The sequence below is a fragment of the Globicephala melas genome, chromosome 2 (assembly GCF_963455315.2).
Source record: "Globicephala melas chromosome 2, mGloMel1.2, whole genome shotgun sequence".
Classification (NCBI taxonomy): Eukaryota; Metazoa; Chordata; class Mammalia; order Artiodactyla; family Delphinidae; genus Globicephala; species Globicephala melas.
Genome location: NC_083315.2, coordinates 25,348,504 through 25,419,937, shown reverse-complemented (window position 1 = coordinate 25,419,937; position 71,434 = coordinate 25,348,504). Strand labels below are relative to the sequence as shown.

The window sequence follows — 71,434 nt, the reverse complement described above, 5'->3', positions numbered from 1 at the left end:
GGCCTCCCGGTCCCTGCACTAGAGTCTGGGGTCCATCCAAGTCCTGCATCATTACTGCGTTCCCCCTTTCACTCTGAAAAGGGCCTGATTTGGACCATCCATTACCTGGTCCGCTACCTATGGGGTGGAAGAGTCTGGATGCAGAGTCACCGAGTCCTTTTCTTGGTCGCCGTGAGAGCCTGGCGGGAGACTAGGATTGAGCGGAGGTGACTCTGGGTTTGAGAACCTGAGTTTTCTGCCTGCTGCCTGGTGGGCTCTGCATGGGGGCTGGAAAAGGGGTCCCTCCTCTTCGGGGTGTGCAGTACGAACTTCTCTCTTTGAATCTGTAGTCGGTGAGTCGCCTGAATGCCTGCCCATCCAGCTCTCTCCTCCGGCCAACCTCCTGGTTCACTTCTGAACGAGCTGGCCACCGAGGCGCCGTCGCTGCGGGGACCACGGGCCGCCGAGGGTGTCTGCGTCCCTCTGCACGGTCCACACGCCGCTCGTTTACGTTCTGAGCTCTCACAGCACAAGTTCAGCGGCCGCAATCTCCCGAGTCCTCAAGAGTTTCGGGGAACTGGCCTGGGCCAGGGGTGTCTGCTCGTGGTCACTGCTGTCTGCGCCTGGGGACGCATGGCCGAGGAGACGGGAAGAGGCGCTAGAAGGTTGTGTGGTTGACAGTCACAGGGATGCGGCCACAGACAGGGGAGAGTCCCGTCGAGGCCTCGCTGTTCTTCCGGGCAGCTGGGCGGTCTGCTCACCTGTCCTCACATCCCCGTGGACTGGTGAGAGAAGGGCATGTAGCAAGGCAGGTGCATCCTTTCCAAAGAGCAGAAAACCAGCGATTCCTCCCCAAATGGTCCATCAGGCCCAGAGCTGAAGGTCAAGCTCGACATTCTGTGCCAGGACCTCCTCCACTGCCTGTCTCTGAAGAGGCAGCAAGACCTTGCCACAGTCTGTCCCTCTGCTCACCATCTGACTGACACTAATCTCGGCGTCCATGCCATGTGCCATCCCAGGCAGCCTCCCGACAGCAGGATGGGGCCCGGGTCTGCATTCAGAACCTGAGTTCTCCACACGTACCCCTGTGCCTGTGACCCCAGCCAGTGCAGACTGAGGGGTCTAACAGAAAATGGACAATCAACAATCTGACGGTGCTTCCCACTAACATGCGTGGGAGTTATCAGAAGCCACCGTGAAAGCTGGGTGTCAGGCCCCGTTCCAGCCACTGATCAATTCTGATTTTACTCCCAATGTACAGCTGAGGAAATGGAGGCCCAGAGATGTTAGCTCTTTTGGCCCAGGTCACACAGTTAGGCAGAGGCAGAGGTAAGATTTGAACCAGGTACTTGGAACAGCAGTGATTCTCCACCGTTCACTGTACAGACACTACACCCTCTTAGACCTAAAGAGGCGTCTCCCTGTGACCTCCAAGAAGCCATCCGCCTCCAATGGCTCTAATGTAGGTAGCAGGGCTGGGGGAATTTTAATGTCACCCCTTTGTCTTAGTGAGCTCGGCTGCTGTAACACAACACCACAAACTGGGCGGCTTATAAATAGCAAACGTTTATTTCTCACAGTTTTGGAGGCTGGAAGTCCAAGATCAAGGTGTGGCCAGGGTTTGTGTCTGCTGAGGACCCGTTTCCTGTTTCACAGACAGCTGTGTCCTCAGCTGGAGGAAGGGGCGAAGGAGCTCTCTGGGCTCCTTAATCCCATCATGACACTAATCCCATCATGGGGGCCTCCACCCTCATGACCTCCCAAATCCCCACCTCCTGACACCATCCCCTTGGGTTAGTGCTTCAGTGTATGAATTTGGTGGAGGACAAACATTTACTCTGCAGCACCCTTGCTCTCCTTCCTGGGGCCTTTTGGTTTGGGTACATAGAAACATTATTTGCGGGAAAACTCAAAATGGACAAGCTTTGGGGAAATGCTGGGGTACTGATGTGGGCATGGAAGGAAGCTCACATCCTGAGGGCAGGCACCGCGCCTGCCTGCTCCCTGCCGTACCAGCGTACTCTGGTATTCTGTACTCTGGCCCAGGGCCTGGTGCAGAGTGGTGAGAGCTCACTGATCGTTTCCTCCGTGAGTGACTGGTGATTTTTAACAGGTATAACCTATGTGACTGCCAAGCAGATCCACTGGAGTCTCTACGTCCTCAGGCTTTGTTTGCAGTCTCGCCAGCATCCCACTAATTGAAATGTTTGTGGACTTACATATTCTTCGGGTCTGCTCATGACACAGGAGCCCCCAGGTGACCAGGGTCTTTATCCTGGTCACCTTAACATCAACAAAGAGAAGAAGCATCATGGAAAATCTCCTCTCCACCTGGTCCTACCCTTCCAGAGTCCCCAGGCTCTGCTGGACCAACGAGTTGGAGGAACTGTGGGTGGGCAAGGCTTGTCGTATCCGCTTGGTGCAGCCAGTCCATGCCCGTGGGTGCACACACTGCATGTGCGTATCTATGCGTGCGTGTCCAATACCATTTCCTGGAAGGCCACAGCTATGCCATGAAGAACGAGTGACTCACTGCCCCACGGAAGTCCTCCCCATCTCACAGGCCTGTCTGGAGCTGCCCAGGTCTCATGGTGAAGGATGCTCAGCTCACTGCGAGCCGGCGCCCCAGACCCCGCCCTCAACCATCTGTTTGGCTTTTGGCCACTGAGAAGAGAAACCTGCTAACTCTCCAGGTAATACCCTCTCTCTTTAGATTCTTAAATATTCCAGAAGGGGAATCAGTCAGGTCTCAGACAACAGCAGAAGTCTGAGAGAAAACGGGTCCTGTATCTTCCCATCCAGATCACCAATCCACCATCTCCTCTGCATTTCCCCCACCTCTGGCTCTGCAGATAACCTCTCTGTCCTTCTCCTCCTGGCATTTCCTGACTGTTACTCATCGTTCACTCAACACTTTAGGAACCTACTACTGTGTTAGATTTTATGCTTGGCCCTGAGGATACAAGGAAGGATCAGGCAGCATCCCTGCCCTGAAAGTAAAAACTGAGATCAGCCAGGACAAAAAGCTTGCTCTGAGTCGAGTGTTGGCAGGTGTTGTGAAGAGGAAAAGGAGAAGCTGAGTCCTGGACCACTTCTCCTTGCAGGTGAGCAGTTCAGAGAGGAAAGTCTTCACTGCTTTGGGTCATCCTTGGAAACCGGAAGGCAGGACTGGTATGGGTATCCACATTCCCAAACAGTTCTGCTAGGTTAACAGTATGTGGTGGCTCTTTTTCCTAACCACGCACCCCTGGTCCCCCGGAAGTACTCTCTTCAGCATAGAATCGAAGACATGGCCTGTGTGTGTTTGGTCCCGCACAACCAGACCCCCTAGAGATGGTGAAACCGGACCAGGATGGGACTGGAAAGATCTGACGCCTTTGCGCAGAAGCAGAAAGAACAAGGGAAGGTCTGGAGGCATCCTGAATCCAGTCTACCTTCGTCCTGACTCCTTTTTAAATTTCATGAGCCAAACCATTTCACGGGATGACCTGTACAGTTAGGAAGCAGGGAGAAGGCCTGTGTTCCCAATCCCCTTGAACCCACTGGCCAGGATAGAATTTCCTCCCAAGCAGGTCAGGTCTGGGCCGTCAGAAGGATCTGTCTGCTTGTGTGTTTTGTTTGTTCGATGGGAGGGGGAGGTGGGGCAGCCTGGAAACAATCAAGGTGACCGTTGACCTTTCACCAGTTAAGGTCCTACGGTCCCAACACCCAACGTGTGAACAGGCGCTGGAGGGCCCAGTAAGCCAGACACATGCAGACCACCTCCCCACGGCCCCACTGATCAGGGAACAAATGCAGACAAACAGGCAATCCGTGACATCCTTGAAAAACATGTCTCCAGTCCCAGCAGAGAGATGGGGGGAGGCTGGGAGAGGCTTTAATCATTCACAGGCCCCCAACCAGGAAGGTGCCCCTTCAGTGTCCGTCCCCACTACCCCCGAGACTGAACCTGAGATCCGTCCGGTTCTGTACTCCACCTCCCTCACCCCTGCAAGCAGGATGAACAAAAGAGGCAGGAACACAAGGTTGAAAGCTCTGGTCCAGGTGGTTAGGACCACAGGGTTTGCTCCATGCTAGAGCTCCAGGTGGACCCCCGGCTCTGAAAGGCTTTGTAGCTGGAGGGGATGAACCCACAGCTCCAGCCAGTCGGGACCTGGGGTGGCATCCCTGGGGATGCTGGAGACGGATGCTGGTCCAGTCTGTGCTGGGGTCACGAGGTGCCGGGCTCACCCAGCCCAAGGAGCTGCATGGGGCGGGGAAGGTGTACGGAAACCTCGGTGGTCTCTAGGGGGAATCACAGGCGAATTCATCAACCTCAAAGCTGCTGCTTGTGATTATGGGGCAGAGGGCAGTGCATCATGGTTTTGGGATCACTTTGTGGAAGTTTTTCAGGAAATCAAGGTCTGCCGAGAGCCAGGAATCTGGGTGTGTTTAGCCCCGCGCCCTGCCCTTGACAGTCATGGAATAGTCCTGAAATCCACATGCCCGACCCGCCCTAAGCTCCCTGTTTTGGTTGGGTTTGTTTTGCCCTGTCTCATCACTAACCCTGTGGTTTTCGAATGCCTCCTCCCTGCCCCTGTTCCATGAGGTCCCTCTGTCCCCACAGGGGTCTGCTGCCAGGAGCCAGAATAAATAGTGGGAGCTGGAAAAGAGGAGGGTTGAAAGTCAGCGGCTCCCACGAGTCTCTCTGTAGGTCTACACCCCACCCAACCTGCGTTTCATCTGCACACCACGGCTGGCTCCGGCACTGCCCTGGCCCCAGCTGCTGGGACTCCTCGAGTTTCTTTAGGTTGGCAGCAAAGGGAACCGGATGCTGCTGCCCTGGAGGACGTCGTGTTCTTACATCTGCCTCAGACCACAGCCCTGTGACCACAGAGATGGAGAAATTGATTTCTTCCCTTTCCCCCAGCCGTCCCCAATGTGACTACCTCTGCCCCGCAGACACCCTGGTTGCCTTGGATGTGAGTTCTGCTTTCCCTTCATCCGCAGAGGATAAATGGCTGAGGTGTCACAGCTCGCAGATTTCATAGCCACGGCTCAGATGCAATCAATACCTTCCTATAACAACCCCACGCAAGATATGGGATCTTCGTTAAGTCAACAAATATTTTTCACAACTGACACTCAGATAGGAGCCTGATTAGCAATTGGTTTTCATTCTTCTTGGTTGTGGTATTTTAGCTATTTCCTTCTATCTTTCTTTTTTCCTTTTCCCCTTCCTTCCTTCCTCCTTTCCTTGCTTCCTTCCTTCCTTCCTTCCTTTCTTTTATTTGTTAGCTCTAATATCCTTATTCTTCAAAGTATTTAGGTAAAGAGACTTCCAAAAAGCCTTTGGTCATTTATTCTAGTGTCTTTCAATGACCACGGTCAGCAAGTTCTAACTTCAATCATGTTGGCAGCTAAAATAAACAGGGCTGTTTTCTCTCAAAAATGAGAATGTCTACACTAAAAAGCCTTAGTTAGGTTCCTGTATGAGTCATTCTGTGTTAATGTGGGAAGATTCGGACGATTAGCCCGAAGTTTCAGGAAGACGTCGCATCAAAGGAGGGCTGATAAAACACAATCTCAGGAGGTGAAGCCTGACTCTAAGAGGCTGTCATACACCCAGGGCTCGAGTGAAGCTCATGAAATAACAGTAATTTATTGAACAATTACTCTAGGCCAGTCCTGTGCTGAGCAAGTTTATTTGTTATATTATTTAATCCTCCCAACCGCCCTCTGAAAGAAATATTGTTATTTCCATATTCCAGTCAATGCCTTCAGAGTCCATGTTCTCCCCAGGGTCAGACACTCACAAGCAGAGCCTGGTCCAGGAGGGACTGTCCGGCTCTGAGGCTTGGGCTCTAACTGCCGGGACCCTGGGGGTCTGGGTCTTCTTCCCTTGTTCTTTTTTTTTTTTTTTTAATTTCTTTATTTTTATTTATTTTTGGCTGCGTTGGGTCTTCCTGGCTGCTTGCGGGCTTTCTCTAGTTGCGGCGAGCGGGGGCTACTCTTCGTTGCGTTGCGCGAGCTTCTCATTGTGGTGGCTTCCCTTGTTGCAGAGCATGGGCTCTAGGCACACAGGCTTCAGTAGTTGTGGCATGCAGGCTCAGTAGTTGTGGCTTGCAGGCTCTAGAGTGCAGGCTCAGTAGCTGTGGCTCACGGGCTTAGTTGCTCCACAGCATGTGGGATCTTCCCGGACCAGGGCTCGAACCCATGTCACCTGCGTTGGCAGGCGGATTCTTAAACACTGCGCCACCAGGGAAGCCCATTCCCTTGTTCTCATTCTTGGCAACTAGTGACAAATTACTTTTCTTCGGTGGCTTCAGTCTCCTTACTTTGCAATGGCATTATTGGCATTATTGTCAACCATTCACTAAAGAACATCAGTGGACAGTTCCTGGCACTGCTCTAAGGGCTGTGAATGGGAATTGCAGCTATACAGCCCCCAGGGTTGTTATGGAGATTATATTATGGGATGGTGTCTAGAGATCACTTAGCGCAGAGCTGGCACACAGCTGGTACCTGACAGACAAGGGCTGGCTCATAACGATGGCACACCACAAAGCCTTCCCAGAGTGCCCAGGGCCACCAAACTTCTCTTCTTCTGAGCTGACTCTGCTCCCACTGCCACACGGCCACCTGCTGATAAGGTCTCACTCTGGCTCATGTAACCTCCAGTGTCTAGCAAAGTGCTAATGGCATAGAAGAGGCTCAGAAACATCATTTAGCTGATGCCCCAAATGCTCTCTACGCACTGCACCAGGCACGCAAGTATTTCCATCCACACCACTGGCGTGATCGCTCATTTCATGTGTCACATTGGCTGAGCTAAGCGATGCCCAGTAAACATGATTTCCAGGTGTGGCTATGAGGGTATTTCTGGAAGAGATTAGCATTTGAATTGGTGGATTGAGGAAAGACCACCTTTGCCCACGCAGGTGGGCACCATCCAGTCCATCAAGCGCCCGAATAGAACAAAAAGATGGAGGAAGGGGGGAGTTTGCTCGCTCTGAGCTGAGACCTCCATCCCTTGGACATCGACAATTATTCCTGGTTCTTGGGCCTTCGAACTTGGACTCAATCACCCCCCACCCCCAGCTCACTTGGGCCTCCAGCTGGTAGATGGCAGACGGTGGGGCTTCTCAGCCTCCATGATCACACGAGCCAATTTCTATCACAAATCTCCTCTGTATGTCTATATATCCGATTGATTCTGTTCCTCTAGAGAACCCTGAGCAGAGTGGCTGGGTCCAAGGCCCACTCTTACCAAAGCAAATAGACAGTCAACTCCCTTGGTACAGAATGAAACAGTTCTCCTTGAATAACTGTTTTTGTTACAGTCATTTTTGTCCTGAGAGATTTCAAGTGCTTTTAAGGGCCCTTGAAGCTTGAGGAGACTTCTGTCGAATCAGCTGTGAGGGGAGTTTTCTGGTCCCTCCGCTGTCAGTGAGGGAACGCCAGGTTCAGGCCTCTTTGGGAGAGTCGGCAGGTGGAGTCTTCTTTGAACTCAGGCCGGGGCAGAGACCCCTGACCCCGGGTTCCCCCAGAGGCCCTGGGGGGAGGGGCAATGAGATCATGTCTGCAGAGGTCCCCAGCCACTTGGAAGGCGATACCGCTGTAATTTCTTGGAAAAGCCTTCTCCTTCCCATGGTTTCTGCTCACACCAGCTCAGTTTTCCTCACCTAACCGCCGCTCACAGCAGCCTCCTGCTCTTGCCAGATTTCCATCTGCTTGCCCTCCCGGCCCCTCCTCTGGGCTCTCCCCTCAAGGCCAGGTGCCCATCTGTCCACAGGAGCCTGAGTTTAAAATCCTGTGGTCTCCACCAGCCATTTAATCCTCCGGATCACTCTAACAAAGGGTGTTTGGGGGTTGGGGCAACATGTTTCATTTTTATGCATTCTCTCACTCTGGGTACAGGAGTCTGGGGAAGGAGGAATCCGGGGAGTAGGTTTTCGTGGTAGGAGATGCTCACCTGTTGGAAGCACAGTCATATACGTTTGGGGGGGCGCTCTGCCAGTCCGCAGCTTGTGTGTGATGACCCCACCCCCAATGGGCTCCTTCTCAGTGCCTGGGGTAGAGTTGGGCGGGGAGACAATGTCCCTCCGTAAACAACTCCACCCAGGACACCTCGGATCTGGGTTCTGGTTCTGCTTCTTATGTTGATTTTCTTGGGGGTGGACGGAAAACCCCTCTCCATCCTGAGTTCTGACCCTCTTATCTGAGGGATGGCTGTCAGCATCCACAATTTTCCGTGAGAGCATGGGATGCTTAAGTGGAGACAGACACGTGAAGGAGTTTACGGGTCAGACGGATGTGTGAGCCATGAGTGTGAGGAAGGGTACAGGTGCCACTGGGGAGGGGCGTCCAGGGAGACCCTAGAGCTGACTTCTCCACATGGGATGGAGCAGGTGGCAGGTGAGCAGGGCCTTGAATAGCACTCCAAGGAGAGTGGGCCTTGCCCTGAGGACCAAGTGTTCTTAGCAGGTGTGGGCGGAGCTTGGCAAGACCAGAGCCAGAAGATTCTGCCAACTCATCCCACGGGCTGGGGCAGCAGGGCACCTCTCGGACGCACATAGTGAGTAGAAGGCCCCGTGGAACGCAGTGACTCCAAGTCCTAAAGGAGCCTTGAGATCTCTGGACAGACTCAAGCCAGAGGAAATTTTCTGAAAGCGGCAAGCATTGTGTGCTTCAGAGCAAGCTCCCTGCCCCACCGCTGGTTAGTCACTTTGCACACATCACCTCTTCATCCAAAAGCTGGAGGATAGGGCTCCTCCAGCTCTGAAAGGAGATGCTAGGAGCTCTAAAAGCAGGGGAGGCTCTGGCTGACGCTTCCACACTGGAAGGTGGGACAGGGTGGTGATTACAAGTGTGGGTTCCCAGGTTGTACATTTCAAACTTCCACTATGTCATGTCCACTATACCATAATAAAGTCGGAAAACAAAGAGCAGGGGTTCTGGGCTACAACGCCCAGGCTGGAGTCTCACCTCCACCACCAATAGGTGTGTGACCTTGTGCACGTTCCCTAAGTCCTCTGGGCATCCGCTCTTCTTTAGCCAACTAGGGATCATGGTGATATCTACCCCACAGATGTAGTCTGAGGATGTCATGGGATAATTCGTTGGAACACTTGGACTGCACCTGACACATTAGAAGACTTCCATAAAATGAGCCTTTATGAGGACTGTTTCTCCAGCATTTTACTTTGAAACCATCCCGGGAAGATTGAATAATAAGGAGTCTTTTGGGATTCTTGGATGTAGGAACTACGAGGCTCCCCATGTTCCTAGTGAGGAAACTGAACCTCAGAAGGTTAAATACCATGCAGCATCGCACTGCTGAAAAAGGGGCAAAGCACAGTTGGGAGGCTGTCCTCACCTCTCATCACCCAGCCTGGCCGGGAGGAGGGACACGCCAGCCTGAGCTTCACAGAGCATCTAGTTCAGAGGCACAAAAAATTGGGGGCTGTCTGGCTTCCCTGGTGGCGCAGTGGTTAAGAATCCGCCTGCCAATGCAGGGGACACGGGTTCAATCCGTGGTCCGGGAAGATCCCACATGCCGCGGAGCAACTAAGCCCGTGTGCCACAACTACTGAGTCTGCGCTCTAGAGCCCGCGAGCCACAACTACTGAAGCCCGCGCGCCTAGAGCCCGTGCCCTGCAACAAGGGAAGCCACCACAATGAGAAGCCCGTGCACCGCAACGAAGAGTAGCCTCTGCTCGCCGCAACTAGAGAAATCTCGAGCGCAGCAATGAAGACCCAACGCAGACAAAAAAAAAATGTGGGCTGTCGTGTCCTGGAGGGCGTCTCCCAGACAGAGCTTGGGGTTGCGGGGGAAGTGCAGGATCAGAGGAGGCGGTGGTGGAGGCAGGACCCCAGCCGGCCACATCAACCACACAGGCCTGCACTGCTCCACGGGTTGAGGGAGGCACCCTCATCTCCTCTTCCAAGCAGGAAAGACACCTGACCCGAGGCGGCCGAGCTCTCCCTGCCAGGTAATGGGTCCCAGCTGCGGCCGCTGGCCCGCCAGCCCAGGCTCAGGCCCCGGCTCCCTGTGGTTCTGCAGCCTGGCCGAGCTGTAACTCAGAGCCTGGGTCTCTCCAGCCCAACGTCTGGAACCGCCCGCCTGCGGGTCTACAGAGAGCAGAGTAGGTGCTCAGGGCTCACTGAACGTTGAGACGACGCATGCGCGGTGCGTGGGCGCGTGCATGAGCGCCTGGCGTTGTCGGTGACGCCCGCCCAGTGGCCCGGCTCCCGCCCTTAGCAGCGCGGTGCTGAGAAGAGGGGCCTGCGGGGCGGGAGGACCTGGCCCCTGGAGCCTCACGGAGCACAACAGCAACAGCAGCAGCAGGCTGACCCCCCGGAGCTGTCTTCCGAGTGACCGCTGGCGCTTCCCCTGCGCGCCCCACGCCCGGACTCAGAGGCCCCGAGGCCCCACGCAGGGCTGGCTGCTGCCTCCGGGAAGAGGTGAGCAGAGAAGGGAGGCGAGGGCCCGGGGGCTTGGGGCTGTGCCCCCTCCTAGGGAGGGACGAAGGGGCTGAACTGCACAGGCCTGGGGCAGGAACGCTTGGAAGAGTTAACGGGAAACCCACCAGCCAGACTCTCCTTTCTGCTCTCCAAGAGGATGGGGGTCGCTGGGGCGCCGAGGAGGGGGCGCGATGAGAGAGCAGGTCTGACCACAACCCGCTTCTTCCAGACGCCCATTTCCGAGGCGGGGCGGGGGGGGATCCCCCCGAGGCAAAGCCCTCAGCCCAGACGCGGGAGCCTTGTCACTTGGCTGTTTTATGTGGTTTGGAAGTGAATCGGGTTCTGGGTTTTGAGGCCAAGATACCCTTTTTTATTTAACTCCCCCCCCGCCTTTCCTCTTTGGTGAGCTTGTTATGACTGGTTTTGGAGCCTGGCTTACGGAGCGGGGAGAGTGTGCAGGCTGTGTGGGTGTCGGGGCCCTGACAGGGGGAGGCAGCCCGGAGGGGGCCTGCGGAGGCCCGGCACCCCTGCAGGGGGTGGGGGCTGCCTCCCCAAGGGCAGGAGGAGGGGCGGTGGCGTCGTCCCACCTGGCCGGGATTGGGGTTTAGGAGGTGGGGCGGTAGTACCCTCAGGTGCAGGTACTTTGCGTCTGTGAGTTAGATTGTTCTCTGGTGCAGACATCATTTATCCGCTCAACTGTTTCTCCTGTGCGGGGTCAATCGAGGCCCACCAGGACGAGAGACGCTTCAGGCGTGCCCTCGGCCAGCCCCAGGAGGCGGCTGGTGGTGGCCCAGCTGCCCTGGGCAGGCGCGGGGGGCTGAGCGCCAGGGGTTTCAGGGGTGCCCGGCGTGCACTGCCACCAGCATTCCACAGTGACCACAGCCCCGGAGAGGCTGAGGACGCGGTCCCAGACTAAACATGAGATGGGAAAGCCTGACTCTGAAAAATGGCTATTTTTACATCCCTCTTCCCCAAATTCCAAGGTGCTGAGATACGATTTAAAACAAAAAGAAACCAAAAAAAAAAAAAAAAAAAGGATAGGGGGAAAAAACCCCACCCACTAATGAAAGTTATTCGTTCTTTCAACATTTCTGTGGGGTGTTTTTACCCAGCAGCCCGTTGAAAGAATGCTGATTTTCGAGGGCCCACTCAGAGCTACAAAATCCATCACAGGAACAGGCCTGGATCTCTGTATTTTTAACTGGCCCCCAGCTGACTCTTGTGCAGCACGTCTGCTCATTGTGGGGCCTGCTGCCAGCCACTGGGCCAGGCACTGGAGACACCGGGTATTCAAATCCCAGGGAATTTACAGCCACGTGGAGACACTTACCACAAAAAGCAACCATTTAATATCCCTCATCCCAGTGGGATCCAGGCAGAGCCAGTGAAAGCTCTTGTTGGAGGATCTGGGGTTGGTTTTGCAGCCCCAGAACCAGGAGTTCCTCTGGGCCTTGGAGGCAGAAGACAGAAGGTTCTGGTTTCCAGGTGTGGGGGTGCCCCCAGCAGCCTGCGTCCAGCCCCCTTTCTCTGCAATGGCCCAGCCCCCAGCCCTTTCTCAGCAGGAGAAGTCAGGGTCACCGGGGATACTCCAGACAAGCTGGTGGCCCACTGAAAGGCCTCTTTCTTACAGCAAGTGAGTGCAAACCAGAGAGGGAAAGTGACTTAGCCCAGGTCGCCCAGCCAGGGTAACTGCAGAGCAGAAGCGAAACCGGCCTTGGGGCCCACAGCTGTGCTTTGGCCCAGCTGTATTTCCTGCAGAATTAAATTTTGAGAGCAGAAGTGACCTCAGAGATCTTCACAGTCCACCTTGAGTGTCTCAGTAAGGAGCCTGAGGCCAGGGAGGTGACACTCCTGCCCCAGGGCCACACAGCTCAGCAAACCTGGGCCAGAAAGGGGGCAGCCAGGCTGACAGGGCTGAGATCCAGGCGGGTAGGGCCAGGCCTGGGTGCCAGGCAGCAGGCCGGACCATCGGTGCCCCCTTGTGGCCAAACACCAGAATGCCAGGCTTTCCCCCATGGCACCTTTCACCCCACAGGTCATCAGCCAGTGAGGCTAAGGGGGTCTGTGTGTATGGCGACTCCTCAAGTGGCTGGCCAGAATATTGGGGTGAACCCTTAGTTCATCCATGAGAGCTGCAGACACACGGAGGACCCCAAGCTTAAGGGAGGTTCCTGCTGAGGTTAAAAAGCTTAAGTCGGGGATCTCTCCTGGCTCAGGCTTCAGTAGTTACAGAGCCCAGGTGCCACTTCCCCCAGAGCAGCCCCTCGGCAGCCCAGTGGCTAAATCCCTGGCCTGCTCGTTATCAGGCTGACTTTTCCAGGCAGGGGTGCTGCAGTGCTTGGTCCGTGGTGCTTCTAAGAGTCCGTGAAAACATTTCAACTTGAAGTTCTTCCAAAATAAAGAAGGAAGAAAATGAATATAATAATGATGAATATATAATAATCCAGCCTGTAATATGTAATAATCCTACAAACACAATCATGAAATATAATTTGTGTGTGTGTTTTAATGGGGCAGGAGACCATGAACACATGACATGCGTGACTCGGGCCCACGACAGTCACAATGCGGCCTGGAGCTCTTATGAAGGCAAAAAAATACATTTCCAGAGAAGGAACAAGATTAGGCCATCCTCGTTTGTTTACACAGAGTGGACTGTCTCATCTGTTCTCTGAGACATGCAGACAATCTTGAATAAATGGTGTAACCTCTCAGAACCTTCTCTCATCTGAAAAACAGAGAAGAAAGGAATATGTCCCCAATACAGCTCCTGTGATATACAGTAGAGTCTCAAGAAATGGGAGCTTAATAATAATATCACAGACTGGTAGCTTATGTCCCCCCAGATTCCTGTGTTGACACCCTAACCCACACTGTGATGGTACGTGGAGGCGGGGCCTTGGGAGGTGATTAGGGGTAGATGAAGTCATGAGGGTCATGGGATTCGTTTTCTTACAAGAAGGGAGAGACCAGAGTTCCCTCCCTCCACCCTGTGAGGACACGTGGAGAAGACCGTTGTCTGCAAGCTGGGAAGTAGGCTCTCACCTGGGCCTGGCAGTGCCCAGGACAGTGAGAAACGAATGTGTGTTGTTTCAGCCCCTGGCCTGTGCTGTTGTGTTGCGTTGTGACAGCCCGAGATGAGAAGAATAACCTCCATCGTTATTCTTTGCAGGACTGACTGCCAGGCGGGAGGAAAAGCAGACTCATTTGCTTCGATTCCAAGGAGAGAATGAAGGCCAGTAAGTAAGAGCTTCACCGTCATCTCAGAGCAAAGCCTGAGGTGTGCAAAGAGGGGACAGACGCCGTCTAGAAGTGGCCAGTCCCGCGTGGCCGGGCGGGTGGGTGGTTAGAGCCTCCACTAAGGGTCGGGCCCAGGCCCATGTGCCGCCGTGGGAGGTACGGTGTGTGTGTGGGGAAGGAGGACATCTCCCTCTGCAGGGGAGAGAGGACCAGGCTTCGGGGGAGTCACAGAGGGCCCGGAGGGTCTACTCTGTGTCCCTCTGGGTGGCAGTCTGTCGCCGACCACCAGCATGGCGGGGCTGATTGCTGAAGTGGAAGTTGCCCTGATTTATCTCTGGTTTTCGCTGACTCTCTGGCTTGAGGATAGGGTGCTGTGGCCTCTTTCACCCTCCAGGCACTGTGGACGGGTCGTGAGACTGGGTCGCTTTGCCAGGACACCCTGATCACTGTTGGTTCAAAGGTCAGAAACCCCAAAGGGCAGCTGAACTTGTGGCAACTGTGGAGACAAGCTGTTGTGGTCTGCGAGCTTAGGAACCTTCTGCAGCACAGGACCACCTTAACCATTTCCCGACCGTTCCTCCCTGGCATTCTCTCTTTTCAATCTTCCGTGGAACCAGGCATTGGCAGACTGTGGCCCATGAGCCAATTCTGGCCCACCACCTATTTTTGTAAATACAGTTTTATTGGAACACAGCCATGAAATTCATCTGTGGTTGACTTTGCCCTGTAATGACAAAGTAGAGTAGTTGCAACATATGTTCCAAAAAACTGAAAATGTTCACTAGCTGGTTCTTTACAGAAAAAGTTTGTCAACCTCTGCTCTAAACCACAGGCAGTACCTAGCTACCCCCAGACTTATTATGTAAAAATAATGAATCCTCCTTTGTGTAAGACAAGAGGTCAGCTTTCTGTTATTCACAGCCTGATTGATATAATAATACTTACACTTGAGGTACATAGAGTTTACACAGCTATGGGAGCATAGCAGAGCAACTTAGGGGAAATTAAGAAAAAAGCACACCCCAAATTCTCTTCATTGGAAGAAGGAGCATGGTCATCCAACTGGACATAGTCCTACATAACACCAGGAGGCTCTATTCACACGGTAGTCTGGGTGGAGTTGTGAACTACACAGCCTGGGCAGCTGTACATGGCAGCCCCGTAGCCCTGCCTTCATCCATTCATTCAACCAGTATGTGTGGATTATCTCTGTGCCAGATACTGGGGAAGGTGAATATAACATGGTCCCCAAAACAGCTATACTCCAATAAAAATTAATTTTAAAAAAATGGTCTCAGGGCTTCCCTGGTGGCGCAGTGGTTGAGAGTCCGCCTGCCGATGCAGGGGACACGGGTTCGTGCCCCGGTCCGGGAAGATCCCACATGCCGTGGAGCGGCTGGGCCCGTGAGCCATGGCCGCTGAGCCTGCGCGTCCGGAGCCTGTGCTCCGCAACGGGAGAGGCCACAACAGTGAGAGGCCCGCGTACCGCAAAAAAAAAAAAAAAAGGTCTCAGATCTTTAGAATCTTACAGTACAGAGGAAGTAAACCAAATATTGCTATGTTAGGGACAGAACTACATCCCCCTTACCCCCAGTTCACGTTGAATCTATAACTCCCAACGTGACTGCATTTGGAGATGGGGTCTTTAACCAAGCTTTGGGGTAAGTGTCCTTGAAGGCAAACATAATTCAGCACGTAGCTTAGCTCTGAGCCTGTGGGACAAGGACATGCTGGTCTGCCAGTCTACATTCGGACGGTGAGCCATGGCTGGCACCTTCCCTAAGTTCAGGCGGGTGCACCCAACCCTGAGATTTTCCTTGACTGATGTGCTGTTTGAGAAGCAGGAACAGACCTGGGAGATGTGAATTCAGTTGCCTGGATTTCTTTCTTTCTTTTTTTTTTTTTTAATATTTATTGATTTTTATTTTTGGCTGTGTCAGGTCTTACTTCATTGCAGTGCACAGGCTTCTCTCTAGTTGTGATGTGCAGGCTCTAGAGCACGTGGGCTCTGTAGCTTGCAGCACATGGGCTCTTAGTTGTGGCTCGAGCGCTCAGTAGTTGTGGCACGTGGGCTTAGTTGCCCCCGCAGCATGTGGGATCTTAGTTCTCTGACCAGGGATCGAACCCGCATCCCCTGCATTGCAAGGCAGATTCTTAGCCACTGGCCCACCAGGGAAGTCCCAGTTGCCCGGATTTCTTCTCTCTGGTCTAAATCAAAAGGCCTTCTTCTATCTGGGGGAGTAAAATGCTGACAGGCCCTGATGGGTCTCCGGGCTCACTTAGGCCGTGTACCTGACCTGTTCCAGGTGAAGTGTGTTGGACTTTAAGCTTCCGTCTCCCTTTGAATGCTTGATTTCCTGAGAATATGCTATTTTGGAAAATAGTGTTTTCTTTCCCTCAGCTCAGATGGGAACTCTTTCTGCTGCCCCTCCTGTCTCCCCGCTCCTTAAATGTTGGCGTGAGGCCGTGTCAGAGAAAATGTGGCCTCTGCTCTGCCCAGCGGCCGGTCCTCCTACAAGTCCAGTGTCCTGCAGGGCCAGAACTGAGTCAGGTTAGGTTGTCCCAAAGGAGGACAAGAGAGCAAGGACATGACATCTGGCTCCAAGGGGGACACAGACATGCCTCGGCCCTCATGGCAGAAAGGTCCTTCTCCTCCCTCCTGTATTACGTGCACAGCAGGTGCCCAGGGAGGCTGGTCCAAGCCTTAGGTGAGGACGCATCTTCTTGGCCAGCAGAGCTGGGGCAAAGTCTAGAAGGAGGTTGCATTTTGCACACCTTATCCCCAAACCTGCACAGGGTCTTGCTGACGTTTCAGCCTGGTCTTGAGGGAATGCTACAGGTGGAACCGGGGTCCTAAGCTGAGTGAAGGGGGTGGTCAACCAGCTCCATGTCTTGATCCCTTTACTGTGTGTGTGTGTGTGTGTGTGTGTGTGTGTGTGTGTGTGTGTGTGTGTGTGTGTGTGTGTGTGTGAGTGTGTGTGTGTGTGTGTGTGTGTGAGAGAGAGAGAGAGAGAGAGAGAGACTGACTGCCATTTTCCCAGGAGCTCAGGCTTAAATTCACGAGACCACCATCCAGACTTAATGCAGTCATTCTGTCAGTCCAGTTGCTTTACATCTGAGCTGGAGGGCACAACCTTCCTCACTGTTGTCCCTCACTGCCACCTCTCCTTCCCCCTCCCCCACTCCTCAAAGAAACTTTAACGGGCCTCGCATCTCGTGCCTCCAGCCTCTGCATCTGTTTGTCTGTCTCCCAGCTCCTGTTATTCCCTAAAATCCCTCAGAAGGTCCCCTCCGCCTCCAGAATAAATCTCCCTGCCCTCCTTCCTTTCCACTGTATTTCCTGATGCCACGTCACACATGTCCTAGGCCACAGTAGGTGGCCTTTACTCTGTTCCCTGGCGGTCCCTTTGTGGGCCCCCAACACCCATTTCACCCCAGTGATTAGTCTAAGCAAATCTCCATCACTTCATTGCCAGCAATTGGTTCAGGAATGAACATTAGTCCACATCTGCCCAATGTCTGCTGAGTGGGCGGTGGGGCAGGGCTGGGGGGAGCTGCAGAAAGATGAGCGATGTCTGTTAGGGAGATTTAGGGAAAGTTTCCCCCATCCTAAAAGAGAACCCCAGAAAAGAGATGATATCACTTAGGTCCTGGAGGGGACCTAAGAGCTTTGCTTTCCCCTCCCAACACCCAGCTCAGAACCGTGTATTGGACATGTAATACATTTCTACTAGATAAGGCATAGACAGATAAATGATAGACATAGATAGATGGATGACAGATAGATACATAGACACACAGACGTGATGGATGGATGCATGGATGGCTAGGTGGAAGGAAGGGAGGGAGGGAAGAAGGAGGGGAGATGGGGGGAAGGAGGGAACATCAATAACATGGACAGCTGTTATCTCTGGCCTTGTGGAATGCTATTGGAGCCAGGTTAAAGGTCCTGGCTAGATAAGGGACGAAGATGGTGGAGCAGAAGGACGTGCGCTCACTCCCTCTTGTGAGAACGCCAGAGTCACGGCTAGCTGCTGGACAGTCATCGACAGGAGGACACTAGAGCTCACCAGAAAGGGTACCCCACATCCAAAGACAAAGGAGAAGCCACAATGAGACAGTAGGAGGGGTGCAGTCACAGTAAAATCAAATCCCATAACTGCTGGGTGGGTGACTCACAGACTGGAGAACACTTACACCACAGAAGTCCAACTACTGGAGTGAAGGTTCTGAGCACCACATCAGGCTTCCCAACCTGGGGTTCCGGCAACAGGAGGAGGAATTCCTAGAGAATCAAACTTTGAAGCCTAGTGGGATTTGATTGCAGGACTTTGACAGGACTGGGGGAAACAGAGACTCCACTCTTGGAGGGCACACACAAAGTCATGTGCGCATCGGGACCCAGGGGAAGGAGTAGTGACCCCAGGGGAGACTGAGCCAGACCTATCTGCTAGTGTTGGAGGGTCTCTTGCAGAGGTGGGGGGTGGCTGTGGCTCACCGTGGGGTCGAGGACACTGGTGGTGGAGGTTCTGGGAAGTACTCCTTGGCATGAGCCCTCCCTGAGTCTGTAATTGGCCCCACCAAAGAGTCCAGGTAGGCTCCAGTGTTGGGTCGCCTCAGGCCAAACAACCAACAGGGAGGGAACCCAGCCACACCCATCAGCAGTCAAGCAGATTAAAGTTTTACTGAGCTCTGCCCACCAGAGAAACAGTCAGCTATACCCACCACCAGTCCCTCCCATCAGGAGACTTACACAAGCCTCTTAGATAGTCTCATCCACCAGAGGGCAGACAACAGAAGCAAGAAGAACTACAGTCCTGCAGCCTGTGGAACAAAAACTACGTTCACAGAAAGATAGACAAGATGAAAAGGCAGAGGGCTATGTACCACATGAAGGAACATGATAAAACCCCGGAAAAACAACTAAATGAAGTGGAGATAGGCAACCTTCCAGAAAAAGAATTCAGAATAATGATAGTGAAGATGATCCAGGACCTCAGAAGAAGAACGGAGGCAAAGATCGAGAAGATTCAAGAAGTGTTTAACAAAGACCTAGATTTAAAGAACAAACAAACAGAAATGAACAATACAATAACTGAAATGAAAACTACACTAGAAGGAATCAATAGCAGAATAACTGAGGCAGAATAACGGATAAGTGACCTGGAAGACAGAATGGTGGAATTCACTGTTGCGGAACAGAATAAAGAAAAAAGAATGAAAAGAAATGAAGACAGCCTAAGAGACCTCTGGGACAACATTAAACGCAACAACATTCACATTATCGAGGTCTCAGAAGGAGAAGAGAGAGAGAAAGGACCTGAGAAAATAGTTGAAGAGATTATAGTCAAAAACTTCCCTAACATGGGAAAGGAAATAGCCACCCAAGTCCAGGAAGCGCAGCGAGTCCCAGACAGGATAAACCCAAGGAGAAACATGCCGAGACACATAGTAATCATATTGGCAAAAATTAAAGACAAAGAAAAATTCTTGAAAGCAGCAAGGGAAAAATGACAAATAACATACAAGGGAACGCCCAAAAGGTTAACAGCTGATTTCTCAGCAGGAACTCTACAAGCCAGAAGGGAGTGGCATGATATACTTAAAGTGATGAAAGGGAAGAACCTACAACCAAGATTACTCTACCCAGCAAGGATCTCATTCAGATTCGATGGAGAAATCAAAAGCTTTACAGACAAGCAAAAGCTAAGAGAATTCAGCACCAGCAAACCAGCTCTACAACAAATGCTAAAGGAACTTCTCTAAATGGGAAACACAAGAGAAGAAAAGGACCTACGAAAACAAACCCAAAACAATTAAGAAAATGGTCGTAGGAACATACATAGCAATAATTACCTTAAGCGTGAATGGATTAAATGCTCCAACCAAAAGACACAGGCTTGCTGAATGGATACAAAAACAAGACCCATACATATGCTGTCCACAAGAGACCCACTTCAGACCTAGGGACATATACAGACTGAAAGTGAGGGGATGGAAAAAGATATTCCATGAAATGGAAATCAAAAGAAAGCTGGAGTAACAATACTCATATCAGATAAAATAGACTTTAAAATAAAGAAAGTTACAAGAGACAAGGAAGGACGCTACATAATATAAAATGATCAATCCAAGAAGAAAATATGACAATTATAAATATATATGCACCCAACATAGGAGCACCTCAATACATAAGGCAACTGTTAATAGCTATAAAAGAGGAAATCGACAGTAAGACAATAATAGTGAGGGACTTTAACACCTCACACCAATGGACAGATCATCCCAAATGAAAATAAATAAGGAAACAGAAGCTTTAAATCACACAATAGACCAGATAGACTTAATTGATATTTATAGGACATTCCATCCAAAAACAGATTACACTTTCTTCTCAAGTGTGCATGGAACATTCTCCAGGAGAGATCACATCTTGGGTCACAAATCAAGCCTCAGTAAATTTAGGAAAATTGAAATCATATCAAGCATCTTTTCTGACCACAGTGCTATGAGATTAGAAATGAATTACAGGGAAAAAATGTAAAAAACACAAACATATGGAGGCTAAACAATACGTTACTAAATAACCAAGAGATCACTGAAGAAATCAAAGAGGAAATCAGAAAATACCTAGAGACAAATGACAATGAAAACACAACGATCCAAAACGTATGGGATGCAGCAAAAGCAGTTCTAAGAGGGAAGTTTATAGCTCTACAAGCCTACCTCAAGAAACAAGAAAAATCTCAAATAAACAATCTAACCTTACACCTAAAGGAACTAGAGAAAGAAGAGCAAACAAAACCCAAAGTTAGCAGAAGGAAAGAAATCATAAAGATCAGATCAGAAATAAATGAAATAGAAACAAAGAAAACAATAACAAAGATCAATAAAACTAAAAGCTGGTTCTTTGAGAGGATAAACAAAATTAATAAACCATTAGCCAGACTCATCAAGAAAAAGAGGGAGAGGACTCAAATCAATAAAATTAGAAATGAAAAAGGAGAAGTTACAACAGACAGTGCAGAAATACAAAGCATCCTAAGAGACTACTACAAGCAACTCTATGCCAATAAAATGGACAACCTGGAAGAAATGGACAAATTCTTCGAAAGGTATAAACTTCCAAGACTGAACCAGGAAGAAATAGAAAATATGAACGGACCAATCACAAGTAATGAAATTGAAACTGTGATTAAAAATCTTCCAACAAACGGAAGTCCGGGCCCGGTTGGCTTCATAGGTGAATTCTGTCAAACATTTAGAGAATAGCTAACACCCATCCTTCTCAAACTCTTCCAAAAAATTTTAGAGGAAGGAACACTCCCAAACTCATTCTGTGAGGCCACCATCACCCTGATACCAAAACCAGACTAAGATACTACAAAAAAAGAAAATTACAGACCAATATCACTGATGAATATAGATGCAAAAATTCTCAACAGAATACTAGCAAACAGAATCCAACAACACATTAAAAGGATCATACACCACAGTCAAGTGGGATTTATTCCAGGGATGCAAGGATTCTTCAATATACACAAATCAATCAATATGATACACCATATTAACAAATTGAAGAATAAAAGCCATATCATCATCTCAATAGATGCAGAAAAAGCTTTTGACAAAATTCAACACCCATTTATGATAAAAACTCTCCAGAAAGTGGGCATAGAGGGAACCTACCTCAACATAATAAAGGCCATATACCACAAACCCACAGCAAACATCATTCTCAATGGTGAAAGACTGAAAGCATTTCCTCTAAGATCAGGAACAAGACAAGGATGTCCACTCTCACCACTATTATTCAACATAGCTTTGGAAGTCCTAGCCATGGTAATCAGAGAAGAAAAAGAAATAAAAGGAATACAAATTGGAAAAGAAGAAGTAAATCTGTCACTGTTTGCAGATGACATGATACGATACTTGGAGAATCCTAAAAATGCCACCAGAAAACTACTAGAGCTAATCAATGAATTTGGTAAAGCTGCAGGATACAAAATTAATGCACAGAAATCTCTTGCATTCCTATACACTAATGATGAAAAATCTGAAAGAGAAATTAAGGAAACACTCCCATTTACCATTGCAACAAAAAGAATAAAATACCTAGGAATAAACCTACCTAGGGAAACAAAAGACCTGTATGCAGAAAACTATAAGACACTGATGAAAGAAATTAAAGATAATACCAACAGATGGAGAGATATGCCATGTTCTTGGATTGGAAGAATCAATATGTGAAAATGACTATGCTACCCAAAACAATCTACAGATTCCATGCAATCCCTATCAGATTACCAATGGAATTTTTTACAGAGCTAGAACAAAAAATCTTAAAATTTGTATGGAGCCACAGAAGACCCCGAATAGCCAAAGCAGTCTTCAGGGAAAAAAATGGAGCTGGAGGAATCAGACTCCCTGACTTCAGACTATACTACAAAGCTACAGTAATCAAGACAATATGGTACTGGCACAAAAACAGAAACATAGATCAATGGAACAGGATAGGAAGCCCAGAGATTAAACCCACACACCTATGGTCAACTAATCTATGACAAAGGAGGCAAGGGTGTATAATGGAGAAAAGACAGTCTCTTCAATAAGTGGTGCTGGGAAAACTGGACAGCTACATGTTAAAGAAGGAAATTAGAACACTCCCTCACACCAAGCACAGAAATAAACTCAAAATGGATTAGAGACCTAAATGTAAGACCGGACACTATAAAACTCTTAGAGGAAAACATAGGAAGAACACTCTGTGACATAAATCACAGCAAGATCTTTTTTGATCCATCTCCTAGAATAATGGAAATAAAAACAAAAATAAACAAATGGGACCTAATGAAACTTCAGAGCTTTTGCACAGCAAAGGAAACCATAAACAAGATGAAAATACAACCCTCAGAATGGGAGAAAATATTTGCAAACGAATCATCAGACAAAGGATTAATCTCCAAAATACATAAACAGCTCATGCAGCTCAATATTAAAGAAACAACCCAATCCAAAAATGGGCAGAAGACCTAAATAGACATTTCTCCAAAGAAGACATACAGATGGCCAAGAAGCACATGAAAAGCTGCTCAACATCACTAATTATTAGAGAAGTGCAAATCAAAACTACAGTGAGGTATCACCTCACACCAGTTAGAACGTGCATCATCAGAAAATCTACAAACAACAAATGCTGGAGAGGGTGTGGAGAAAAGGGAACCCTCTCGCACTGTTGATGGGAATGTAAATTGATACAGCCACTATGGAGAGCGGTATGGAGGTTCCTTAAAAAACTAAAACTAGAATTACCATATGTTCCAGCAATCCCACTACTGGGCATATGCCCAGAGAAAACCATAATTCAAAAAGACACGTGCACCCCAATGTTCACTGCAGCACTATTTACAATAGCCAGGTCACGGAAGCAACCTAAATGCCCATTGACAGACGAATGGATAAAGAAGGTGTGGTACATATATACAATGGAACATTACTCAGCCATTAAAAGGAACAAAATTGGGTCATTTGTTGAGACGTGGATGGACCTAGAGACTGTCATACAGAGTGAAGTAAGTCAGAGAGAAAAACAAATATCGTATATTAACGCATGTATGTGGAACCTAGAAAAATGGTACAGATGAACCGGTTTGCAGGGCAGAAGTTGAGACACAGATATAGAGAACAAACGTATGGACACCAAGGGAGGAAAGCCGCGGGGGAGTGGGGGTGGGGGTGTGATGAATTGGGCAATTGGGATTGACATGTATACACTGATGTGTATAAAATTGATGACTAGGTCTTCCCTGGTGGCGCAGTGGTTGAGAGTCCGCCTGCCGATGCAGGGGACACGGGTTCGTGCCCCGGTCCAGGAAGATCCCACATGCCGTGGAGCGGCTGGGCCCGTGAGCCATGGCCGCTGAGCCTGCGCGTCTGAAGCCTGTGTTCCGCAATGGGAGAGGCTGCCGCAGTGAGAGGCCCGCGTACCGCAAAAAAAAAAAAAAAAAAAAAAAAATTGATGACTAATAAATGTAATAAGTACTGTATAAAAATGTAAATAAAACAAAATTAGAAAGAAAACAAAACTAGTACTAAACTTTCTTTGGGTTATTTGTATGGAAATATGTGAATATAAATGTTTCAGACGTTACATGAAATTCCTAAAAATCTTATATGTTCTGGTATAATGTTATAAGTCATAGTTCTAGTTATTATTTTAAAATGTATATCTCAGAAATAACTAAATTTCCTTGTCAATTGCATTATTATGAACTTTCATTAAATCTTTAACCATGGTCATTTGTAAGTCTTTTGTCAATTACAGACAGTTCTGGGTGTACTCTGATGCTTTTGCAAAAATGTTCCTATAAAAGGGTTTCATCTTCAAGGAATTCATGGAAAAGACTCTGACAAGTACAGGTTTCTGGTAACTGACTATACTGCTGAACTGAATGAATAAGCATTTTCAGAACTCTAATGGAAAACTGATGAATTCATAAAAGTGCTAACAAAAGATCAAGATGAAAAAAAATTAATTACATGGCACTGAGTGAACTGATGAGGATGATTATAATTTTTGTGACTTTCTGTTTGAATTAAAAAAAAAAAAACTATAACAGAAAAAAAAAAGTCCTGCCTGCACTGGGCAGGGGCTGGGTCCCCACTCTGGCTGTAGCTTCCTGAGCACCATGAGAAATACTCCTGACCCCGGGTACCTGCCTTCCTCAGTGTCCCCCCCAGGAACCAGCCCAGGTGGGCATTCTGATCTCCTAAGAGGACCAGATGTCCCAGTTTGGGCAAAAGGACCTCCTGAGGAAATAAGGTGCAGCTGAGGGTTCAGTCTGGCAAATCCCCAGAAGGGAGAGAAGCATCCCCATCCTGCCATGCACTCGGATGCAGCCGCTCCCCAAGTTACAGTTTTATTCTGCTGTTTTCAGTGCAGAAAATGGCAGCACGCCCTCTCCTTTACTTTATGAAGCTGCTCAAGGGCCAGGCTTTACCAGGGGCCTGGATTCACTTGGAAATATAAAAAACACCAGAGGAAACTCAATCCACGGTGGCCTGCCCTCGTTCACTGGTAAGACAGAGATTTATGCAACGTCTCTGGATCTCTTCCAGTCATCTGTCACTTCCTTCAGCCATTGGAAGGAACATCCTGAGGGAAATAATGATTCACACCGGGGCTGTGATCAGAGCCATCTGTCCGCACCAAGTCCATACACTTACAGCGTATTCCTGAGGTTCAGACGCTTGGCTGCATCTGGAAGTCGACACAGACGGCAGCAGAGAGAAAGTGTTATTCTTTGTAGCCAGGAGCCGGGAATCAACGTTCCAAGGACTCCAGCCTCAGAAGCCTGGCTCCCTGCGATTCCTCCAGAAAGCACGGAGCACGGTCCACGACAGCAAATGGCCTCAGCTGTGCCTGGCATCGCGAGGCTGCATACATCTCCCTAAAGTACTAGACGTCAAGGACATTTCACTAAACAGGGCCTAGAAGCTAAAATCCGAGAGCCTGGTGAAGAGGAAACCGCAGCAGGCAGAGCAGTGGTCCCCAAAGTGTGGGTCTTCCCGACACCCCTCCAGCAGCAGCCGCGTTCCCCTGGAACCTACTGGAAATGCAGATTTTTGGACCTTACCCCAGACCGACTGAATCAGGTTCTCTGGGGTTGGGGGCCCAGCAGTCTGTTTTAACAAACCTCCCAGGTGACTCAGATCCATGCAAAAGTTTGGGAACCACTGGAACAGAAGCTGAGGAAAGCCCATGATCACCTCTATCTCCTTCCTGGCAGATCAGGGTGTGGGACTGGATATTTTAGGTCCGTTTGACCCCAACCCTGGAAATGCCAGCCTAGCTGCTTTCAGGCATTACTCCCTGACGGAAGACAGTGCTTAGTAGGTAGCAGACTATGCTACATATTTTAATAAATGCCGATTTTTAAGCCACATTTTTGCTTGGCAAATGGTGTGTCCTAAGTTTATGTTCAATAGACACCACCATGTTGAATCACGACCATCAGATTTGCAAAATACTCCTTTCTTGTGTTAGTCAAGGTTCTCCCCGGAAACAGAACCAATGGGATATGCATATCCATGCAGACAGAGAGCAGGGGACTTATCACACAGAGCTCACTCGATTATGGAGGCAGAAAGTCCCACCATCTGTCTGCAAGCTGGAGACCCAGGGAGCTGGTGGTGTATTTCAGTCCAAACCTGGAGGCCTGGGGACCAGAGACACCAATAGTGTAAGTCCCAGTCAGAGGGCAGGAGAAAGCCCACGTCCAGCTCAGCAGTCAGGCAGAGAGTAGACGTCCCCTCCTCCCCGTCTTTGTTCTCTCCCGGCCATCGAAGGATTGGATGGTGCCCACACATTGAGGATAGGCATCTTCTTTACTCGACAGCGGTCTTCTTACTCTACTGATTCAAATGCTCATCTCTTGCAAAGAGAACCTCACAGACACCCCAGAATAATGTCGAACCTGCTACCTGGCATCCCTTGGCCCAGTCAAACTGACCCATAAAATTAACCATCACATTCTTCATAGAATCCCTTCCTCCCAATCCACCCCGAGGCCTCCCACCCCTGAGTGTCACTCCAGGTAGTAACCAAACTCTGCTGGGACAAGTTTTCAACATCTCTTTCACCCCTAACTTGTTTCTTTCTCATCCAACTTTTGCCCAATAACTTAGAAATTTATTTTCCTCTCTCTCATTATTCGTTTTCTCTCTCCCACTCTTCTCCCATTTGGGGCACCAAACTGGACTTGCAGGTGACTCACAGGAGTCCTGGAGGCATACCTGTGACAAAAGGCACCACCTCCGTTTAAAGTCACATCGGTGGGACAACCCATGTTACAAACTTCTAAAACCAGAAGTGCCTTGGGCATCTCGGTAAAGGTTTCCTCCTCCTGCTTTCTCTCAAGTTCAATATAAACCAAATGCCTGTCTTTGAAATTGTTTTGTTTAGTCTCGAGTGCATTCGGTCCTCATCCTTCACCATCCAGCCTTTGGACTCCGTCATGCTTCCATTTGTGGGTGACGGCCCCTCCCCGAGCAGTGTCCCCACAGCCCTGAGCAGAGCCCTCGAGTTTGCAGTCAGCTGGCTGCCTTGCTTTGGGTTTTATTCTTCTGTGACCAGGGCAGACCCTAGCAGGATGCTCTAACCATCACAGGCAATCAGTTAAACCGATTACATGTTTCTAAAACACAAAGGAACACGTTGTTGCAGGCTGGGCTGGGAGCTTGTCATATTTGTTTCTGTAAAGCAATGTGTTCAACTAAGAACCAAAGTCCCCCGTCTGGTTCCTCGTGATTAGTTTCCTTGTGATTAGAAATGTCATTCGGTTTGAACAGGTCTCCGCGATTGTGCGGCCCTTGTTTTAGAGGCATGTGGAGTTGATCCTGGGGCTGCCTTTCAGGTGTGGCTCCCTGGCTTACAGGTGTGGAGGTTGATGTCCTCAAGCCTTGCAGGTAATATTGCTCTAATCGGTGCCCTATATGTCAGAAACAGCGCCCTACTGTCAGCCTGTTCTGAGAGCTTTGGCCAGTCTTCTCTTGTGAGATGCCAAGGGCAGTTGGTAGAACTGGTAATCCCGACAAGCAGGACCCGGTGCCCCACCCATCTTCCACTAGCTCTCTCTCCTTTTCCCCTCCTCCGTGCCTCCACCTTCCACCCTCTCGCTGTGCTACCCTTATCCCTTTTCAGGTGGTTATTAAGTAGAACTAACTCCTATTTTTGCTGTACACTCTTTGCTTTTTTAAAAGAAGCAAGGGACCCCTCTGACTCTCCAGAAAAAAAGGGGGGGAAAAAAGTAATGATTAGATTCTTTGAAGGTAGCTTGTGATGATTTTTTTTCCCTACAGCTCAATTAATTTCAGTTTTTTTAATCATCTGTCCGTGTTCTGCATGGTATAGATCCCCAGAGGCTCATAGGCAAAATCTCTTGCTCCCTGCGTGGCCCAATCTGGCCCTTTGTAAAAGTCTCCTCCAGGTCTTTGGAAACAGTAAGCATAAGAAGGGATTAGAGTAAACACTTCACACGTGTAAAATTAAACTTCAGTCTCTTGTTTCTGCGTTTGGGAGAAAAGTATGAAACAAGAGAAACTGCATCAATGAGTCTTTTGCATCTTCACACTCACTCCTGCCAATAATTCAAGTCCTTATAAAGCTTTGTAAACTATACAACACCATGGATATAAAAATGAATGCAATCGTATTTTTTAACCCCAGACCTGAGAAACAGAAGCAAGGTCATCTCTCTCTTTCCCTCCTAAGAGTAGAGTTGGAGCTTCCTTCCTGTTTGGGGCTCATGACCCTCACCTGCCCTGTTTCCAGTTGCAGTTCCTGTGTCTGCTCCCTGAGAAGTGATCTCAGATCCTTCAGGGCCAGGATTTGTGTTTGTTTGGGATGTTGCTTTTGGGTTTTGGGGGGTTTTTTTGGTATCCTCAGTGCCCAGCAGAGAACTGAAAATAGAATAACTGGTTAAAACAAGAAAGAAAAAAAGGATAGATGTATGGATGTGGGAAGGAAGGATGGATGAATGGATGGAAAGTTGGATGGAAGGGAGGGAGGGAGGGGTAAGTGGACCAAGGGGCTGAGAGAATGTTCTGCTTCTCATCTCATCCAGTGCCCTGCCTCTACCACAGCAGAATGAGCCTCGGGATTTGGTGAACAACGAGAAGCAGTGGGAGTGTTCTCTGTAGATCATGCAGAAAGCAGAGAGCTAAGCCACTTGCACACCCAGCTCAGAGTTCAGCTGCCAATTCTCATCTCTGAGGTCTGTGGTTCCTGAGAACTACACACCTAGAGACCAGCTGTTGGGAAGTCAAATTCTATACGGGGAAGGAACTGTGTGTGAGAGAGAGACTTGTCACGAATCTCTCCTCCCTTTATTTGTGGTTTTGAGACATTAGGCTTTTAGGAGGCACCCTGTTTAGATGGGGCCAACTTAGGACATATTTGCATTCAAACTGCCAGAGATCACCAGACTTCGACTCCAACATAACATGGGCTTAGCTGTCGATGCATATGGTACTCACACTGAGGAAAGAGGAAGCAAAGTCTCCGGCATCTGGAAGTCTTTTCCAGGCCATTACAGGGAGAACAGTCAATGCTGCGGGGCCGCCGAGGGTGGGAAAGCAATCAGCCTGCTAGCACTCCCCTGGGACAGCATAGCTGTTCACAACGTGAGCTGGTGAGCTTCGTGCCGGGAGCCAGGTTTAGGCTCATTTTCCCAAATAAAGGAACTCAAATGCTTAAACGTGAGGGGTGTTACCCCCGGAAGGAAAGCAGCCCAGGAGAGGAAATGGGCTTGCAAAGGCATCCTTTGTGTCTGCAAGAACTTGTTAAAAGATAAACTGAGGAATATTAAAAATTGTAAGAGTTTATTTGAGGAAACTGAGTCAAGTCTAGCAGCGTCCGTCTAGCTGTACAAAATGAGAGACTTTGATAGGCCAGGGGGAGCCAGGTTAAGGAAGTTATTTTAGGCAAAAAAAGCGGCTTGGTTACTGCAAGGTCACTTTTCTTTAGGGAGTGCAGGGGTCTGTCAGGCAGATTGTGTAACTAGTGCTGGTCAGGTGGTTCCTGATTGACTGCTCTGGGTTCAGTTCTGGGAGGCTGGAAACTGTAATTATGTCTCGGTTTGGTGACGTGGGGCTTAGCATAAGTGGCTTTATTGGGGTCTGTTGTCTTGCTTTTAACAAATGCCAAAGCTCATCTAGGAGTATCGATGGGTCACCCCATGTAGTATCTCTGTGCAGGCATCAGTGAGGGCAGGAGGGAGGGAGGAGACTTCACCTCCTTTGAGGGAGATGGGGACACAGGCAGCCAGGAGACCCACTCTTTCCTGCCCCTCCCCTTGTTTCCACCTGCAGAGGTTGGGCAGTGCCCAGGAACCTGAGGCCAGTCTTCCTGCTGTGAAATGGTTCCTCCGGTTATAGGAACACACTTTGATCTCTCCAACGGCTGGGATTTGGAAGCTAGGGACTTTGGAAGGTTCACAGTCATCCAGGGAGTAAGTCACACCAAAGCAGGAGAGGCCAAGCAATGGAAGGGATCTTACCTGACGTTTTCCTTCCGATGAGATGCAGGCCAGCCCTGGGAGCCACACAGCGCGCAGCACGCTCAGGGCTTTTAAAGCCTAGTTTATCTAAGGAAGTAGCCGCAGCCTGTTTCCTCGTCCATGAACGAGGTGGGTCAAAAAGAAGTGTTAGGGACTTCCCTGGTGGCACAGTGGTTAAGAATCTGCCTGCCAATGCAGGGGACACGGGTTCGAGCCCTGGTCCAGGAAGATCCCACGTGCCACGGAGCAACTAAGCCTGTGCGCCACAACTACTGAGCCTGTGCTCTAGAGCCCGCGAGCCACAACTACTGAAGCCCACGCACCTAAAGCCCATGCTCTCCAACAAGAGAAGCCACCGCAATGAGAAGCCCACACACCACAACGAAGAGTAGTCCCCGCTCGCCGCAACTAGAGAAAGCCTGCGCACAGCAATGAAGACCCAACACAGCCAAAAATAATTAATTTTTTTAAAAAAGTGTCAGCACATATTGTGGAATGAATACAAGATCTTAGAACCCAAAACACGACCTCATCGCCAATAGGAAGCTGAGAGGGATTCTTAAACAGAATCCACTTAATAACAGTCACACAGATCTCTTTTTTTTAAGATAATTCTACCCTTTGTCCCTCCTCTGCATTAAATTTTTGTTATGAATAAAAATGCTGAAACACATGGAGAATAACACCCGTGTGTTATTACATGTATATTAATGCCACATACATATTCACCACCCAACATGAACAAATTGCAGCATTCTGTCATATTTGCTTCATGTCTTTTTTTAAAACAAATGAAACCTCACAGAGTTGAAGTTCCCTTTGTTCCCATCCCCAAGTCACATGTCTCTTCCTCACACAGAGGTAACCACTGCGTGACACTGGCGTGTGGGTTCCATGATGTGTGTTCACTACACACGGGTATTGTTAGACTGTTTTGTATTTCAGTTTATACAAATGGATTCATACTACATGTAAATAAGGTTGGCAACATTTTTTCGTTTGCCATTATAATTTTTAGATCCATTAGTGGTAAGACATGTAACTCTTAATTCATCTTAACTGTCACGGAGTGTAAGCATTATGTGAATACATGAATATCTTGTACAACTTCTCCCCTACTGATGGGGTCTTTCACTATGACAAACACTGCGGCACTAAACATCCCCACTCATCTCCTTTTGATACATCTGAGCGTTTCTTTAAGGTACATTCGCTAAAGTAGAAATACCAGGGGGAATTGGATGAAAGCGGTCAAAAGGTACAAACTTCCAGTTACAAGTTAAATAAGTACTAGGGATGTAACGTACAATGTGATAGAGATAATTAACTGCTGTACATTGTATGAAAGTCGTTAAGAGAGTAAATCCTGAGTTTTCATCACAAGGAAAAACATTTTTTCTCTATTTCTTTTGTTTGTTTGTTTACATCTTTATTGGAGTATAATTGCTTTACAATGGTGTGTTAGTTTCTGCTTTATAACAAAGTGAATCAGTTATACATATACATATGTTCCCATATCTCTTCCCTCTTGCGTCTCCCTCCCTCCCACCCTCCCTATCCCAACCCTCCAGGCGGTCACAAAGCACCGAGCTGACCTCCCTGTGCTATGCGGCTGCTTCCCACTAGCTATCTACCTTACGTTTGGTAGTGTATATATGTCCATGCCACTCTCTCGCTTTGTCACAGCTCACCCTTCCCCCTCCCCATATCCTCAAGTCCATTCTCTAGTAGGTCTGTGTCTTGATTCCTGTCACCCCTAGGTTCTTCATGACATTTTTTTCCCTTAAATTCCATATATATGTGTTAACATACAGTATTTGTCTTTCTCTTTCTGACTTACTTCACTCTGTATGACACTCTAGGTCCATCCACCTCATTACAAATAGCTCAATTTCATTTCTTTTTATGGCTGAGTAATATTCCATTGTATATATGTGCCACATCTTCTTTATCCATTCATCCGATGATGGACACTTAGGTTGTTTCCATCTCCGGGCTATTGTAAATAGAGCTGCAATGAACATTTTGGTACATGACTCTTTGAATTATGGTTTTCTCGGGGTATATGCCCAGTAGTGGGATTGCTGGGTCATATGGTAGTTCTATTTGTAGTTTTTTAAGGAACCTCCATACTGTTCTCCATAGTGGCTGTACCAATTCACATTCCCACCAGCAGTGCAAGAGTGTTCCCTTTTCTCTGCACCCTCTCCAGCATTTATTGTTTCTAGATTTTTTTGATGATGGCCATTCTGACTGGTGTGAGATGATATCTCATTGTAGTTTTGATTTGCATTTCTCTAATGATTAATGATGTTGAGCATTCTTTCATGTGTTTGTTGGCAGTCTGTATATCTTCTTTGGAGAAATGTCTATTTAGGTTTTCTGCCCATTTTTGGATTGGGTTGTTTGGTTTTTTGTTATTGAGCTGCATGAGCCGCTTATAAATTTTGGAGATTAATCCTTTGTCAGTTGCCTCATTTGCAAATATTTTCTCCCATTCTGAGGGTTCTATTTCTTTAATGTAACTGTATGAGATGATGGATATTCGCTAAATCTAAGGTGGTCATCATTTCACGATGTACACCTTAAACTTATACAGTGCCGTATGTCAACTATATCTCAACACAACTGGAAGGGGAAAAAAAACTCCCCAACAAATAGAAATGCTGTGCACATGTGGTATAAGCACTTTTAACAGTACCATTTAATAGCTCTCCAAAACACAAGTACCAGTTTATATCCCCATTGGCAGTCTGTGAGTTCCCATTTACCCATACAATCTATCAACATTAAGTAACTGTCAGACCTTTTCATTTTCGTCAAGATATTGGTATATAACAGTATCATTTTGTTGAACTGTGTATTCACTAATTTGCATTTCTCTCTTCATTAGTGACCATCCTTTCCACGGGACATTTGAGGTTTCCGCTTTTGTAAATTTCTTGTTCATCGTCTTTGCCTGTTTTTTTTACTGGGTTGTTAATCTTTTTCTGAATGATTTATAAAACATCCTTATATATTTCGATCACCATTTATATCAGTGTTGCAAATGTCTTCTCCAAATCTGTTAGCTGCATGTTGAATTTTTTTTTAATTTTGTTGAAGTATAGTTGATTTACAGTGTTGTGTTAATTTCTGCTGTTCAGCAAAGTGACTCATTTATACACATATATATATTCTTTTTCATATTCTTTTCCATTATGGTTTATCACAGGATATTAAATATAGTCCCCTAGGTGCACATTGAGTTTTAAAATGTAAACTGCGAGGACTTCTGAATCGATTACTCCTGAAATAGGTGGTCCTATCCCAAAGTCAGAAGACAATCATTTACATGGCTGTAAGATCTACACACATCAGCAAAGCCACAGTACAGTCATACATACAACTTTTACATTTGAGGAGCACGTCTCAGTTTTCAAAGCATCTTCTAATCACCTAATTTTGGCCTCACAAAAACATCTGAGCCTAACAGGGCCTCATTTTCTCACTGCTAAGATTCAGTGGTTGATCATCAACATCCTTTCAATGATCAAAGTCTGACCTTTGATCCCTCTCCTGCAGCTGGGAAGACCCAGGCTCAGAGGGCTGGAGAGATGTCTTCAGCCCCACCCTACGGATGGGTCTAGACTGAAGAATCTTATGTCAATTACATCTCAGTAAAGATGGGGAGGGGTAGGTACTGGAGGCCCTAGAATCTTAGTCATCTGATCCCTTGGGCAGGGTCTCTCCGCATGTGGGTGGCATTGAGACCAGCATCAGGGACAGAGAGGGGGGAAGATGGGAATGTGAGACAGACATCACTTGACCATCTAAAACCCAGAGGAGATGACAGTGGCCCCTCTGACTCCCGTAGGATGAAGCTGACACACACACACACCCAAGTAAGAAAAGGGCCATGTGAACACAAGGATGGACTCTCTCCAACAACCTTTATTGAGCAGTGAGTATGGGGACCGGATTCTGCCCTGAGCACTCCGCGTGTGGAAATGTTAGCAACTGTCATGGCTAGAGGCAAGTTCCTGTTACAAAGATGAAAGGGCAGAACCCAAAGCTCTTTTTAATTTTATTAGTACACGCAGATACACTGATTTACCCAGAACATGCATGTACACCTGCAGCCGAATGGGAGGGGCTCTTATCTCCACATACGATGAAGCACCATCGTAACAACAGCCAGAACCGAGGAGCTGGAAAATACCCACGGCTGCCAGCATGGAACTTTCCACCAGATCTGGGCCCCACCCAAGTGGACCTGCCAAGAGGTGCCTCTGGTTGTGAGCACAGCTGGCGTGGCCTTGGCCCATCCCCGCCCACTCTGCTCCCCACACTCCTGGGAGAATCTGGTGAGGTCACATTTCTGGGGACGATGGCTTCAGGCTTGACCCTCAAGAGGGTTCACAAGCGGTACCTTCTCCATTTCCCCTGAAACCAAATAGACCTCAACTACTTATACAGAAGTCCTCTAGTTTAACTCCCGGGTTTTGGGTTCGTTTTTTAAACTATGATATAGAATCTTAAGCAGACAGATGCAGTCTAAACATACTACGTCATGTTACCTCATGGTTTATCATGTAGAATTACTTGTTTCTATTACTAAAGAAACAGATTGTGAAACCGTTTCTTTCCCTGCCTTGATGGTGAGTCACATTCTTAGCCAGTTCAAAACACTGAGCCAGTGCCTGAAGCATCACAGATGTTCCTTAGGTATCCACAAAATGCATAAGTCCACGGTTGACAGTACCCACCAGGTGCCAGCGACCTCTCCTGCCAATTGCAATTGCAGAGCTTCAAGGAATGAGCAAAACTTAGGGTGGCAATAGGATTCATTTGGCAGCTGTAGAGAGATGAAAAACAATCTCTGAAGAGCTTCCTAACAGTGCTTCACATTGGATCACTAGCCCTGGGAAGATGTGCTGAGATGCCTTCCTTTTACCTGTTGCTTTAGAGACTTGTTAACGAAACCTAAGTGTTACAGCGTATGTGTCTAGAAGTTTTTGCTTTATACACTTTTTAAAAGAATTAAGACCTCAAAGAAAAACTTCCTAAGAAACACTGAGCTTATTGTGGGGAATAAGAAGCCTGAGACTTCCCCCACTAAGACCCGTATAAAGCCCCCTGAGCGATGGGTACACCTGGGCGCAGGTGGGTCTCGGAAAGTGCCAACTGTGGCTTCAGAAAACAGCACCCAAGTGGCAGCCTGTCCCCAAAGTGGCGTCCAGGCCGCAGTCAGGACCCCCCTCCCAGGGCCCCACCCCTCTTCAGCACAGGTCCTCCTCTTGAACACCCAGGGCCACCTGGTGATGAAGGAATCATTCCCGGGCATGTGGAATCAGCATCAGGGCCCTGGACCCCCAGCCCCGCCGGGCTCCCTTGTGCTCCTGGGAGAGTCTTTCCTGACGATCCCTCCAAGGGATCTGTGAAGAGAGACAACTGCATGGCTGGGAGGATGCCAGAGTTAGACTGAAGTCCCAGGAGGGCCAGCCCAGGGCCTTCCCAGGGCCTCAGAAACACCTGCCAAGGGTCTGCAGAGAAGACGAAACAGGACGGCCCGGAGAGACTCCAGTTCTCTACAGCAACAGCATGGCTTCAGGCACCCAGGGCAGAGCGACCCTGTGGCCCAACGCTGGGCTCAGCAAGGCCAGCAGCCCGGTGTCACCAGCCCACCCTGACCCCGTGTCTGCAGCTCAGTTGTAGGAAAGGTAGTCAATGAGCCGGGGAGGGATGTTCAACCTGGCAATTTTCTCCAGCCCCCTGACGCCAGCCGCCCTCCTCAGGCTCACCCTGCAGAGCTGGGACAGGCTCAGAGGTGTCTCTGGAAAAAGGGGACAAGACGCACGTGAGGTTAGCTTAACTTAAGAAAGAAGCACAGCATCCTTCAACTTAACAAGTACCAACATGGAACTGAAAACACCTCCCTTTTCCTGAAAAGAGGCTGAACCCTGAGTACCTTCTCTGGAAGGCGACCAGGAAGGACAAATAGGGACCAAGGATGGAAGATCAGGAAATGGAATTCAGGTCATGGCCACTGGGATTTCACTTTGTGAGCTTCTGGCTTTTGGGGTTTTGTGATTTTTTTTCCCCCATAACGTTATAACTCAGCACACATATTTGCCAGCAAAGCACTAATCTACAGCTAGTAGGCTTGTTTGTCAAACTTCCAGACAAATGAGGGCTGGGGGGAGGGTTCGGGCGGGCAGTGCTGGCTCTGCTCTGCTCCTGATCGCTGCAGGCCACAGGGACCCACGGAGAACTGACCCACAGGGGCAGACAGTCCACAAATGCACATCCTGGTGGCAGAGGGTCAGGGCCACAGGCCTGAAGATGAAGCCTGGAGCTACAGCTCACGAGGGATGGACACCAGGGCCAAAGAAGGAAAGTGCCTGGAGGTCCCTGGCAGCTGGGCCACGGGAATGTGTACAGAGCAGAGCCTGGCCTCGAAGGCTGCCTTTAGGACCATCTGTGTTTGATCAAAGTATAAATCAACCAAAGAAAGTATTCTCAACTTATGAAACATTATGAAAGACAAAGCTCCCTGAAAGAAAAATAAACAGAATTACTAGTGACATTCATTTTCCCATTTACTTCCTCCCCCAAATTATTTGAATGCAGGAAAAGAAACACCTTCTAGGAAATGTTTCCCCAGTAGACGTGGATGGTATTTGCCTCTAAACTCATGATGGATTTTGGTTGGGTAAGGTTGGCAAAATGTGGAATAAATGGGCTCTTTTTCAACTGATAAGTGTTTGAAAGCCTCTTGTGACTGTAATTCTATGTAAACTCATTTAAAAATGTGTCCCAGAGAGGAGGTCTTGTCTTAGCCAGATGGTTTGTCCTTTGTTTCCTGAAGAGTGAGGGCTGCATCTATATCATCGGCCTCATAGGGACCCAGTCTGAGTCAAGAAACGACTGACTCAGAGATGAACTGATACGTGATCAGAACAAAGCCCTCCTGCACGAGGTTCCCCTGCAGACCTTAGTGCAGGCGTCACACAAACGACACACACTCACTCTCATAGTGCTCCAGGCACTTGGCGGAGGCACTGCTGCTCCATGTGTAGTCGGATGGCTTCCGCCCCCGGTTGTCCCGGGCATAGATGTTGCCTCCAAACTGGATGAGCATCTCGATGAGGTCCACGTTCTTCACCTTGGCTGCATGGTGCAGTGCCGTCTCGTGGAGCTTTGCCGCGTTCACGTTGGCCCCTGCAGGTCCGGAGCAGGAACAAACGTCACCAAGGAGCACAGGACACAAAAGCGGCAACCCCTCCCCGGGAACAAAATCAAGACTCTGCTGCAGCCTTTTCAAAACCTTCTTCAAAATCCAGAAGCACTGATTCCTTTTATTTTTCCTTAGGAAAAGAGAGCTAAAAAAGAAGTAGAACTGGAAACAACCAAAAAGAAGAAAAACAAGACAGAAACCTTCCCTGTGAGTTCAGAGGCTGCTCTAATGCCCTATGCTGTCTGTCCCCAGGTCCTGAGGCTCTGGAAGCTCAGGTGAGTTGCTCAAGCTCTCCTGCCGTCCTCCACGTGTACACACACACACACCATGGACACACACACACAGGCACACACACGTGCACACAGGTACACAGTTGCACACACCTCAGATACAGACATGCACTCAGGCACACACATCACGTGCACGCACACACCACGTACACAGGACAGTGGCTCTAAAAATGTGTGTTGTATGAATGAATGAACATTAAATATAAGAAATCTTTTACAAAAGGGAAGCTCAAAGGGAAAATAGGGAATGTTCCCCCCAAATTCCCTGAAGTTCAGATAGAGAGGAAGTATAGTAACTGTGAATTCAGCTCTGCCATCCACCTCGCTCTCGGGATGACAGCAGACATTCAGAAAGATGCAAACAAGTAATAGCTAAACACAGCATTTTTAGACGCTTTTTAAAAATAAGAGATTTTGATAAAAATATGATTTGTGTAAAACACCATTCTTAGGGCACGACCATCACCATTCTATACAGTGGGATCCCCTGGAGCCTCAGAATTTTTTTTAAGAAAATACCAACTTCTTTGAGGTCTGCTCCCAAGTGGATAAGGAGGTTACAAGAGAAAGGAGATGGGAGAAAAGTATTTTCAAGAAGCCAGCAAAGAGCCCAGGATCAGTGAAGATATTCCCTCCAATAACAGATTCAAATCACAATCATAAAATATTATCAAGGTGAGGCTTAAAAAAAGTCAGATCACCAGTATGTCACTGTGTAATAAGAAATTCTGAGGGTCAGAACAAGAGGAAATGAGGGGGTATAAGGCTAGTAGATGTTCTAGTCCCACAGCTCAAAAATACTTGAAAACTTCTGCTTTCTGACTTAAAATCATTTTAATCCCCTAGTAGAATATAAGAACTGTGTTCCTAAAGCGGCCTGTGTGATGCTAAGAAGATAGCAAGCATGCAAGCACACAACACACGTGACGAAAAGCTCCCATACTTCCCAGAGTCAAAACTCAGACGGCAGTTCAGGAAAAAGAATCCGTCAGTTAGGAAGCAGGATAAATTACCTAATTGTTTAACTTAGCAGATACGTATTACAAAAATAATAGTAAAAATCAACCCATGAAATAAAAGAAGCATTTTCCCCACAGTCTAACCAATCTACCACATCAGGGGTTTCTTCCAATATTGCTGATACAAATAAGTAATGTTACAGTGTTGCAGTCATAATGCAAATATGAATTTGAACATTAAACTTGTAATGAAAAATAAGCTGCAAAGTCTGCAGAATCTAAAGTCCCTGTGGCTTCCTCTCAGGTCATTAATGCTCTCAATATTCTTGCCAATCGGGGAGGAAAGAGGCTGTCTCTATTTTAGGGATGGAGAAGGGTGGGTGGGGAAGCAGAGTCACTCTCAAGGTCAAGGAGAACCAGCACTGAACAGCTCTTCCCTCCCACCCACTGTGGGTTCTCGGTACACAAGGCTTGGCGGGGTGACTGTTCCAAGGGACAAATGGGATCTGTTTAAAATGTGCCTTGGTATCACTGGATTGGGCGCAGAGAGAAGGCTGGTGATTAAGAGGGGCAGCTGGCATCTCCGCAGAAGCTGGAAACAACAGACCAGAGCTTCCTGGAGCAACACGGGTGGGTCTCGAAAATTCAGGAATGGGTGAGCAAACAGGAAGGAGAGTCAAATCTATAACACCATTTACCGCGATGAAAAGTTCATGTCTCAACCAATAACACACAGATACTCATTAGAACAGTGGGATGGGGAGGGGGGCAGAGGAAAGAAGGGACAGAGAAGCCAGGGAGAAAGTGGCTTTATGGGACTAACGATGACATTCCCTGGAACTGAGGACAAAAGCCAGAGCCAGCAAAACACCTGACGCCACCTAGGCCTTAAAAATTCTCCATTGACGCGTCAGAGAGAAGGGATCAATGTTTGCTCGTGATCAAAAGCCTGATTTCAAAGCAAAACAGGATTAGAGTGGATTCAGTAAAACCTCCGGGAACAAGGACAGGGGCTGTCACATGCCCACCAAGAACCCAGCACGACACTATGGAGAACAGTATGGAGGTTCCTCAAAAAACTAAAAATAGAGCTACCATATGACCCAGCAATCCCACTCCTGGGCACATAGCCAGACAAAACTCTAATTCAAAAAGATACATGCACCCCTATGTTCATTGTAACACTATTTACAATAGCCAAGACATGGAAGCAACCTAAATGTCCATTGACAGATGAATGGATAAAGAAGATGTGGCACATATATACAATGGAATACTACGCAGCCATGAGAAAGAATGAAATAATGCCATTTGCAGCAACATAGATGGACCTAGAGATTGTCATATTGAGTGAAGTAAGTCAGACAGACAAATATATGATATCGCCTATATGTAGAATCTAAAAAAAACGATACAAATGAACTTATTTACAAAAACAGAAATAGAGTCACAGATGTAGAAAACAAACTTACAATTACCGGGGGAAAGGAAGTGGGGAGGGATAAGTTGGAAGATTGGGACTGACACATACACAATACTATATATAAAATAGATAACTAATAAGGACCTACTGTATAGCACAGGGAACTCTACTCAATACTCTGTAATGGCCTATATGGGAAAAGAATCTAAAAAAGAATGGATATATGTATATGTATAACTGATTCACTTTGCTGTACACCTGAAACTAACATAACATTGTAAATCAACTATACTCCAATAAAAAAAATTTTAATATACATATATATAAAAATAGAACCCAGCGCAATGCCCAGGACGGGGTGGCAAGCACAGGGTCTTGGGATTCGCTCACTGAGACAACAGCAGAGACGTGAGGGACCAGCACTGCTGGGAAGGTGGACGCCCCTTCTGAACGCTCCCAGCACGGTTAAATATTTACTGCCGGGGACCAGATTAAAAGTTACCTCACCAGAAATAACTGGACTTTCACCCCCTTGGCCGCAATCCTCTGCAAAAATAATCCACAGCTTGGCAGCTTGACCTCGCTGCCAACAGAAAGCCTCTGAGTCCACCCCGGGGGGCACCACGTGGCCCCGACGGCTCTGCTCCTCCTGCGGGGCCAGGGCCCTCTCCAAAATCGCGTGCAAAAGCACCTGCACGTGTATTTTTCTAGAGATGTGGTCCATAGCTTTCATTAGATGTTCCAGCAAAAAGTGACAAATCACTACTCTAAAAATAAAGCATATGCTGTCCTCTTCTCTCTACTTTTCCGTATGTTTGAGATTTTCCATAGTTAACAAGTAGTTTTCTTTAAGAAGAAAAAAGAATGCATGTGATCTAGGAAGGGGTGTCAAGGAGACCATCTGAGATTACAACAGAATCAGGGATGAAATCTGGAGCTGGTGGTAGACACTGACACCTCAGGATCCTGCCCCAGGGGAAGTCTCCTCAGCCCTCACTCCCAGGGGATGGAAACCCCCTTTGTAACCACCGGATCCCCTGCTTAAGGCCGTCATGGACATCATGGCTGCCTCCCACCCAGGAGCTGCACCCTGCGGTGTGGGGCAGGGGTCCCGGGGCAGAGGTCTTAGGGCAGGGCTGGGCCCTGATTGGGTGAATCCCTCTCCTCAACCCAGACCCCAGCCGCTCAGAATGTGGCACAATTCAGCCAAAGGGATGGGATAAGGTTTGGACACGAACCCATTTCAGGCCGATGGGACATGGAGGAGGTGTGAGGGGGGAGTTTCGCTCTTCTGAGGGGAGGAAGCCATCAGAAGCCTCAGGAGTCAAGAATCTGCATTTTAGCCAAACTCTGCTGCTGCAGCCATTTCTCCCCTACTAGGGACGCCAGGCGTGGGATAAAGGGAACGGTGAGGAAGGCAGAGATGTAAGATTCAGACGAGGTGAGTTCTTGCTGACACTGCTGAGCCCCCCGCGTCAGAGAGACCCTGAAATCTGCTCTACTTCTGATCCTTTCGGTTACTGAACCAGGAAACTCCATCACCCAGGGGTCGAGGGGAGCTGGTTTCCTACTTCTTACAAAGGAGTCATCACTTACACAGGGTCCTCAGGACACGGAAAGGACAGTGGGTTACACCACTCGCTTGATCCTCTCCCCTCCAACCACGAGAAAGGAACCAGAGAGAAAACAGATGAAGGTGTACTGCACACGTGCACGCCAGGCGCCCCGCAGAGGGTGGCTGTGCTATGAAATTTTTATTTTAATAAGGTCAACAGGGCTTCCCCGGTGGCGCAGTGGTTGAGAGTCCGCCTGCCGATGCAGGGGACACGGGTTCGTGCCCCGGTCCGGGAAGATCCCACATGCCACGGAGCGGCTGGGCCCGTGAGCCATGGCCACTGAGCCTGCGCGTCCGGAGCCTGTGCTCCGCAATGGGAGAGGCCACGACAGTGAGAGGCCCGCGTACCGCAAAAAAAAAAAATCTCAACAGGAACAATAGGTAGATGCCGTTGGTAAAAATGGGATCCAACCATCCCATGAGCAACTCGGCTGGAAGACCCACTGTTTCTAATCTAGATATTTAATCTTTGCGTAAAAAACAAAAACTACCCCAGTGACTAACCTTACACAAAATGAAGCGTGTTCACTGAAAAGACTTAAGGGTGGCATGCTAAAGTGAATAAGACTCAGTAGTAGAAAACTGTATATAACTGATGCTCAAAAGACGGTCATCCGGAAAGAATTCATCCTCTATTTCTGAACCATTTTGGTTTTTCCCTAGGTTGCCCCCAGAATGGACAAGATGGCTGAGCTAAAATGTTCCCTCAACAAAACATTTAAGTTGGGGGCTTCCCTGGTGGCACAGTGGTTAAGAATCCGCCTGCCAGTGCAGGAGACACGGGTTGAAGCCCTGGTCCCAGAAGATCCCACGTGCCGCAGAGCAACTAAGCCCATGCGCCACAACTACTGAGCCTGTGCTCTAGATCCCGCGAGCCACAACTACTGAAGCCCACACGCCTAGAGCCCGTGCTCTGCAACAAGAGAAGCCACCGCAATGAGAAGCCCGCTCACCGCAATGAAGAGTAGCCCCCGCTCACCACAACTAAAGAAAGCCCACGTGCAGCAACGAAGACCCAGTGCAGCCAAAAGTAAGTAAATTAATTAAAGAAAAAAAGAATGCATTAGATGTGACCCTACTTTATAAAGAAAATCTTTGAAAAAAAAGAAATTTAAGTTGGGTTCATAATAACTCCTTGCCCATAGCCGCTTTGGCTACATTTTAAAACTTCTGTGGTCGACAGGTCCTGACTCTAGCTTCAGTTGGGCAGGTTGTTTGTTTGTTTTTAATAAATTAATTAATTTATTTTTGGCTGCGTTGAGTCTTCGTTGCTGTGTGCGGGCTTTCTCTAGTTGTGGCGAGCAGAGGCTACTCTTTGTTGTGGTGCGTGGGCTTCATTGTGCGGGCTTCTCTTATCGCACAGCCCGGGCTCTAGGTGCATGGGCTCAGTAGTTGTGGCTTGCAGGCTCTAGAGCGCAGGCTCAGTAGTTATGGTGAACGGGCTTAGTTGCTCCGTGGCATGTGGGATCTTCCCAGAACAGGGATTGCACCCGTGTCCCCTGCATTGGCAGGTGGATTCTTAACCACTGTGCCACGAGGGAAGTCTCTTGGTGGGTTCTTTTTATTTCGTTTTTGTTTTTCACCATGGGAACCTCTCTATCCTTAGGACACCTGACAGCCTCCTGGATCCTGATGCAACTGACCCGCTTCCCCTGGACCCCATCTCCTGATTCAGACCAGGCAGGCCTTGGGGACAATCCCCTGCGGCTGCCAAAAATAATCATTCATGTTCGTTGAGCACCTACTGTTCAGCAAGTACTGTGGAAATGTTATCACGAATCCTCCCAACAGTCCTGCAAAATAAGTTTTATTTGTCTGGTTTTATAGATGCAGAAACTGAGGCCCAAGGACTCAGCTGACAAGTGGGAGAACCAGCTGCAAACCTGGGCTGCCTGACTGCACCAGTCAGCTCTCTGCCAGCTTGCAGCACAGGTGAACACCACGCACCTGCAGTGAGCCGGGCAGGTATAAACATGACGCACCTGCATTGAGCAGCATTTTGACGCAGTCCAGATGCTCCCGGGCGCAGGCCACGTGCAGAGGGGTCCCAAAGTGGCAGTCGTGCGCTTCCAGGTTGGCCCCAACATCAATAAGAAGCCTCACACACTCAGAACTTCCTTAAAAGAAATGGAGACGGAGGAAAGGCATCGTATCACATATATTTGAAATAACAGGCTTGGCAGACACGCGGCTGCTGGAGCAGGTGAGCCCCGAGCTTGGTGGCAGCAGGAGGGAAGGGAAGTGGGCCTGCATCCTGACCAGGAAGCAGTGGGTCCTGGACACGGCGTGGGTGTCCTTCCCCCGGGAGCTCAGTGGCCCCCCGAGCTCACCAGGCAGTGGGAGAAAGGGAGGGAGGGCACGGCTGGCGCCCGTGCTGGGAGAACACAAAATTGGGCTCACCAGCTGTGGACGCAGAGAAGGCTCCTCACTGCTCTCGAGCCCTCGGGGGAAAAGGAAGGGGCTCCCCACCTCCAGCTGTCCCCCAAGCTGTGTCAGGAACGCCAAGCCGCCTGGATGAACTTCCCTAGACTTCCCCACTGCTTGGGTTCCCTGCCCCCTCTCAGCAGACACCTTTCTGGCCCCTTTCCCGGCTCCTCTCTGGCGTCTTTAACTCTGGTTTGGGGTCAGGCTTCATCCCGTCCCAGACTCCATCCTCTCTCACCCCTTGATCATGCTTGGCTGTTGGCACCGACTCTCCACCTCCAGCCCTGAAACCCAGCCCCACCTCCACCACCGGGCGCTGGCCCTTCACCGGGGGACATGCCCCCCACGACGAGGTCCTCCCCCCACTCCCCAGCCAGCCTCCTCCTCACCCTGAGTCGGTCTTGACGCCGTGCTCTCCTCTCCCTCACGTCAAATCCCATTGATTCTTCCCTCAAAGCTCTGCACATGAATCCATCCCACCTGGGCTCCAAGAGCTTTGCACTTGGGTCACTGCGATGGCCCCCAGCTCATCTCTTCATTTCCAGGATATCGCCCCCCCCATTTCATATTGAAGGGCAGCAGAATATGCCACCCCAAAATATGCCACTTTGGCATAAGGACTGTTTGGAGCTGAAGACAAGTAAGAAGCAGCAGATACAAGAAAAGCTCTCTTGTCTTCCCCCATTTGCCTAAAAGCAGGACATAAATGTATAAAGGTGTCCCCTCCCGTCTCTACTAGGAAGGACAGAAGTGAACCACCAGGGACAACTCTAGACCCTGATCAGCCCAGAGCCGGCACCAGAGGAGTCCACACCGCAAATCTTACTAACTGGCCTTTGTCTCCCAGGAGTTCCCCGCTGTATTTGCCTTCATATAACTTACCATCCCTAGAAGCTCATAGTCCTTTTCGTTGGTCTTGTGTCTGCTCGACAGAATTACTGCTCTTTGTTAAAATGCTACATAAACCCCAATTCTAACCACCCTTTGCCTGAGCTCTCCCGTGCGTATGTGCAATGCACACGCTAACTTCCACTTGTTTTTCTCTTGTTAATTGGTCCCTTGTCAGTCTCATCGGCAGGGCCCCGGCCAATGAACCAAAGATAGGTGAAGGAAGAAAAATAAGCTTCCCTCCCCTACGCTGCACATGGATGGCCACTAAACGAACCTTTCAAAAATGTGTTCTTATCATTCAGCATCTGCTCAAAAACCTTCAGAGCCGTCTGTAGCAATTCCCAGTGCCTGTGGGCGACCAAGGTGACCTAACTGTGGGATTCGGGGTGAGGGCAGCAAAGACTGGCCCTGTGTGCAGCCGTGGAAGAGCCCACACCCCGCACCCTAACAAATGCAGCGAAGACGAACACCGTGCCGACCAAAGCACAAGACACAAGTGTGCAAACCTTGCTCAAAACAGTCGAACCCAAACTCCCTGGTCTGTCATCTGAAACACTGCCCATCAGCTGGCCTCACCCCAAACTTCCAGTTCTGCCTGTTGTAGCTCCTCTGCTGGGCACGTCTGACCCAGCGAGGCTGGAGCAGCCATATCCTCCCACCGTCTGAAATCCACCTATTCTCAGAGGGCAACCCTGAGTCTTGAGGACCAGCTCTCGGCTCCTCTGAGAGTTCCTGCCTGGGGGTGCGTCTGGGCCTCATCTCCCCACAAGATCAGGGGCCTGCAGGCCAGAACGACAGCAGCCACTAAGTGAGCGGCTGCCGAGGGCATCCGTTTCCAGGGTTAGCATCTGAAAGGCACCGAATGAGCTAGAAATAGAACCCTACCTTCAGCCCCCAGCCCTGGGTGAGGACCGTATCTCCAGGAGGAAAAGCGTCAGATTCCACGGCTGACGGACCAAGAGCCAGACCCAGCCCAGGAACCCGGCTTCACCAGCGGATGGCTTCCCCTCCTGGCTATCACCGCTACCCGACTCACCGCTCATGCAGGCCTCGTGCAGCGGGGATGCCGTGTACAGGGGCGGGTTGACCTTGGCCCCGTGGGAGAGCAGGAGCTTCACGCACTCGATGCTGCCCGAGGCACAGGCGTCACAGAGCGGGGTGCTGCCATCGATGTTGCGGGCGTCCACCTTGAGGGGGGGAGGAAACGAGCATCAGAGGGCAAGGTGCAGGCCACTCGCCTTCTCATCCTGATGCACGTTCATCTTTGAAACACCACGTAGTTTTTCGAAGTTCTTAGGTTTTCTATTACGTGCTGAGGTGCCGTGCCAGGCAAGGGGGTTCAGAGATAGAAAGTAGGGCGTGTCTACTGGCCGCCTGAGTACAGCGGGCGTGCAACTGGGGGCTTTTTTTAGCTTAGCCTCACTCCGGCCACCACCCCAACACCTACTAAGCACAGGCGGGGTGTGAAAACGGGCTTTAACTCCAGCCTCAGCTAGGAGGTGTGCCTGAAACTGTTTAACATGCCTCCTCTAGTTGGAAAATCATGAGGCAGGAAAAGGCAACTCCCCAAACTGGCAGATTCTGCTTAGAATTTGTCCAAATTCAGCTGTTTACTTGGGTTCACGCTGAAGCCTGTTCCATTTCCTCTGGAACCGCCTTCATAGCTGAGTTCTGGGAAGAGTGAGCAGAACACAGCCTTCCCTTCTTCCTCACCCCCCACCGCTGTCCCAGGGCAGCTCCTACCAGCTCGCCCAGCCAACTGGTAAATACCCAGCAATTCTACCAGCCGGATACCAGATACCATATGCTGGGGACTCCATGTGGGCTGTGGTGTGAGTACGTAAACTAGGGGAAAGCAGCGAATCAGAATCTTGTTCTTGTTCCTTTTACCTGTCCTTCCAGAGCTAGTTTGCCAGCATCCCACTTAGTCATCCTGCTCTCTGAGCCCAAAAGGCTCCTGCCGTCAAGGCCCCGCCAGCCCGGTAGGCAGCCCGCCTCTGTGTCCACAGCCTGCCTGCCCACATGCAGAGCGGAGCATGCCATCACTTTGCTAACCCGGACTTCTCTTCCACCACCAGTGACCTCCCAACAGCCAGGTCCACGAGCACCCTCACCGGTCCTCTCAGGGTGTGGTTGCCATGGAGACCAGCCCTCCCTCCTCCTTCAGCCTCCACTACAGCCCACTCTGGTTTCCTCCTTCCTCTCCTTCTCAGCCTCCTGCAGTGGTTTCCTTTCTTCCCATGTGTTGCATAACACAGAACGCTCTTCCCAAGCCTCTTTTTCTCTGGAGCTGGTCCCATCAGTCTGGGGACCATGCTGCAGGTGGCTTACCTGGGCCCCGGCGGCCAGCAGCAGCTGCACGCACTGCGCCTGGCCCTGCAGGCTGGCCGCGTGCAGGGGCGTGATGGAGTCCACCATGACCTGGTTGACGCAGGCCCCGCTCTCGATCAGCTGCTGCAGCTGCCGTGTCTCCCCCCGCTGGGCTGCCTCGTGCACGGGGGTGCGCTCCACCCAGAAACCTGGAAAGAAAAACATGCAGTGCTAAGAGCACGCCACTTCTGTCCAGGTCAGATGAACCCCAGGACCCTTTACGAAACCCAAGCCATTGTATACACAGTGGTGTAATTGGTCCAAACACCCCTACTCAAAACCCTTGAGTGATTCCCACTGCCCAGGGGTGGAGTCCAAGTCTTTGGTGAGGCCTGCAAGGTCCTTCATGATCTGGAGCTTGCTCACCTCCTTGACCCATCTGCCACCACTGCCCTACACAAGCCCCCTCTCTCCAGACACACAGCTGGCTCAATGTGGCCCCCTGCCTTTGCACACCTGCATCTCTGCATATATTCTCTCTGCCTGAGAAGCCCACCTTTGCCCCCACCCCGATCATCCATTCTGCATCTCCTGTTTAGATGTTATGTCACCCACGTGGACCCATTTGAAATAGCTCCTTCTCCGGAAGACACGTCTCCCACAACCCTGACATCTACATGCTTATAATGCAGCAATTATACTGTCCCCACTCCTGGCCTGGGAGAGCCTTCAAAGTAGGGACTTGATTTAATTATTCAATTTTAGCAGAAATCTCGGGATTTCCTACATACAAAATCATGTCATATGCATTTAGATAGAGGTAGCTGTGCTTCTTCCTTTCTAATCTGAATGCCTTTTCTTTTTCTTGCCTAACTGCCTTGGTTTGAACGTCTAGCCCCACGTTGACCAAAAGTGCCGAGAGGCACCTCCTGCCATGTTCCTGGTCCTGGAGCTATGTCCTTCACCACGAACCACCATGTGAGCTGTGGGTTTTCATAAATGCCCTTTATCAGGTCAAGGAAGTTCTCTTCTATTTCTAGTTTGTTGAGTCTTTTTATCATGAGAGGGTGTTGTATTTTGTCAAGTACTTTATCTGCATCTATTGCAAAGATCAGGCTGGCTTTTTTTCCTTAATTCTGTCAAAATGCTGTATTACATGGATTGATTTTCAGATGTTAAACCAACCATGCGTCCCTGGGATAAATTCCACTTGGTCATGGTGTATAATCTTTTTTATACATTGCTCAATTTGGTTGGTGCATATTTTGAGAATTTGGGGGTCTACATTCATAAGTGTCATTTTTCTTGTGATTGATGTATTTGTCTGGTTTTGGCATCAAAGTAATACTGGACTCAGAGAATGAGTTGGGAAGTATTCTCTCTTTTAATTTTTGGAAGAGTTTATGAAGAATTGGTATTCAATCTTTAAATATTTGGTCAAATTCATCTGTGAAGACATCTGGGCCTGAGCTTTCATTTATTTAAGTTTTTTTAATAATTCAATCTCTTCATTTGTTATAAATCTATTCCTTTTTTTTTTTGAGTCCACTTTGGTAGTTTATCTTTTTTAGGAATTTGTCCACTTAATGTACATTATCTAATTTGTTGGCATACAATTTGTTATGGACTGAACTGTGCCCCCTGTCACAAAATCCATATGTTGAAGCCCTAACCCCTAATACCTCAGAATGTGACTGTATTTGGAGATGTAACTCCAAATAAAGTGAGGCCATTAGTGTGGGCCCTAATCCAATCTGACTGGTGCCCTTATAAGAAGAGGAGATTAGGACACACAGACACCAGGGATGAGTATGAACAGAGGAAAGACCATGTGAGGACATGCAAGAAGGCGCTGTCTGCAAGCATAGGAGAGAAGCCTCAGGAGAAATCAAGCCTGCTGGCACCTTGATCTTGGACGTCCAGCCTCCAGAACCTCAGAAATAAACGTGTTGTTTAAGCCTCCAGTCTGTGGTGTTCTGGTATGGCAGCCCAAGCAGACTAACAAACAATTGCTCATAGTATTCCCTTATAATCATTTTATGTCTGTAATGTCCATAATAACATCCCCTCTTTCATTGCTGATTTTGTCATTTGCATCTTTCCCCTCCACACACCCTTGGTCAGTTTAACTAAAGACTTGTCAATTTTGTTGATCTTTTCAAAGAACCAACTTCTGTTTTGTTGATATTCTGCATTGTTTCTCTATTCTATTTCATTAATTTCCTCTCTAATCTTTATTATTTCTTTGCTTCTGCTGTCTTTAGGTTTAGTTTGCTTTTTTATTTCCAATGTCTTAAGATGAAAGGTTATTAGGTTATTGATTTGAGCTCTTTCTTCTTTTTTTTAATGTAAACGTTTACAGCTATAAATCTTCTCTAAGTATGGCATGAGTTGCAGCTTATAAGTTTGGTATGTTATCTCTTCATTTTCATTCATCTCAAACTATAATTATTTATTTTTGCATTCCAACCTCGTAAAATACATATTCAACAACAATGTGTTGATTAAGAAATAAACAAAGGCACGACTCCTCTCCCAAAAAGGAGTAAAATTCTCTAACATCCCCCCTTTCTTCCACAATGCCTTACCTCTCCCCCTCCCCTGCCCTCAGCTCTAGAGAACCAGGTGCACGAGATGCAGCACCCTGACCTCCCATGTTTTAGCCAAGGGTTCTCAAACTGGAGCTTCCATCAGCATCGCCTGGAGGGCTTGTGAAATCGAAGGCTGCTGAGTCCCACCCCCAGAGCTGAGTGGGTCTTGGTGGGACCTGGGAATCTAAGTTTCTAAAACGTGCCCAGACGATGCTGATGTAGCTGGTCTGGAGACCACACTTAAGAACCGACACCACTTCTCCCCCTTCTCTCCCCACCTCTAGCCTCTCTATCTCACCTTCCACCCCTCCCTGTTCATCCTAGGTAACGCCTGCTTGTTCCTTTCCTGACTGAAGTGCAGTGGTCAGGTTTGCAGGAGGCCTTGCCCAGCCTCAGCCTCATCCGTGCTGGGTGAGCCCCTCGTCTGTGCCTCCACCAGGGCTTACTGTGCTGCGGTCCCCACCTGGCTGCCTGCCGTGCAGCAGCAGTAGGCTAGTAGTGCCGTGTATCCATCCCACCCAGACAAGCGGTCTAAGTTAACCACAGGATTCCCATTTCCCGTAGGACGTCTGACCCAACTCCAGTGAACGACACATGAGGGAGAGGCTGCTGACAGCGTTCACAGTTTCGACACACCCCTCGCCCCCGATGTTGCCTAGATGCGAGCTGGGAAGTGCCGTGGCCGTCGGACCACCTGCCTAACGTCGGCTCTGAGGATGGGAAGCACCAGGTGAGTCACTGGTCACGTGGGGCCTGCAGCCCTGACAGCCAGGCTTCCCGTGGTGTGAGGGTGATGTTTCTTTACGGTTTAAGCCAGGTGCAGACAAACGCATGCAAACTCAGAGTGTAAACTCCCCAGATGCAGAAACTACAGGACGTTTTCTCAACACCCGCGAGTGGGGGCTACTCTTCATTGCAGTGCGCGGGCTTCTCATTGCAGTGGCTTCTCTTGTTGCAGAGCACAGGCTCTAGGCGCGTGGGCTCCTGTAGTTGTGGCACGCGGGCTCAGCAGCTGTGGCTCACGGGCTCTAGAGCACAGGCTCAGTAGTTGTGGCGCATGGGCTTAGTTGCTCTGCGGCATGTGGGATCTTCCCGGACCAGGGTTCAAACCCATGTCCCCTGCATTGGCAGGTGGATTCTTAACCACTGCACCACCAGGGAAGTCTGGAGCACGGGCTTTAGGCACGCGGGCTTCAGTAGCTGTGGCTCGCAGGTTCTAGAGCACAGGCTCAGTAGTTGTGGCGCATGGGCTTAGTTGCTCCGCAGCATGTGGGATCTTCCCAGACCAGGGCTCGAACCCGTGTCCCCTGCATTGGCAGGCAGATTCTTAACCACTGCGCCACCAGGGAAGCCCTAAAAATTATTTTTTAAAGAAGTAACAAAGATGGAGGAGGCCCCGGAGATGGGGGAGGTTGTCACCCACAGCTGGTACCAACCACAGGATGTCATTGGGGGGACACCTTTACAGTGGGAGGTGGGGGTCAGGGGGAGGTGGTAGCCTCAATGGCCTCTGGAGACCCCGAGAAGCACAGGGGGAGGGGAGAGCCACCCCAGAGATAAAGAACACGGGGTGCCTGGTGGCCCACGGGGCTGCAGCTGCATGAAGGAGCGCTGGTCCTCAGTGGGAAGCTCAGAGGCATCCACCCCCGACCCCCTCCCACGACCCCCCACCAGAGAGACGGGGGACGGCTGACACGTACTTATCAACTTTAAAGCAAAAAGACGTCTGCTAGCAGGGAAGAGAGGCAGGAAAACGCTGTACGTTGGTCAACCCACTGACCTCAGGCTTTGTTTCTGGCCCTGTGCCTGGACCCCACTTGTGACCAGATGCCCCCACCCCTGTACCATCGCCCTGGGAGAGGGGCCGCCCTGGAAACCTGAGACCCTCCCTCTGGCAAGTTCCCTCGGGGATGAGCCTTCCCCTAAATCCCAGCCCTGCCACATAAGTGGACTCCTAGCACCCCCTTCCCGTCACCCTCCCTCCCTTCATCCCGTCAACAGCCCCCTCTGGTGCTCCCCTGCCCCAGCACCCCCTCCCCTCGCCCCCTCCCTAATGCAGCTAGGTCATCAGCGGGTCACGGGGGGCCTGCTCAGGACCCTTAGATTGCTCCTGATTCCAGAAAAGCATCCACACTCCTTTGCAAGCCAGGCAAACTGACCCTCCAGGATGGAGTCCCAGCCCCATTTTCCAGTCTCCCCCCACACCCTCCCATCACCACCCTCACACACACACCCTTGTCTCCAATTACGCTGAGCTTCATGTAGCTGACATAGGGTCGGGTGGTCCAGGGCCTGTGCCTTTGGGGGTGCTGTGCCCCACTCAGCCCCCCACTCTTCATCCTCCCCACCGAGACCGAGTCTTAGCGCCTTCAGGAAGCCTTCCAGCGTGCAGCCTGCCCACCCAGGCCCTCCTGTAAGCCACCTCTGTACACACAGCTGCACCTGATTTCACGCCTCTTCCATCCTTCCACGGGCATCTTTAGGACAGGACCGCAGCCGCCGACCTCCTGTTCCAGCACAGCGCCTGACACACAGGTATCAAATAAATACTCTCCAGAAGCCTGTTGTACTTGCCGGAAAACTTCTACTGCAGTTGGGTCTGCCCGCGCCAGAGTACACCCCACTACCGGCCCCTTACAGGCCTGCCCAGCCCTGACACTGACCTGGGCCACACGTTGGCCTTGCCCACTCCAGCCGTGCCAGGGGCCAGGGCATCAATTAAACAGGAGTTTGTTGTAGCAGAGCCCAGGCTGCAGTCCCCAGAAGACAGAGCACCAGGGCGCTGGTGCTAAAGGGCAGACAGCAGCGCCCAGGTCCCTCCTGCCTCCTGCCCGGGCTTCGGTTCAAGGCCACGGAGATACCTGTGTCACTCCTTCTGCTGAGTGGCTGCTGGCAAGCCAAGCTCACGAAGGACTAAGTGAAAACCGTCATCTGCAAAACTAGAGTCTCACCAACACCACCTACAGGATCTTCTACCGGACAAGTGCAAGGTCACCCCGAGAAGGAATGACAGACGCTTGAGAACATTTCTGCCACTCTTCTGCACCCCTGCCTGACCTGACTGATCCAGCCTGGGCACCAGACGTGCACCTGCTGACTCCCAACCCGACACCCCTGTGTACCTTGGCTGGGCCCTGACACTCTCACATCTGAGGGCTGGCCCTGCCCGGCCCAGGCCCAGCCTTCGGGAGTCAAGAAACCCCAGCTGAACACTTCAAGTGGTTCAGCGTCAGCCTTCCCTTGGGAGCGGGATACATGGTGAGGAGCCTCAGGAACCACTCAGCTCGTGAGTCCAACGCCTGTCTGTCCTTTAGCCCCGTGACCTGGGGCACGTCACTTATCCTCTCAAAGCCTCAGTTTTCAATTACACGTCAATTTTTTTTAAGCCTCAGCTTTCTCTCATATAAAATGGCGATGTTTTTGCCTACTCCCCTGGGGTGGCTGTAATGACAGTGAAATCCTGCTGGGCACGACCGGCACGGTGGCAGGCAAGTGTACGATGACAGCACACACTATGACCACAATGGGATTGTTAGCATCATTCTATTTCTGCTGGTCCTGCTTGGGTCCCAGCCTCCAGTTCTACTGCCTGTCATGTTCCAAAGCCCCACCTGGGACTCCGGCTCCAGCATCTGGATCCCGCATGAGTCCCCTGCATGGAGTCCCAGCCCCTTGGCCCTGGCACCCGCCTTCTCTATGCGTGTCCAGCAGTGGGTGTTCCAGACCAGCTCCCCTGGCCGACTGTTCAATATTCAGCAAGTCCGCCAGGCGGAAACCCCTGGGAGCTGAAATCAGCGTGAGGGTGAGTATTTACACCAGGGAAAGCAGAAAATCAGATCAGGTTTCCTTTTTTTTTCTTTTTTTTCCTTTTTTCTCCAGAGAGCCAATTTACCAACATCCTGCTTAGTCATCCAGAGCCCAGAATCCTGCTCTTTGAGCCCAAACCGCAGCTCTCAGCCAGGGCCCCACCGGCCCTCCTCGAGAGCCTGGCCTTGCGACGTGCAGGGCCTGCCGGGCTCCCGTTCCACATGCAGAGCAGAGCACTCATCGGCCCTACCCACCTGTCCAGAGTCTAGAACCCGACCCCTGTGCAGACCCTGACCCTGACCGCTCCTCCCTCAGCCAGGGGCCCCTCCACACAGCAGCCCCGCTCAAACAAAGTGTTTTCCAAACGCCACGGAGAACACCTACACCACAAGCGGATCCAACGTGCTCAGTATCCACCAGGCACCCTTCAATGCTGCTTGGGCCAGGAATCTTGCTCCAGGTATGTCATGAAGCGGGGCCCAGGGCCCTCGCTGCAGACATGTCCTTCTCGGCCACAGCTGCAGCTCTGAAATAAGCCCTTCTCCCCAAATACCCCAGTAGATAAATATTCTTGAAATGATGATGGATAGCCTCCCCATACCCCATCCATGCCCGTGGGGCACCTGTGTGCAGATGTAGCCGCCGGGAGCGGCTGCTGAAGCCACAGTGGAGCTGGTGTTTTGAGGACCGCTCTCAGCGGGCTAAACTCAGCTTTCGGGAAAGTCAGGGGTCCCGAGTGACTTGTCCCCCAAGGTCCCAGAAGGCCAAGGATTTGTGTGTACAAAGCAAAAACAAATTGAAGAGCTAAAAGGACCTAGAAATCATGGCAAAGTGCACCCATCCATCTGACAGTAAAGAGTGAAAAAACAAAATAGGGGCAAAACCCCAGAAGCACAAAGAAACCAGCACCTGAGAACGACAGACCTGCTCCAGAGGATGCTGCAAAGACCAAAGACACAATACATGCAAAGTGCCTGGCACAGGTGGTGCTTAATAAATGTTTTGTGGCGACCACCCATCTTTAACATGCTGTCCGAATTAAAGTTCAGTGAGCTTGATATTACCAGTCACCTTGATTCTCAGGGAAAATGGAACTCATTTTTATATGTAGAAACACTTATTTAGAAACTGGGGCTGAGAATTTTGTTACTCTTGAAGAGATTTTTCAACAAGTTCTATTTCAGTGTTTTAATTATGAATACCCCAAATACTGTTTGTCAGTAAACTTGAGGTTGGCATACGTGGTTTTAAGATCTGTTAAATGTGATAAAAATTAAAGAGAAAAGGTTTACTTTCCGACAGGGACAAGACAGTCAAAGCTCAGTTAGGAGAGGCAAAAGGAAAGTGAAAGAGAACAAGTGAAAGCAAAAGAGAAAAGCGGGAAGAGGTTACCGAAGCAGCAGACAGCCAGGGAAAAGGAAAGAAAGATCTTCCTAAACATGCTTAAGGAGAAACGCCCGAATCCAACTTTCGCCCTCACTCAGCAGCCCCTACTAACCGCTTATCCAATTCTCTGCCACCCAACCCCTCCCCTTGCCTCCCTCCCACCCCACGGTGCTGATGACCAGGGCAGGAGGGTTATACCAAAAAAATCAAAACTCACTTGTACTGCTATAGTCGGCAGCCACTCCTGGCCGCAGTGACTACCCGGAATCCCAGCTGGTGTTAAAATCAGCCTAATTTCCTTCAAACATTGTTATTAGCAGTGTAATATAGTGCCCAGAGGCTTCTCCACTAAAGGACACATCTAGACACTTCTAGAATGCAGCTTTCGCTAAGGCAGAAACAGAAGCACGATTTGAGAAGATTTTAAGGAAGTTGACCTCCCAGCCAGGGCACTGATTATCTAGATCTCTCAAAGTACTTTCCATACAATTCTATGTTTAAAAAATCAAATTCCGGAATTCCGTGGCAGTCCAGTGGATAGGACTCCTTGCTCTCACTGCCAGGGCCCCAGGTTCCATCCCTGGTCGGGGAACTAGGATCCCGCAAGCCACGCAGCGCAGCAAAAAAAAAAAAATCCAATTCCACAGACTCAACAAAAGGATGAACTTGGATACAGGTTCCCGGGCCCGGGGACTCAGATCAGTCTACCATCCTGATTGTGGACCCCTGGAGGCAAAGACATTTCTCAGAGCCCGAAAGGTGCTATAGTACAGAGATGATGGCTGGTAGCGGTGCTCCCCAGTCCCCTGAGAACCCACAGCGAACATGGCTCATCCATCCCACTCACAAAACCAGCTCAGCGCTCCAGGCAGCCCTACAAATTGATTACAGATGAACCTATCTGATAGGAAGAAAAAAAGGATCTTTAACATAAAACAAGCAAAGCAAAAAGAAACGAAACAAAAAAGAACCACCTGTGTTAAAACCTCAGCTTTGTGACTTCCTAGCTGTGTGAACTCAGTTTCACCTCTAAGTTAATCGATAATGATGACTGTCCTGCAACTGTCACAGGGCTCGTGGCCAGCGCCTGGCCCACAGCAAAGCAGCTCAGTGGCTCTCATCACGGTCCCAGGGGCTGCCTCTCCTTTTCTCTCTCCATCCCATCTTCCCAACACCCCAGAGGCCAATGAACTGGTTAGACTTCTCGGCTGAGGATAACTGAAGAACACCAGCAGCTCACCTTGCTTAGAGCCCAGATCCCTAAGGCACCCTTTCATCTTCTGCCAACCTCTTGCTTCCAAGTCAGAAGCCCTTGAGCACAGATGCTGAATACGAGAGTCACGTTTTCAACTTTACAAATAGACACAACCTAGGGTCAATAATGATATGAATTACATTTGCTAAGTAACAAACACTGATTCACTTTAGGATGTGACTTGCCCTAAATTCTTGGTTCTTATTGATAAGGCCATATTATAAGACTGCAACCTTTACCTCTGTGAGGTGTTACATTAAAAATAAAGCTACAGGGCTTCCCTGGTGGCGCAGTGGTTAAGAATCTGCCTGCCAATGCAGAGGACACGGGTTCGAGCCCTGGTCCGGGAAGATCCCACATGCCGTGGACCACCTAAGCCCATGCACCACAACTACTGAGCCTGCGCTCTAGAGCCCACGAGCCACAACTACTGAAGCCTGTGCACCTAAAGCCCGTACTCCGCGACAAGAGAAGCCACCGCAGTGAGAAGCCCACGTACCACAACAAAGAGTAGCCCCCACTTCCTGCAACTAGAGAAAGCCCGCACGCAGCAACGAAGACCCAACGCAGCCAAAAAAATTAAATAAATAAATTCATTAAAAAATAATAATAAAACTACGGAGAACCTACTGTATAGCACAGGGAACTCTACTCAGTGTTCTGTGGTGACCAAATTGGAAGGAAATCCAAAAAAGGGGATATATGTATACGTATAGCTGATTCACTTTTGCTGTACAGTAGAAACTAACACAACATTGTAAAGCACCTATACTCCAATAAAAAAATTTTTTAATTTAAAAAAATAAAAATAAAGCTACACGGTTTGGTTAGAGTATACCACATGTATAGAATTTGAGATCAGAATGATAAAATGCATTAAAGTTCCTATGATGGGCCTCTACTTCTGCTGGGATAGCAGTGTCGCTCTGGATTCAACACATTGAGTTTATTCATTAGTGTTGAGAATAAAACTGTCAGCAGGATGTATTTTGAGAGAAATATATGAAATTAAACAATGACAATGTCAAAAGTAGCCACAAATCCCAGAAACGGTGCATCTATTAGTTTAGAATATGTTTTTCTTCTAAAGATACATTCCTTAAACTATACAAAAAACATACTCGGAAGTGATGCTATGCTATTGAACCTTGCACATGAACAAAAATATTAAAACGTGTTTAAAAAGCTTCCACGGTGAACCAACCAAACACAGCACACACTGGCAGGGTCAAAGCCCTGTGCCTGCCTGGGGTGGAATGCCAAGTAAAAACAGAGATGCTTATTAAATGCCTTTGATCCTGTGGCAGGTGGCTGTTTTGCAAAATCAACTAAAATAGCTTTGCGAGGACTGCACTTCGTCTTAAGCTAAATTAACCCATAAGACTTCTCACTTTCATTCGCACTACATTTTTTTTATCAGTGTAAAAATACTTTATAGATTATTTTTTTCTTTGCAGTCTTTGGAAGTGTTTTCACTGCTCATTTGCCCTAGAATTACTCCGTAGGCGGGAAAGTTTGCTTCCCCAAAGAATGGCCTTTTGCCCTCGAATCCATTTTATTCTCGGGTTGCCCAAACGGTAAAGAAGGTTCAGTTAAGAACCGAGGTCGCATGTCTCACACAGTGCGACAAGGGCACATGCTCATTCTGGATTGGATTCCTGGGTGTATCCGTTGCATGCGAACGACCCTGCGCACGACCTTCCCACAGGGCGCCTGGAAGACGGTCCAGCTCCCACCCCGGGCCCGTGCCAGGGCTGCCCTACGAGTGGTCCCGCGTGGGCATTTCCTAGGTTCCCCTCGGAACCTGGCAATGACCACGCACAGTCCCGCATCCTCCCCAGGGTGCGCAGCGCTCCGGTGGGTCTCCGGTTCTGAAGTCACAAGGATGACCCGGCCGGCAGGGGACCAGGAGCCGGACGCAGAAACCGCGTCTGAGCTGCATGGGACCCCCGGACCTGCTCCTTTAAAGACACGGCCCTCCGACCCGGACCCAGCCAGACGCCCCTGACGACCCCTCGGAGCGGGTTCGTCCCTGCCCGGGGCGAATGTAAGCAGATGCAGCTCTCGGTCCACGAAGGCGGCCCCGCGCTCCCGGCAACCCGCACGTACCCAAGTCGCCCAGGAAGCTGCCGTCTGCGGCACGGGTCTCCATGCCACCGGCTCCCCGCGTCCCGGCTCTGCGGCCCCGCCACTAGCACCGCCCGCTGGGCGGGGCCAATCGGCGTCGCCGCGCGTCCAGGAGAGGCGGCCGCGCGCTCTGGGAGTTGTAGTTCCAGGCCCGGCCGGCGCGGCTCCCCCAGCTCAGGGCCTTCGCCAAGCCGCAGACACCTGCGTCTGACTCCGCGCTCGCCGCTGGTGTTTGCTAGGCAAACGTGTTCACGTGCAAAATATTCTTGTGCAAACCGTGCCGTGTGTCCATGTGCAGAGGGTGTCAGTGTGCAAAACGTGTCCATACGTCCCTCTGCAAAACACGTGTCCAGGTGCAAAATATGTCCACATGCAAAACGTGCCCGTATGTCCATGTGCACAGCGCGTCCGTGTCAGTGTGCAAAACGTGTCTAAGTGCAGAACAAGTGTCCGTGTGCAAAACATTTCCACATGTCCAAGTATCCACGGGCAAAATCAGCGTCCGTGTGCAAAATATGTATGTGCATGCAAATTGCGCCCATGTGTCCACGTGCAGAACATGTCCTGTGTCCGTGTGTAAAACGTGTCCACGTGTCTAAGTGTCCGTGTGCAAAAGTGTCCAGCTGCTACAACTCACTACCTTCCTTTGTATTGAATCGACCTCAGCAAAGCTCCAGAGCCTCCCCGCCCCTCCCCCCATACTTTCATTTTAAAGACACACTTCCTACCCGAGTTGGCATACCCCTGTTTCTTTCATCTTTCCAGAGAAATCATAAATTCCAAATTGTTCAGTTTCGTTAAAACGCACGCATACACCACGCCTTTTGAAGTCTCATGACAGAAATGAAGACTCTGTTTACAAATGATTCCAAGTGGGCGATTGCGTAATCGATTGCAGCCACATCACGGGACCTGTACTGAGCCTAAATGCAGAAGTTAGTTTGAGCTGAAAAGTAAAAATAGTAGGAATGATCCCATCTGGAAACACATAAGGACTAGCAGAGAGCAGAACCAGGAGAGGTCTCCCCTAAGACTGAGTCTTTACCACCAGTCCGGCGCTGTACCCACAAGGGTTTGAACCCCGTCTATCCGAATCCCAAGCGCGGGGAAATTCATAGCCCCAGGCCTGGAAGTGACATTTCAAGCCTATTAGCAATATGTGTTTATAACCTTTTTGCCACTTGTCTACCAAAATTAGGCTCTTGCATTTTTCTTGCAAGTTTCTTGCATTTTTTACTAAGTGCAGTACATTTTTTAATGAATATATTTGCCCAGGGGATGTTATGTTTTTCCCTATGACAATGCCGTGTGTTTGTATGTTTGTATTTTCTTCAATATTTCTTCCTTAACAAAGGATCATCTAGATCTGAGTATAGACTATATTTTAAAATTTATATTTATATATGTATATACCATATATTTATATACTTATGTATAGATGTATTTATATCTGTATCTGTATGCCTATATACACACATATATGTGTATGCAAGTATTTACTAAATATATTAGAAAGCAAACATTTCCTTATTATTAGCTTACTATGTTATAATTTTTCTCCACTCTGTTGCTTGATTTCAACATTTTCTTGTAGAAAAGATTTAAGTTTTTATATATTCAGAAATATATTCTCTTAGAGTATTTCTTTTATCTTCAATATTCTGAATGTATTTACCCACCAAGAGCCAGAATATGTATATTATTCTGTTTTGTTCTGTTCTGTTAAGTCTTTAACCCATCTGGAATTTGTTGCTATGTGTAGAATCTAAGGTAATTTTTTTCTGAACTTAAAAAGAATTGTTCCCAAAATACTTATTATGTAGTAATTCATTTATCTATTTTTTTGTTAATCTCTAAGGCTACTATTTTTTTTGCTAACCTACTAAGGCAAGGCTTTCAGGGGTTTCTCCTGAATGCCCCAGGTGTTCAGCAAGGTCTTTCTTTCCTCTCTGGTAGGTCAGAACTCAAATGTCTTCCAAGCCTGTGTGAGCTCTGGTACTTGGTAATTCTACAGCTCCCCAGGAGTCTTTTTCTGGGAGTTCTTTTCCTGACCTCTTGGAGTCTCTCGCTATACATGTGAAACTTAGTATTCAGTCAGACTTTAGTGAACCCCTATGCAAATTTCTGGAGTTCTTCACATATCTTTCTCCTCCTTGTGTACTGTCCCAAAAATTCAAACCACCTTAGTTTCTTGAAACTCAAATTTCTGTTTCCTTAGCTCAACAATACCATCATTCTATGTGGGGTTCTCCCTTCCCACCCATGGTGCAATACATGCATCCAGTCAGAAAGCTTGTTTGTTCACTTTCTTTCAGTTCAGGGATCAAAGTGCTGGGCTATCTCTTGTTCAAAGTCTGAAAATAGTTGTTGTAAATGTTTTTCCCAGTTTTCCAGAAATTTATAGTGAAAAGCTAAAATGACACCAGTTACTTCATCATGGCCAGAAAGCAAAATGCTGTTTTGGTGTTTTTAGTTTTAACAACTATTAATGCGTGATTAAACTTGTTTTGCCTAAAATTTCCCAATTCTCCATGCCAATGGTTACTGTCTAGGAGCATCCTGAAGGAAATGTGAATGCCATGGTGGGTCCAGTGGGCTGGCTGCTGGAGTCCGTGACTCAACTACACTTCCACAGCAGGTGCTCTTGAACGAGTTCACCTCCAGTGCCATCACAGTCAATCCTTTGCACCACACAGATCCATTTCTCCACACACATTTGGGGAGCAGTTCCTCCGTGGTTCCCAAGGCCCTCTCAAGGGGGAACTTAGGAAAAGAAGGTTTACTTGTTGATCTTATTATTCTATCCATTATTGAAAGTGAGTATTGACGTCTCCAACTATGTTGTTTAATTGCCTATTTCTCTCTTCATTTCTGCAGTTTTTTTCTTCATGTGTTTCGGAGTTCTGTTATTAGGTGCATATCTATTTATAACTGGTATCTCTTCCTTATGAATTGATACTTATATAAATTTCCCTCCTTATCTCTAGGAATATCTTTTTTGTTTCAAAGTATGTTTTGTCTTATATTAGTATAGCCATTTCAGCTTTCTTATGGGTGAATATACTCCCATCCTTTTACTTTCAATATATTTATATCTTTGGATCTAGAGTGTCTCTCCTGCAAACAGACTATAGTTATATCATCTTTTAATCCATTCTGCTGAACTCTCTACTAATTCTCCTTTTGATTTGTTGTTTAATCCATTCACATTTAATTATATTTATATAGTTGGATTAATGTCTTGCCATTTTATTTTTTGTTTTCTATATGTCTCATGTCTTATTTGTTTCTCTGTTCCTCCGTTACTGCTTTCATTTGCATTAAGTAATATTTTCTATTGTAGCATTTTCATTTCTTTAATTTTGTTTGTTTATTTTAGTTTTTCTCTAGGGTTTGCTATATACATCTTATCGGAATCAGCTTCAGATTTATACTAGCTTAATTCAGTGATATATAAAAATGCTACACCTATTTAGATCTAATCCATTTTTTCCTTTTGCATTATTATTGTCATACATATTACACATACAAATGTTACAAACCCAAGAATACATTCTTATAATTATTACCTTACCATCTGTTGTCATTTCCTTAGCCAAATGCAGCTTTGCCCCCACTTACCTCCTTTGTGCTTTTATTGGCAACTGTACTGTACATATATTTCATTTCTACATGTTATAAGCCCCAATAAGCCCAATATTACATTATGTACATATTATTTCATGGCTTTTAAAATTAGTTATGAGAATGAAGAAGAAAAATATGCATTTATACTGTTTTTTATCTTTATGTAATAAATTTTACCAGAGTTCTTTGCTTTTTCATGCAGATTCAGATTACCATTTGTGGTCACTTGGTTTCAACCTGAAGAACTTCTTTAGTATTTGTTGCAATGCAGATCTGCTAGCAAAAAATTCTTTCAGTTTTTGTTTATTTGGGACAGTCTTTTATTCACTTTCACTTTTGAAACATAAAGTTGCTGGATATAGGATCCTTGGTTGACAGTTTTTTTTCTTTGAGTACTTTAAATATGTCATCTCACTGTCTTCTAGATTCCACTGTTTCTGCTGAGAAGTCGGCTGTTAATCTTATCAGGGGTCTATTATAAGCGACAAGTTATTTTTTTGTTGCTGCTTTCAAGATTTTGTCCTTGTCTTTGACTTTGAGCATTTTTTTCCTATGATGTGTTTGTTTGTGACTCTCTGAATTTATACCACTTGGAGTTCATTGAGCTTCCTGGATGTCTATATTATTATTTTTCCATCAATTTGGGGAGTTTTTAGCTATTATTTCTCCAAATATATTTTCTTCTCTGTTCTCTCTCCTCTCCTGCTACTCCCATTATACATAGGTTAATGTACTCTGAGTAGTATTCCATTGTATGTATGTACCATATCTTATTTATCCATTCATCTGTCGATGGACACTTAGGTTGCTTCCATGTCCTGGCTATTATAAATAGAGCTGCAATGAACATTGTGTTACATGACTCTTCTTGAATTATGATTTTCTCAGTGTATATGCCCAGTAGTGGGGTTGCTGGGCCTTATGGTAGTTCTATTTTTAGTTTTTTAAGGAACCTCCATACTGTTCTCCATAGTGGCTGCACCAATTTACATTCCCACCAAAAGTGCAAGAGGGTTCCCTTTTCTCCACACCCTCTCCAGCATTTATTGTTTGTGGATTTTTTTGATGATGGCCATTCTGATTGGTGTGAGATGATATCTCAATGTAGTTTTGATTTGCATTTCTCTAATGATTAATGATGTTGAGCATTCTTTCATGTGTTTCTTGGCAATCTGTATATCTTCTTTGTAGAAATGTCTGTTTAGGTCTTCTGCCCATTTTTGGATTGGGTTGTTTGTTTTTTTGATACTGAGCTGCATGAGCTGCTTGTAAATTTTGGAGATTAATCCTTTGTCAGTTGCTTCATTTGCAAATATTTTCTCCCATTCTGAGGGTTGTCTTTTCATCTTGTTTGTGTTTTCCTTTGCTGTGTAAAAGCTTTTAAGTTTCATCAGGTCCCATTTGTTTATTTTTGTTTTTATTTCCATTACTCTAGGAGATGGGTCAAAAAGGATCTTGCTGTGATGTATGTCATAGAGTGTTCTGCCTATGTTTTCCTCTAAGAGTTTTATAGTATCTGCCCTTACATTTAGGTCTTTAATCCATTTTGAGTTTATTTTTGTGTATGTTGTTAGGGAGTGTTCTAATTTCACTCTTTACATTTAGCTGTCCAGTTTTCCCAGCACCACTTATTGAAGAGTCTGTCTTTTCTCCATTGTATATTCTTGCCTACTTTATCAAAGATAAGGTGACCATATGTGTGTGGGTTTATCTCTGGTCATTCTATCCTGTTCCACTATCTATTTCTGTTTTTGTGCCAGTACCATTCTGTCTTGATTACTGTAGCTTTGTAGTATAGTCGGAAGACAGGGAGCCTGATTCTTCCAGCTCCGTTTTTCTTTCTCAAGATTGCTTTGGCTATTCGGGGTCTTTTGTGTTTCCATACAAATTGTGAAATTTTTTGTTCTAGTTCTGTGAAAAATGCCAGTGGTAGTTTGATAGGGATTGCATTGAATCTGTAGATTGCTTTGGGTAGTATAGTCATTTTCACAATATTGATTCTTCCAATCCAAGAACATGGTATATCTCTCCATCTATTTGTATCATCTTTGATTTCTTTCATCAGTGTCTTATAATTTGCTGCATACAGGACTTTTGTGTCCTTAGGTAGGTTTATTCCTAGGTATTTTATTCTTTTTGTTGCAGTGGTAAATGGGAGTGTTTCCTTAATTTCTCTTTCAGATTTTTTTATCATTAGTGTATAGGAATGCAAGAGACTTCTGTGCATAAATTTTGTATCCTGCTACTTTACCAAATTCATTGATTAGCTCTAGTAGTTTTCTGGTAGCATCTTTAGTATTCTCTATGTATAGTTTCATGTCATCTGCAAACAGTGACAGCTTTACTTCTTACCCGATTTGGATTCCTTTTATTTCTTTTTCTTCTCTGATTGCTGTGGCTAAAAGTTCCAAAACTATAAAATTATGTTGAATAATAGTGGTGAGAGTGGGCAACCTTGTCTTGCTCCTGATCTTAGTGGAAGTGGTTTCAGTTTTTCACCATTGAGACCAATGTTGGCTGTGGGTTTGTCATATATGACCTTTATTATGTTGAGGTAACTTCCCTCTCTGCCTACTTCCTGAAGGGATTTTATCATAAATGGGTGTTGAATTTTGTCAAAAGCTTTCTCTGCATCTATTGAGATGATCATATGGTTTTTCTCTTTCAGTTTATTAATATGGTGTATCACATTGATTGATTTGCGTATACTGAAGAATCCTTGCATTTCTGGGATAAACCCCACTTGATCATGGTGTATGATCCATTTAATGTGCTCTTGGATTCTGTTTGCTAGTATTTTATTAAGGATTTTTGCATCTATGTTCATCAGTGATATTGGCCTGTAGTTTTCTTTCTTTGTGGCTTCTTTGTCTGATTTTGGTATCAGGATGATGGTGGCCTCATAGAATGAGTTTGGGAGTGTTCCTACCTCTGCTATATTTTGGAAGAGTTTGAGAAGGATAGGTGTTAGCTCTTCTCTAAATGTTTGATAGAATTTGCCTGTGCAGCCATCTGGTCTTGGGCTTTTGTTTGTTGGAAGATTTTTAATCACAGTTTCAATTTCAGTGCTTGTGATTGGTCTGTTCATATTTTCTATTTCTTCCTGGTTCAGTCTTGGAAGGTTGTGCATTTCTAAGAAATTGTCCATTTCTTCCAGGTTGTTCATTTTATTAGCTTATATTTGCTTGTAGTAATCTCTCATGATCCTTTCTATTGCTGCAGTGTCAGTTATTACTTCTCCTTTTTCATTTCTAATTCTATTGATTTGAGTCTTCTCCCTTTTATTTCTTGATGAGTCTGGCTAATGGTTTATCAGTTCTGTTTATCTTCTCAAAGAACCAGCTTTTAGTTTTATTGACCTTTGCTATCGTTTCCTTCATTTCTTTTTCATTTATTTATGATCTGATCTTTATGATTCTTTCCTTCTGCTAGTTTTGGGGTTTTTTGGTTCTTCTTTCTCTAATTGCTTTAAGTGTAAGGTTAGGTTGTTTATTTGAGATTTTTCTTGTTTGTTAAGATAGGACTGCATTGCTATAAACTTCCCTCTTAGAACTGCTTTTGCTGCTTCCCATAAGTTTTGGGTCGTCGTGTTTTCATTGTCATTTGTTTCTAGGTATTTTTTGATTTCCTCTTTGATTTCTTCAGTGATATTTTGCTTATTAAGTAGTGTATTTTTAGCCTCCAAGTGTTTGTATTTTTTACAGGTTTTTTCCTGTAATTGATATGTAGTCTCATAGCACTGTGGTCAGAAAAGATACTTGATACCATTTCAGTTTTCTTAAATTTCCCAAGGCTTGATTTGTGACCCAAGATATGATCTATCCTAGAGAATGTTCCATGAGAACTTGAGAAGAAAGTGTATTCTGTTGTTTTTGGATGGAATGTCCTATAAATATCAATTAAGTCTATCTTGTTTAATGTAGCATTTAAAGCTTGTGTTTCCTTATTTATTTTCATTTTGGATGATTTGTCCATTGGTGAAAGTGGGGTGTTAAAGTCCCCTGCTATGATTGTGTTACTGTTGATTTCCCCTTTTATGGCTGTTAGTTTTTGCCTTATGTATTGAGGTGCTCCTATGTTGGGTGCATAAATATTTAGAATTGTTATATTTCTTCTTGGATTGATCCCTTGATCATTATGTAGTGTCCTTCTTTGTCTCTTGTAATAATAGTCTTTGTTTTAAAGTCTATTTTGTCTGATATGAGAATTGCTACTCCAGCTTTCTTTCAATTTCCATTTGCATGGAATATCCTTTTCCATCCCCTCACTTTCAGTCTGTATGTGTCCCTAGGTCTGAAGTGGGTCTCTTGTAGACAGCATATATACGGGTCTTGTTTTTGTATCCCTTCAGCCAGTCTATGTCTTTTGGTTGGATCATTTAATCCATTTACATTTAAGGTAATTATCGATATGTATGTTCCTATTACCATTTTTTAAATTGTTTTGGGTTTGTTATTGTAGGTGTTTTCCTTCTCTTGTGTTTCCTGCCTAGAGAAGTTCCTTTAGCATTTGTTGTAAAGCTGGTTTGGTGGTGCTGAATTCTCTTAGCTTTTGCTTGTCTGCAAAGGTTTTAATTTCTCCATCGAATCTGAATGAGATCCTTGCTGGGCAGAGTAATCTTGGTTGTAGGTTTTTTCCCTTTCATCAATTTAAATATGTCTTGCCACTCCTTCCTGGCTTGCAGTTTCTGCTGAAAGATCAGCTGTTTACCGTATGGGGATTCCCTTGTATGTTATTTGTTGTTTTCCTTTGCTGCTTTTAATATTTTTTCTTTGTATTTAAGTTTTGGTAGTTTGATTAATATGTGTCTTGGCGTGTTTCTCTTTGGATTTATCCTGTATGGAACTCTCTGTGCTTCCTGGACTTGATTGACTATTTCTTTTCCCATATTAGGGAAGTTTTCAACTATAATCTCTTCAAATATTTTCTCAGTCCCTTTCTTTTTCTCTTCTTCTTCTGGGACCCCTATAATTTGAATGTTGCTGTCTTTAATGTTGTCTCAGAGGTCTCTGAGACTGTCCTTAATTCTTTTCATTCTTTTTTCTTTATTCTTCTCTGCAGTAGTTATTTCCACTATTTTATCTTCCAGGTCACTTATCTGTTCTTCCACCTCAGTTATTCTGCTATTGATCCCTTCTAGAGAATTTTTAATTTCATTTATTGTGTTGTTCATCATTGTTTGCTTGCTCTTTAGTTCTTCTAGGTCTTTGTTAAATGTTTCTTGTATTTCTCTGTTCTATTTCCAAGATTTTGGATCATCTTTACTATCATTCTGAATTCTTTTTCAGGTAGACTGCCTATTTCCTCTTCATTTGTTAGGTCTGGTGGGTTTTTACCTTGCTCCTTCATCTGCTATGTGTTTCTCTGTCTTCTCATTTTGTTTACCTTACTGTGTTTGGGGTCTGCTTTTCACAGACTGCAGGTTAGTAATTCCCATTGTTTTTGGTGTGTGCCCCCAGTGGCTATGGTTGGTTCAGTGGGTTGTGTAGGCTTCCTGGTGGAGGGGACTAGTGCCTGTGTTCTGGTGGATGAGGCTGGATCTTGTCTTTCAGGTGGGCAGGTCCACATCTGGTGGTGTGTTTTGGGGTGTCTGTGACCTTATTATGCTTGTAGGCAGCCTCTCTGCTAATGGGTGGGGTTGTGGTCCTGTCCTGCTAGTTGTTTGACACAGGGTGTCCAGCACTGTAGCTTGCTGGTCATTGAGTGGAGCTGGGTCTTGGCATTGAGATGGAGATCTCTGGGAGATTTTTGCCATTTGATATTACGTGGAGCTGGGACGTCTCTGGTGGACCGATGTCCTGAACTTGGCTCTCCCACCTCAGAGGCACTGCCCTGATGCCTGGCCAGAGCACCATGAGCCTGTCATCCACACGGCTCAGAATAAAAGGGAGAAAAAAAGAAAATAACGTTATTTAAAATAAAAAAATATTAAGAAAAAATTTTAAAAGTAATAAAAAAAAGAAAGAAGAGAGCAACCAAACCAAATAACAAATGCACCAATGATAACAGGCACTAAAAACTATACTAAAAAAAAGAAGAAGAAAAACCGGACAGACAGAACCCTAGGACAAATGGTAAAAGCAAAGCTACACAGACAGAATCACACACAGAAGCATACACACACACATTAACAAAAAAAGAAAAAGGGGAAAAATATATATATCATTGCTCCCAACATCCACCTCCTCAAGTTATGATGATTTGTTGTCTATTCAGGTATTCCACAGAGGCAGGGTACATCAAGTTGATTTTGGAGATTTAATCCGCTGCTCCTGAGGCCGCTGGGAGAGATTTCCCTTTCTCCTCTTTGTTCGCACAGCTCCTGGGATTCAGCTTTGGATTTGGCCCTGCCTGTGCGTGTAGGTCGCCTAAGGGCGTCTGTTCTTCGCTCTGACAGGACGGGGTTAAAGGAGCAGCTGATTCGGGGGCTCTGGCTCTCTCAGGCTGGGGAGAGGAGGGGTACGGATGTGGGGTGAGCCTGCAGCGGCAGCGGCTGGTGTGACGGTGCACCAGCCTCAGGCGCGCCGTGCATTCTCCCGGGGAAGTTGTCCCTGGATCACGGGACCCTGGCAGTGGCGGGCCGCACAGGCTCCTGGGAGGGGAGGTGTGGAGAGTGACCTGTGCTTGCACACAGGCTTCTTGGTGGCTGCAGCAGCAGCCTTAGCGTCTCATGCCCATCTCTGGGGTCTGCGCTGTTAGCCGCGGCTCGCGCCCGTCTCTGGAGCTCCTTTAAGCGGAGCTCTGAATCCCCTCTCCTCGCACACCGCGAAACAAAGAGGCAAGAAAAAGTCTCTTGCCTTTTCGGCAGCTCCAGACTTTTTCCCGGACTCCCTCCTCGCTAGCTGTGGCGCACTAGTCCCTTCAGGCTGTGTTCACGCAGCCAACCCCAGTCCTCTGCCTGGGATCCAACCTCCGAAGCCCGAGCCTCAGCTCCCAGCCACAGCCCGCCCCAGCGGGTGAGCAGACAAGCCTCTCGGGCTGGTGAGTGCCGGTCGGCACTGGTCCTCTGTGCGGGAATCTCTCCACTTTGCCCTGTGCACCCCTTTTACTGCGCTCTCCTTCGCGGCTCTGAAGCTTCCCCCCTAAGCAACCCGCAGTCTCCGCCAGTGAAGGGGCTTCCTAGTGTGTGGAAACCTATCCTCCTTCACAGCTCCCTCCCAGTGGTGCAGGTCCCGTCCCTATTCTTTTGTCTCTGTTTTTTCTTTTTTTTTTTTGCCCTACCCAGGTACGTGGGGACTTTCTTGCCATTTGGGAGGTCTGAGGTCTTCTGCCAGCGTCCAGTAGGTGTTCTGTAGGAGTTGTTCCAGATGTAGATGTATTTCTGATGTATTTGTGGGGAGGAAGGTGATCTCCACGTCTTACTCTTCTGCCATCTTGAAGCCTCTTTTTCCTTTTTCTTTATTGTTTATGCTGTTTTTCAGCTTGATCAATAATCTCTATTGATCTATATTCAAGCTTGCTAATTCTTTCTTCTTCCAGTTCTAATCACTGTTGAGTCCCTCTAGGTGTTTTTATTTCAATTATTTTACTTTTCAACTCCACACTTTTCATTTGGCTCTTTTTTGTAATTTCTCTTTGTTTTTTTTAGAATTGGTTTCATAATTTCGCTTTATTGATATTCATTTGATGTGATATTGTCAACATATCTTTCCTTACTTCTTTTATCACACTTTCCTTTAGTCTGTTGAACATGTTTATAATGGCTACTTTGAAGTCTTTCTTTCTTAAATACAATTTTAGTCACTCTCACAAGAGTTTCTGTTGCTTGCTTTTTTCAGTGCATGGTCATACTTTTCTGTTTTCTTTTCATGACTCATAATTTTTGGTTGGAAGCTGAACATTTATGTAATAAATTGCCACAACTCTGTGTGCTGTTCTCCCCTCACCCCTTGGGGCCTTGTTACTGTTATTTGCTTATTTATTTGCTCAGTGACTCACTGTATTATTTTGGTGGTATCTATTTCCTCAAACACACAGTGTTAAGCTTCTGCTGTTTCTCCTTGGGGCTTTGGGAGAAAGCCCACAGTCACCCTGCTGTGACAGTGGTATTGGTAGAGCTCTATTCCTCTAAAATAGATATTCTTAATAACTCTATATCTATTAATGAAATAAAATTTGTACTTAAAAAAACTCCCTATAAAGAAAATACAGGTCCCTAATGACTTCACTGATTAATTCTATTAAACATTTTTGGAAGAAATAATACCTATTTTAATCAGAGTATTTTGGAAATTAAAAGATGAGGGAATACTTACCAACTCATTCTGTGAAGCCAGAGTTACCCTCATACCAAAACTAAGATATCACAAGAAAAGTAAACTGTGGACCAATATCTCTCATGAACATACATGCCAAAATCCTTAACAAAATATAGCAATTCATGTCCAGTAATATAGAGAAAGGATAATGCATCCTAAGTAAATTTGGTTCATCCCAGGAATTCAAGGTTGGATGAACATTTGAAAATAATGTAATTCATCATACTAGTAGATTAAAAAAAACTATATAATCCTCTCAATAGATGCAGACAAAATTCAACATTCATTTATGATAAAAGCTCTCAAAAACTAGGAATAAAAGGGCAAATCCTCAACCTAAAAAAGGACAGAAAACACCAAAGGTAACATTATACTTAATGGTGAAATATTGAATGCTTTCCCCATAGATCAATAATAAGATGTTTGCTCTCACCTCTTATATTCAATATTGCATTTAAGGACTTAACCAATGCAATAGGAAAAAAAATACAGATTGGAAACAAAGAAAAGTATTTTTATTTGCAATCAACATGTTTGTCTTAGAAAAATCTTAAGGAATACACACACATACACACACACAAATAGCTATTAGATCTAATTAGTGAGTTTAGCAAGTTGCAGGATATAAGGTTGCTATGGGAACATCATTTGTACTTCTATATACTAGCAATAAGCCATTATAAATTAAAATGTCAAAATACCATAAAAATATGAAGAGATAAATATAACAAAATGTGCACAAGACCTGAACACTGGAAAATATAGATGTTGCCTAGAGAAAATATGAGAGACCTAAATAAATAGAGATATCATGTTCATGAATTCAAAGGTAGAATATTGAGATGTTAATTCTCTCCAAATTGATCTATGTATTAAACACAATCCCAGGCAATATCCTAGAAGCTGTAGGTTGTTTGTTTTTTTTTTTGATTTGTTTGTTTTTGTGTGTGTATGTGTGTTTTGAGGTAGAAAATAAACTGATTCTAAAATTTATACAGAAATTCAAATGACTTAGAATAGCCAAAACTATTCAAATATTGGAAAAAGAACAAAGTTGGAGGCAATGCAAATTCAAACCATATGACACCCTTCAGAGTAACTAAAGTTAAAAAATATTGACCAAGATGTAGAGAAACTAGAATTCTCATAGATTTCTTGTGGAAATATAACTTTGTAAAACCAATTTGCAAGAAGTTTGACTTTATCTATTAAAGCTGAACATATGCCTTCTTTATTGCCACAATAATGCTGTATAATAGACCACCCCAGGCTCAGTGACTTAGGACAACAGCATTAATTCTCATACTCACCAATCTTTGGGATGTCTAAGTTTATGCTAATCTAAGATTGGTTTGGCCTGCAGGTTGGATTCACATCTGCTCCATATGTGCTTATTCTGAGGGCCCAGACTGAAGGGGCAACAGCTACATGAGACTATGGTCTCCTCGTGTGCATCACCTGCACTCAGGAGCCAAATCAAACTATGCAAGCACACAAGACTCCTGCATATATCATGTCTGCTAATATTC

General features: G+C 47.3%; 1 protein-coding gene and 1 long non-coding RNA gene across 4 annotated transcripts; one reads left to right on the top strand and one right to left on the bottom strand.

The window, feature by feature from the left end:
• Positions 1–33,638: 33,638 nt before the first annotated feature.
• Positions 33,639–58,159, bottom strand: ASB13 (ankyrin repeat and SOCS box containing 13). 3 transcript variants are annotated; one of them, XM_030836867.2, is made up of 7 exons: positions 58,003–58,159; positions 46,876–47,063; positions 45,581–45,731; positions 43,212–43,346; positions 36,735–36,926; positions 35,507–35,538; positions 33,639–34,560 (listed from the first exon to the last, which is right to left on the bottom strand). In XM_030836867.2, the coding sequence occupies exons 1-7, from the start codon at positions 58,043–58,045 to the stop codon at positions 34,414–34,416; spliced, it is 888 nt and encodes a 295-aa protein (XP_030692727.1). In that variant the 5' UTR covers positions 58,046–58,159; the 3' UTR covers positions 33,639–34,413. The 3 variants fall into 3 exon arrangements, with proteins under 3 accessions (XP_030692727.1, XP_030692731.1, XP_030692728.1); XM_030836871.2 differs by lacking the exon at positions 35,507–35,538 and having other exon boundaries at positions 34,417–34,560; XM_030836868.2 differs by having other exon boundaries at positions 34,424–35,538.
• On the top strand, positions 43,110–53,668 carry LOC115842200 (uncharacterized). The gene is made up of 3 exons (XR_009562495.1): positions 43,110–43,432; positions 50,010–50,175; positions 51,929–53,668. It is a non-coding gene; the product is annotated as an uncharacterized lncRNA (long non-coding RNA).
• Positions 58,160–71,434: the final 13,275 nt, after the last annotated feature.

Bases quoted from the DNA above. Each gene is read 5' to 3' on its own strand.
- ASB13 (XM_030836867.2), bottom strand. From the start codon at position 58,045: ATGGAGACCCGTGCCGCAGACGGCAGCTTCCTGGGCGACTTGG. The intron at 45,732-46,875 runs GTAAGCCACCTG...CCCCCCCTCAAG, and splicing joins TGCTGGCCGCCGGGGCCCAG to GTGGACGCCCGCAACATCGA. The intron at 35,539-36,734 runs GTGAGTGTGTGT...CCCTTTTTCCAG, and splicing joins GTGCCTGGAGCACTATGAGA to AGACACCTCTGAGCCTGTCC.